The following is a 72,089-nucleotide window of genomic DNA, read 5'->3' on the forward strand; positions in this document are numbered from 1 at the left end:
GACTATTCTAGTTTCGCTATTGACTACTTTTGTTTCAAAAATTCAAATAATGCATTAAGTGTTGTTGGAGATCTAATGACTATTTTTTGTTTAGTTATTTACTACTCTTGCGTAGTCAATAGCCATATAAAAGTAGTCACCGTTAAAAACAAAAGTAGTAAATAACTATATGAAAGTAGTCAATGGGAGTAAGGATAGTGTTGCTGCTTTACAAGAATTGAAAATTTCAAAATAATACCAGGGGTTTGATTTAGAATTTTGAAATTCACCTATCCCATTTATCTTTTAGTATTTTTAAGGGTATTTTAATGTTTTTTTTTTTTTCAAAATGAAACTTATCCCTATTTTAACTATTGATGTAGATTTCTAACAAGAATGATGAATTGGCGGCTTGGGGAATCTTCTTAATTGTGTTTAGTTCCGTTCGAATCCTTTGTTGACCAAAGGGATGCCCCCTGGTCCCAAAAAGGGTATCGTATTATATTTAAGCGCTATGAAATTACTACAATAAAAAATAAAAAAATCCTCTATTTTTATTATTTATTTTACATATTTATTAATTTTTAAAATTAATTCTATTGATATTCTCCTAAGGGAAAATGACAGATAAAGAAGGTGTAATTCATGAAATTTTAATTTGAGAAGCTAAGGAAATGTAATGACAGAGAGGGAAGTCCTTCCCAAATTGAAATTTTAAAATTCAGTGAAATAATTAAAATGTCCTTTGTCTTTATTACCAAAAAAAATGTCCTTTGTCTTTTTTTTAAAAAAAAAAACTCAGCCCCTCATCGGCGGCCGGCAGCCACCGCCGATGACTGGCCGCCGGCAGCTAGCAACCATCGCCGGGCGCTGGCGCCGGCCACCAGTGTGGTGGCTGCCGATGGAGTTTTTTTGTAACAGTATTTTTTTTTTGTATGGGAGAATATTGCAAGAAATGGTGGGGGTGAGATTTGATCCCACTACCCCTCGGCTATTTAGGCCAACAAAAGGATAGATAACTATTGGGCCATCAAAAACTTATTAACTTTATAATGCAAACAAAAATATAAGTTGACTCTTTTACTGTGACTCTAGCCCGTGACAACAATTTACCTGAGGATGACAAGTCTTAACTGAGAAATAACAAGTCTAAATTTGATATTAACAAAGCAACTTTTCCTGATACATAACAAGAAGTAGCATGTACATTAATTAAAAATGGCAATAATTTATTTGAAAATGACACGTCTTTACTGGAAAATGATACGTCTAAACGTGAGATTAACAATATACATTTTCCTGATACATAACAAGAAGCAGCATGTACATTAATTAAAAATAACCATAATTTATTTGAAAATGACACGTCTTTACTGGAAAATGACAAATCTAAACTTGAGATTAACAATGTGTCTTCTCTTGATACATAATCTAAACGTGAGATTATGTAATCTAAACTTAAGATTAACAATGAGTCTTCGCTAGAAAATGACACGTCTTTTTGTTGGAACCCCCTCTTTTTTTTTAATTAAAAAAAATGGGTTAGTTGTCCGATAAAAAGTAATAATAATAGCAGTACTAGATAGTATTTAATGACAGAAAAATACCAAATAATTCTATTTTTTTTAAGAAGATCAATATTCGCGGCACGCGCATTGTTGTTTTTGTATTACACTCAAAAGGCTCCTTCTTGCCTTAATTAATTAATTATAATTACAAGGATAGAGCTTTATTTTATATTAAAATAGGGCTCTAGTTTATATTTTATATACAATTAACAAGTCTAATCTCACGTTTAGACGTGTCATTTTCCAGTAAAGACACATTGTTAATCTCAAGTTTAGATTACATAATCTCACGTTTAGATTATGTATCAGGAGAAGACACATTGTTAATCTCAAGTTTAGACTTGTCATTTTCCAGTAAAGAAGTGTCATTTTCAAATAAATTATGGTCATTTTTAATTAATGTACATGCTGCTTCTTGTTATGTATCAGGAAAAGGCACATTGTTAATCTCTCGTTTAGACGTGTCATTTTCCAGTAAAGACGTGTCATTTTCAAATAAATTATTGCCATTTTTAATTAATGTACATGCTACTTCTTGTTATGTATCAGGAAAAGTTGCTTTGTTAATATCAAATTTAGACTTGTTATTTCTCAGTTAAGACTTGTCATCCTCAGCTAAATTGTTGTCACGGGCTGGAGTCACAGTAAAAGAGTCAACTTATATTTTTGTTTGCATTATAAAGTTAACAAGTCTTTGAATGGTTATCTATCCTTTTGTTGGCCCAAATGACCAAGGGGTTATGGGATCAAATCCTACCCCCACCATTTCTTGCAATATTCTCCCATACAAAAAAAAAACACTGTTATAAAAAAGCTCCACTGGCAGCTACCACACTGGTGGCCGGCGACGGCACCCGACCGCCGATGAGGGGCTGAGTTTTTATTAAAAAAAAAAAGACAACGGGTATTTTTGTCATTTCACTGAATTTCAAAATTCCAACTTGGGAAGGATTTCCCTATCTGTCATTACATTTCCTTAGCTTCCCAAATTAGAATTTTATGAATTCCACTTTCTTTATCTTTCATTTTCCCTTCTCCTAACAATAATTGAGTAGGAAAAAGAAAATTAAGAAATATGTTTATAATGTTTTGGAAAAAACATACTTCTCTGGTTCTATTTATATATTATTTTCAACATGTTCCATATAAATTAAAAAAAACCTTAAATTTCATTAGCTTTGATTTAAAATTCAACAACTTTCTAATCTTATTCCTATTTAATATATATTATACCTTATATAAACAAAACTAACACAATAATAAATGAAGAGTAAAATTATGTATCTATATACAAAATTTCTCTTAGTACCCTATAAATAGGACAAAATTTTTTTTCTTTCTACTCTATAAATAGAACTAAAAGAGTATTAACTAATTTAATTAATATTTTTAATCTATTTAAATTAGTTAATTAAATTTTATATTAAATTAAAAACCTGAAGACTAAATAAAGTAAATAAGATCTTTCCCATCAGATATTTTCCCCCTTTTTTCCCGTCCATTTTGAAACTCAAGAAAAAAGGGGAGAACCATCGAGTCTGTGCTCAATGAGCACTGCTCATCGGACATACGAGCATCTAATGCTCATCAATGATACGATGTCGTACTTTCCTTGCTCTGTCTGTCCCACAAATTCAATTCCAAGTTCTCTCTCCGCGTCACTTGAGCACTAGCACTGTGATCCCATCTCTCCTCTTCTGTTTTAAAACCTATGGGTCTCTTAATTTTCCAGTCTTATAAACTAATTTTATCGTCAAAGTATTTTCTCAAAGCCCTCCGTCTTCGTATCATCGTTCTCTCCACTCCGTTTCCCTCGTCGCTGGTGTGTGTATGTGTGTAGAGTCTTGATTTTTACTCTTCCTCATCATCTACCTTCGTCCATCGCTGATCCTTCTTCATCATCATCGCTGTGTCGGGCTCGGCCTCCGCAGATGCGTTCTTCATCTTCTTCCTCCTTTCAGATTGTCGTTTGTTGTAAGCACCCCTTCTCTTCTTCTTTTAACTTCTCCTTTCCTTTATTGGGTTATATGAGGTTGTTGAGGGATGGAATTTCGTTTTTGTTTTCTTCTACATTTTTTCTGCTGTAGAATCCTTGAATCATGGAAATAAATTTGTGTGGAACATTGCTAAAAGGTTGGGAAAAAAATGAAGCTTATTTTGGAGATGCTTTTATCATTAACTGTGGGCTTATGTTTCCACCGTTAGTCAAAGTTTTGATTTTGGTCTGTCTCTTTTTCAAACTGTACTACTTGGATTTTTTTTTTTGTTTGGGGGGGGGGTGGTTGGTTTAGTTTGGTTAAGAGAATTGGTGTTTGGAAGGAAATATAAGGTTTTTTGTTGCCGCTTGAACTTTTCCCATAGATTAAACTTGTTTTATTAATTTCAATTTCTATGCATGATAGGTGTTTAGTAGGGGAAATTGGATGCAAGTTGTTGTGCAAGAGATTTGAGGATTTATTTTTTATTTTTTTAAAAAATCTCCTATCAAATGATTTATATCTACTTTTTAAATAAATCATATGTACTAATGTATACTTTTGATTTCTGACATATATGTTTTTATATATGTATATATCATTTTGTTTCTCAAAATACTTTAATTATGACGAGTACTCAATGCTTATTGAAAGAGTTCAAAGTTTCGTATTTCCGTGGAAGGGGTGTTTTCATTGTCACTTACTATTAGACTGGGGGGATATTTTGTTGATTTTATTAAACCTTTTTACTATTTAGAAGCTAGATTTATACTAGGGATTTGAAGGAAGCTTTTCAAATATTATTCATAAATCTTCATGTATGCTTGAAAAATGTTTTTGAGAGGCAGCAGTACAGTTAGCCCTTGGCGTGCCATGGTTAATACCGAGCTCACTTGTTATTCATGGCTTCGCCCTGGTTGTTATTCATGGCTCATTCATGTCTTTGGCTGGGCCTGTTACCTGTGGCATGTGCCTCGCATGTATTGATGCACCATAGTTAATATGGAGCTTGCTTGATATTCGCGGACATCGTTTCTGCACTTGTATTCGTGCCCCGGCCACCTTTGACTGGTTACTTACCCTCATGGACTATGTGTCCATGCTTGTTTTTGTGGCTTCAAGCCATGCTTGTTATCTGTTCTGATTAAGTCCTCTGAAAGTTTGAGATTTGAAATTTACTGTTTTTCTTACTTACATGTTTAACAAATTATTTTACGCTTTATTCATTTGATGATCCTTATAACTTTGAACTGCTTGGCAATATGGAGGTTTCGAAGATAAACTTAATTATCTCAAAAATTATTGAACTTATGATTTAGGTGTTCTCATGGAATTCTTTGAGTCATGAAGCATATATTCTTGTCATTGGATTTTAGATAATTTTAGTAACTACAATCCTGTTATTCATTTGTTTTCTTTCTCTTGTTAAATTTGAATGAATTGGGACGTCATTTGCTAGTAAATATTTTTGGTTTCGCATTGTATGGCAGACCCTGTATTTCTAGCCTTTCAGTGAAGAGCCAATGAAGCCTGAACATTTATTTTGTACCACTTGGTGGAATGTAAAACTTTAGACTCTTATGTGTATAAATATATTTGTAAACCTTGTTTTAGTTGCTCCATGTAGACTAGAAGTAGCATCCGTGTTGTTGTATATATGTATATTGGTCACTTGTTATTATGGAGTAGAGCTCTTTAGAATAGATTATGTTGACTTTACTATTGTAGATTTTCTAGAGGGTCTTATTTATAAAGGAGACTTTGTTAAAATTCCCTACAGGAAACTTGTAACTTTGTTATATGAATTATATTCATAGACCTTATATAATGTATTGCAACTATGTCTAAATTTAAGTATGAGAAATTTTACGTATTCTGGGCTTAAGGGGCATGAGTTTTTCTCATATTCCTGGTCGGTCACCCTTAATTTTCAGGGCGTGACAAGTCAAGCGTGTTATAGTTTGCACAGATAAAGAAAGAATAGCAAGATCGAGAAAGAAGCACAAAAGTTCATCAATTAAACTATTTCTTTGGGAAGGAAAAAGGTTGGCTTAAATTAAGGCACATGGCAGACATTATAGTTGAATAATTTATGGTTTTCTTTATCTGATAGTGGAAATCATCATTATATTTGATTGATTTGATCCGAGGCTTAATATTGAAACTGCTTTAAGAATTTTTTTTTTAAAAAAAAGGGAACGTGTTAGGGCGGACAACCTTGAAGACATATATATATGTGTGTGTGTGTGTGTGATGGGCAATAGTGCTGCTGGTGGAGCTATTACTGGACTAATGTCTACAGTCTTTGGGAGGACACTTGGTTATTGCCGGAAGAGGACAACACAAGATTATTTCTTTGATGTTCCTGGTAAGTTGAAGAATAATGGAAAAGATGGTATACATATTAATGACACTGATGAATTATACATGACGTCCATAATTGATTTATCAACAATTTTGCCCTCTTACTAATTGCAGCCGAGGAGCATCCTAAAATTCACCATAGTCAGCTTAGAAAGTTTTCCCTGCGTGAGCTGCAAGATGCAACGGACAATTTTAGTGACAAAAACATTGTGGGTAAAGGTGGATCTGGCAAGGTTTACGCAGGACGATTGGCTGATGGGTCTCTAGTTGCAGTTAAAAGACTTAAAGTGGAAGGCGCTCAGTTTGGAGATCTGCAATTTCAAACAGAGGTACAAATTATGAGCTTGGCAGTCCACCGTAATTTGCTGCGGCTGCTTAGTTATTGCATGACCCCAACTGAACGGTTGCTCGTACATCCTTGCATGGCTAACAGCAGTCTGGCATCTTGGTTAGGGGGTATCCTTCAATTTCAAACTCATTTGTTGTTGATCAAATATGAATACGAATTATGAAATTATTAGAAGTTATTTGGGACTTGGATGCAAACACAATATATAAAGATATAAATATCTCCAAAAGAAACAAGAACATCGTACTGTTAAATATATAAGTTGTAGTTTCATATATATTGAGACGCGTTTATGCATATTGGGTTTGGCCTCAATTGTCTTCAAATGTCTTAGCCCGCCATCGCCAAGTGTTGCTTGGATGGGCTCTACGGAAGCGAATCGTACGGGAAGTTGCAAGGGGGCTTACTTATTTGCATAATCAATGTGATCCAAAGATCATTCACCGTGATGTCAAACCTGCCAGTATATTATTGCATGAGGATTTTGAAGCAGTTATTGGGGACTTTGGCGTTGCAAAACCCATGGACTACGAAGATATAGCTGTGCTTGGTTCGATTTGGCGCATTGCACCAGAATATCTCTCCGCCGGATTGTCTTAGGAGAAGTCTGATGTTTCAGTTACGGTGTGATGCTTCTTGAACTAATAACCAGACAGAAGGCTTTCGATCCGGCCCGACTAGTGAATGGTGGTCACGTCATGTTAATTGATTGGGTATGTTTTCTCTTTTCTCGTAACATTTATATGAGGTAATTTTATATAATCAAACATCTTTTCCTAAATGTAGTGCCGGGTAGCCCCTTAAATGGTTTCTTATGATCCCAAAAAGTCATTCAGCAATGAGTATAACAGTGCGCTGTTCAATATTTGGATCCAGGTGATAGGGCTTTTGAAAGACAAGAAATGGGAAACACTAATGGATGCTGATTTGGGCGATGAATATAATAAAGATGAGGCAGAGCATTTCATCAAAGTGGCCTTGCTATGCACACAAAACTCGTTTATGGGAAGACCAAAGATGTCCGAGGTGCTAAGGATGCTTGAAGATGATGGGCCTGATGAAAAATGGGATGAATGGCAGAAAGACGAGACGTGTCCATTAGGTAATGGAACCCTGCTTTGGCCTCCAGGAGGACCGTCAGGTCCCAGATGATCTTCTCAACCTTAATATACGTTAATTGATTTTCTTACTGCTGGCCAGATAAAATCCCCCACTGATCATGTTGTGATCGTTGCTATAAATGTGTAATTGGAAGTCTAGTCCACAGGTGACCATCACTTGTGTCTAGGTTGTACCTGTATCCTATGGATGAATAATTAATGTGTAAAAAATAAAAGAAAGAACAATTAATGTCTAGAAAATAGTACGTAAATGAAAGTGTGTTTTCCCTTTCAAATTCAGGTATTCAGACGAGGACGTAGATTTTAATAATAATTTATTATTTATTTATTTTTATAATTTAATATTTTAATAATAATTTTAAAAAGATTTAAATTTGAACTGTTAAAATATTAATTCAATGGTTAAAAAAAGGAAGAGAAAGAAAGAGGATGGGAAGGGAAGATAAGAGGCTCCAAATTGTTTGTTTTAATGGCTAATTTGCTTTGTCCTTCGTGTGTGCTTTTTTTTTTTTCCCTAATTACTACTCCGTCTTCATTAATATAAGTTATTTATAGTACATTTTTGCATATTAAAAATTATATTAAATTGACAGAATTTTTAAATTTTACTCTTATCAACTTTTCTCTCTCTCTATATTTACAAATTATTTTAACATCTCTTCATTTTCTCTCTCTTTCAATAAAAATTAAATAAAATTAAATATTAAATATACTATAAATAACTTTCATTTAGGATTAAAATTTCCTCCTAAATCCTTCTATAAGTGATTTACGTTTAGGAAGGGAGTGGTAGTTAGTGGAATCTATTTTTTCCCGTAATTGTCCACTGGAATTGCCAAAGTGCCCACACATTGATAAACCCATTTCAGGGTCACCCTGACAAAAGCAGATTTCAATAAAATTCGAGAGCACTAACTTTTGAAATCCCCAAAAATATAATCAACATCTATGTCTGTATACCTGAATTTTGAAAGTGAAAACAGACTTCCATTTACTTTCTAGACATTAATTTTTCATACATATAATACAACACAAGCGCTGGTCAGATGTGGACTAGACTCCCAATTATACATTTCTTGCAACAATCACAACATGATAAGTGGGGCATTCTATCTAGACAGCATATATAATCCAAAAGGAAGAAAGTCGTTGTTCTAGAGTTATGAAAGGACCCTGTAGATGCTGAGTAGGGTTAAGGTTGAGAAGATCATCTGAGACTTGACCCCTGCTTGGATTGAGAAAAAATTAGAGAGAAGAAAAAACTAAAAAGGAAAACATGAGGAGAAATGAGTTTTCTCTTGCTTAGATAGGAGAGAAAATAAGAAAGAAAGAAAAAATGGGGGAGAAAATAAGTTGGGCTACATACCTCATATAATCCTTCGTAGCCACATAGAGACACATATTTAATACTTTTCATTCTCGCTAATGAGGAGGGAACTTGCGTAATAGAAGTTCGATTTGCCACCAAAGTCGTGAAGGATTCCATTTGCCCAATGTTTTCTGTCAGCTTTTCAATCTTTTAACAACCAAAAAGATTTAGAGTTTCCAAAGATTTCAACTTGTATAGACCTTTTGGGAGATGATTGAGGCCTTTGCAGTCCTTCAAATTTAACAAAACAATATATTTAAGATCTCCAATGGAGGGATGAATCGAAGATAAAAGGGGACAATCTTTGAGTACCAATTTTTCAAGGTATGGTAACTTCGAAAAGTTAGGTGTTTTTGTCAAATAATGACAATGACTCAAATTGAGAATTTTCAACCACTCCAACATCTGCACCAAGAGAACATTTTAAAATTAATCATACAATAAATGAAAAGAATAAAATATAGGAGAACAAATTAATGCAGCTATTGTTACTAGTATTTGATTTGAAAATTCCATTGTGAATACCTGGCTTTCCTCCTGTACTGTTGTGAGATAACTCCACTTTAAGTCTATGGCAACTATCTTTTCTAGGCGTAAATTTGTTGGCAAATTTTCTAAAGGAAATTCACGCCAACAAAGCCATCTTAATTCCTTTGATAGATAATCAAAGTCTCCACCAAGTTGTACATGATCAAGTTGGAGCAAATGAAGATTCTTTATGTTCTCAAATGCTTTGGCACTCAACGGTTTTGAGTTGTTCGTTGACATGTTTAAAGCCAATCCCGTTATCACGTCTGTTCCCTATTAAAGTACAAAATAGATAACGGGAAATAAAAATTAATGATATATTCCAGTCATTGAAACATAACATAATACAAACACGCAACATATGATAGAGATGTTTGAACACAGAATAGTCAACTTAAAAATTGGGACTGCAAAATGAGTAATGAAAAAACAACATAAACAATGTAATTGTAAGTCATTGAGAGACATTTTACCGAGCAATTTATTAATACATTTAGCACATCATCACAAAACCGTAATTTGCTCCACTTCTCAGGATTCTTTGGTGATTTCTCGTGAATGATGTGTCTTCCCTTGTCACGTAGCAAGTCATGCATATCAAGCTTATTTCTGTTGCCAACTTTTACAAGGCTCCTCTCTACCAGATGAATAATTCCAATATCAACATGAAATCCACAACCATTTAATATTTGTGTAGCATGGCTTTTGTCCTTCCCAATAAGAAAACAACATACATCAAGGAATATATCTCTCTCTGTTTGGTCACTCAAACCCTCATAACTTATTTTTATCTTTTCATGTATTTTATTGTTTGGAATTTGTTGTAGTTTCTCTAAAACACTTTTCCATATTGACACTTCCCTATTAAACAAATAAGATCCGAGCACTTCAAGAGCTTGCGGCAGACCTCCTGAGTAAGAAACAATCCTTCTTGAAAATTCAACAAAATCTTCTTCAGGGAATGTTTGCTTAAACGCGTGCCAACTAAAAAGCTCAAGAGATTCACTGTCATTCATTTCTTTCATGTTGTATATTTTATGTTCCTCCACTCCAAGGATTTTGAGTAGCCGTTCATCTCTAGCAGTGATGATTACTCTACTACCTTGACCAAACCATTCACAACTTTCACATAAAGCTTTCAACTAATCTTCATCATTTACATCATCAAGAACAACAAGTGCCTTTTCTTACAAAGCATTTTCTTGATTAGAGTTGTCCCCATTTCTGTACTTGTAAGCTGCACTCTTCTCGCATTAAAGATGCTTGAAAGAATTTGATTTTGCAGATAAATTTGACCATTATCTTGCTTCCACACTTCCCTCACATTTGACAGGAAACTCTTTCCTTCAAAAGTTTGACTGATTTCATTGAAGATGGCTTTAGCAATAGTAGTCTTACCTATCCCCCCCATCCCCTATATCCCTACTATAATAACCTTATTTGATTCATTAATCAGCAACTTGATGATATCTTGCACACGAGGCTATACTCCCACTGGGTGGTGAGCAGCAAACAAATCGTCTTTGTTGTCTAGCTTCATTGTAATAGTGTCAACAACATTGTCAATCAACTCCGTTTCAGTTCTAGCAAAAACAAGTTACATTTATATCAGCATCAATTTTGGCATTTAGTTATTAATCTTGGATACTAACAACTCTTTTCTAAATGGTTGGATCAATGTCCTCTTAACATCCATGTTAGCTAAAATTCGTTTAAATGTCTTTGTTATGTATGAAACCAAATTCAAACCCTCACCTGTTGCATCTTCTCTAAGGAAATTACAAAAACCTTTTGCAGCTGTGCTATTCATTATTCAGTGCTCATTGTGTGATTTGTAAGAGTAATTAAGCAGCTTAATAATTTATAATATCCCAGCTACAGCCAAGAATTTTCTTTTCCTAATAACAGTATTTTCATCATATGTTGAAGAGCATATCACCAATAGGAACTTAAGGAATTTAACGATTTCACATAGTGATAATCAAGCTTAATTACTAAAAAAGAATTATATCAGACTTACCTCAATTCATGCAAGTCTCACCCAGATATATTCGCAGCTTCAATGAGTGCTTTCTTCCAACTGATCATCGATTTCTTTACTTTGCTAGTTGAGTTTCCTAGCGAGTCTTTTTCATGCTTCTCCAAAAGTATTTTGTTGTTGACGAACATTAGACGGCTGCACATAGTAAAATATTGGTAAGACCTCCTGATGAGTTGTCTAGTGACACTCCATGATTTTCTCTAACTCTTGCAAGCACCAACTAGAGCCAGCATAGTTTTTCGAGAATATAATTATCGACATTCTAGAACTTTCAATTGCTTGCAATAAAGAGCAAGAAATGGCTTCACCCCTTGCAATCCCCTCTTCATCCATGAAGACCTCAATACCTGCTTTCTTTAGAGCAGTGCAAAGATGAGTAGCAAAAGATTTACATGTATCTTCACCTCTAAAACTCAAGAATACTTCATAGGTATATTCATGCTTTATCTTTTTAGGACTTACTTCTCTTCCTATCTCTCGCAACAAATGATGAACATCAAGCCTGTCGCTCATATCAACCTTTACAAGTCCCCGCTGTATAATCTCATGCATTGCCTTTTCTACAGGAAAACTTGAGCCCTTTAACAAGTATGTGACATCGTGTTTATTTAGACCCACATAAAAGGAAGCTATATTAAAGAATAAATCTTTCTCTGAATCGGTTAAAAAATTCAAGCTTATCTTGAGCTTCTCTTGTATTTGACCACACGGGGAATCCCTCTCAATTTCTTCAACACATTATTCCACTCTTTTTTTGTCCTATTAAGCAAAAGAGAGCCAATAATTTCAAGAGCTAATGGTAGTCCTTCACAAAAATTTATTGCTTTCCCTGATAGAGACATGAAATCATCTGTTGGACTAGATTTCTTAAATGCATGCCGGCTGAAAAGCTCAAGAGAGTCACTCTCATCTAGCGTCTTCATTTCGTAAAGGTACAGTCTGAGACCAAGAAGAAGATCCTTATTCATTAATGTAACGAGTACCAAACTCCGTTCGCCAAAGCACGGATCACTACTTCCACATAGTGCTATGAGTTGGTCTATATGATTCACATCATCAAATACTACCACTGCACTCCTGTAGTAGAGTGCCTTCTTCATCTGACGTCCATGAACCATATCAAGTTCTGTTTCGAAAACATCTGAAATAAGTTGATGTCGTAGATGAACTAGACTATTATCTTTCTTCCATTCATCATTGATATTTGCAAGGAAACTTTTTCTCTCAAACCTGCCATCCATTGTCATAAATAGCTCTAGCGAAAGTAGATTTACCAATACCTGCAGCCCCCCATATTCCGATCATGGAATTAGTCCCATCAACAGACGAAGTGCATCTTTCACACGACGAAGTAACCCCACTGAATGGGACGGAAGATTGCAAAACAAGTATTTATCTAATTCCCCCTTAAGTTTACTCATTTCTTGCCTGGACAAAAATGATTTTAGAATCAGTAAAAAGTTACGTATAATGTATGCGCGTATTTAAGTGTCAAATTTTATATAATAGAATTTGATTAACAAAACCTTCTCTTCCACTCAACATGTATTAAGTTCGATGATATAGGTGACACAATCATACTCATTCGGAGACACAATAAGAAACAAATATCAGACTTCAGTTCTATTTAATTAGTTTCTAAAGGACCAGCTACCACCAATGCTTTATGATGAACTTTCAATCCCACAAAAGCGGAAATTTCTTCCCATTAGTAACTAGTAACATTAGGGATTTTGAATGCTGTTGCTTTTATCAACTTCTCACATGATCCAAACGTGCATCTAGCAAAGACTTTTATTGAAGAAAAATTGATTATTTGATGGAATCAGATTTTTCATGTGGTATTTGATATATGATACTACTTGATTAAATTTAAGCGTTGTTGAGCCTAAATGGAGTACTGCTTTCAAAGGAATCTTTTGCATTCAGATGAACTCGAACTTTATGATATGGTTAGGACTGACACCTATTGCTATGGAATCAAATTTTGAGAAATCAAGTTTTGTGTAAATTGCAGAATTTTTTGGTTTCTAAATTTATTTATCTAATGAATATTTTAATTGCACGCAAATAATTTTAATATTACTTGCTTTAGAATAAGTTCAATTGGATCCATTAGGGACCTTGTGATCGAATCAAAGAGTTGTAATTTGATGCTTTCGCCAATATAAAAACCTGTTCAATTTCTTTAAATGTTGTTAGGCTCCATTAGAATCTGTCGAAGATCGGTTAAACCCATTAAAACCTGCACTAACAGTTAAAACCAAAACCCATCCCAGTTTAAAATTAGACCAATGTGAAAAAGGGTAGTATTTAACACTTGGGGGCCATGAGCTGAAATTTTTACCTTGTCACTATGAAGTTTATACGGCAAGGAAGTCTTTTTACCAGGACTGTTTTGCAGTTGAAATATAAGTAAGAAACCTAATTTAAGATTTTTAGTACCCATTGCCCCAGTTGTTTGAAAGTTCAGTAATCTAGGGTGTTATTTGGCTCTAGAAATTTCTTATGGTGTCGGTTTGCTACAGGCCGCCATTCCATTTTGGTTATGTGATCTCAATGCTTGCTAACAGATGTGTCTTAAATTTCTGTGTTTTCACTCTTGGTTTGAGAGCTCAAAATTCATATTTATATATTAATCATAATGCTTTTGGCCAAAAAAAAAAATCATAATGCTTGCTTGTATTTGATCCTTCTCCATCACGCACTTACTCTCGAGTTTCTGGCTCAAGCGACATCCTACCACCCACACTCATCTCACGAAGAAGGTAGTGAATAATTTTATACTCTAAAGTGGTAAAAATGCGATTGGTGCGTGTGTGCAGCTCGTTCCCCTAAAAGGTCATATTGTTTTAAATAAAAAACAAATTGCAAACAAAGCTCTTTTTTTTTTTTGGTCAAAAGATACTATGGGTACAAGTACTAATAAAACCATGTCGAAAATCAGGAAAACAAGAACCATCTAAAAGTTAACCACGATCAACCCAAAATTCATCCTTAATGTTCTGTTTGAGATATAGAATGAGGTTATTTGACCTGCTGACCCTCTTCAAACCAGATTGATCGAGCGACGTCAGGATTTTTTGAATTTATCTCTTTCCTATCAAAATTCCCCCGTCTTACCAGATGATAAACCACTAACTTGTTCCACCTAGATGAAAACCCTACGTCTTATGTGGGAAGAAAAGTTTGAAGAAAGAAAAATAAGAAGGAAAAAAATGAGATGAGAGACCTGAAGAAAAGTGTTACTCCTCCGGTCCTTAATATAAGATCTATTTAACTAATTTGATTAGATTAATGAAGTTAGGTAAGTTAGTTAATTATAAGAAATATGACATGTTTTTTCCTAAAACATCATAATTATCTTTCTTAATATCATCTTTCCCTCTTCTACTTGATTATTGTTGAGGGAGTATTCGTAGGAGTAATTTAGAAAAAAAAACTGATAAATATAAGAAATGGGTTTTATATTTAGGATCAAAATCAATTTAATAATTAGATCCTATATTAAGGACTGGAGGAGTATTAGTTATCTTATTTGGATGAACGAAGGAAAATAAGAAAAAATAAACAAATAAATGAATGACAATGAGATAATTATATTGATATTAATGTCATGAAATAATTTAAATATTTGTAATACATAGATGAAATTAAATTTATATATTCTACTATTTCTAGTAAATAATACAGGAAAAATGATAAAATAAAAGACCATGAGAATTGTGAAATTACAAATCAAGTATTTTCTAAGAAATGTGTTATCATTTGCAACTCTATTGTTGCCAAAACTTCTGAAAGAAATGTAACGGGTGCCAATTTGTAATTTTACACTTTTCATTGTCTTTTTTAATATTTTCTAAAAAATATATGTTAAAAATATTTAAATATTAAATAATAGCAAACATTTAATATTTCATCTGCATTTGAGGTATTATCTTTCCCCGATGACACCCAAAAAAATGCTGCCTTCTGCAAGCTTGCAGTTACGATAATATTGCTAGATCTTGAATGACTGACAAATATGAAGAGGGGCGGACGCGACTCGCGAGCATAGAAGAGGAAGAAGTACGTCTCCTTCCCATTTTCTCTCTTACTTGGGAGAACTTACCTTCTTCCTAACTTTTCCTTCCCCATATTCTCTCCATCCAGACACATGGTAAATCAAAACCAATACAAGCAGAACCAGATTGATATAGGAAAAGTAGTAGTAGTTATTACCTGAGATCAATGGACAGCTTGACGCCGGATTGCGAAGCAGCTTCGACGGCGATTCCAATCCAGTCCAAATCCTTATATCGCGTCGCCAAATGCTCAACCACTTGCTTTTGTTTCGCTCCCCCGAATACAGGAACCACCGGTCTGTTCATAGATTTGTGATACTCCATTACTTTCTGGAGCCTCTCAATAAGTAGCTTGTCGGAGGCACTGAGGAATTCCGGCGTGAAGATAACCATAAGAATTCTCGACCTTTCCATGGCCTCCAGCGCGGAAGACAGTGACGTGGCCATCGTTGAAGGATATATACAGTCTGCGAAAAGTTTGATGGCATCATCTCTCAGAGATCCTACCAGAAACCGAAAGTCTGGGAAGCGATGTGCGCTCACTTGGGAAATTGCGAAGACGTCAAAATGGGAAGTCAATTTGGGTTTGGAGGACGAAAAAGTCAAGGAAGACATAATTGTTGTGGACTAAAGGAATGAACTCGGATTTGCCTCTACTGGTAGACAAATAACGGATCCCTCGCTGAAAGTAGAACAACACGAGGCAAAGTTTTCAACTTCCTTTTTTATCAGAAAAAAATGTTGGGAGAATGAAATAGAAGGAACATGGAAGTAAGCTAATTATCATAACCATAATCAAGTAGGAATGGGAGGGAGAATATTAAGAAAAATAATTATGGTATTTTAGAAAAAACATTTCATATTTCTTATAATTAACTAACTTACATAACTTCCTTAATTTAATCAAATTAGTTAAATGTATAGGTTATATATTAAGGACTGAAGGAGTATTTTGTATGGATTCAATAATTGATGGATGTGTTCTCTAATAATTGACGGATTCAATTCATCAGTATTGCTCATCGCGGACATTATGAAAGAAGGCTACAAGCATCTTTTTTCCGTGGAATTAAGACATGAAACTGTAACCATGTATTCCTTAACCAAAATGTGTACACAAGAGCTAAACAAAAGAATTATCACCCCTCATCATCCACTTCCTCAAGTGCGAAAAGCCTCATTATTGGAATGTTCTAATTAATCTAACTAAATCTGAAACATAAACATTATTGGACCTCATATTAAGAAGATTTTAGAGTTTTAACCCATGATGATTCAGTACATGGAGAGACGAGTTTTGGTTTCATTCTATCTTCACTTTACTCAATAATTTGAATTGAAGCAAGCTAATAATGTCGAAAAATATCCTCGCACGCAAAATGACAAATCTGAGAAGGAGATTGAATGAAAGTGATTAAAATTAAAATAACAAACAGGCTTGCTTTTAATTAAATAACTGAGCTCCACTTTCTCGTGTGGAACTTTAAGACTTTAAGAAACAAAATGCTTCAGCACTTCGAAAATTCGTTAGAGTGATAGTGACACTCGCGCCATCTAAAGCAAAAGTCATAAAGCCTCAACTTCTCAGTCATTTCCTTACCCACTAAGAAGGCAAAAGTTATTGTGTTCTAATAACTACTTTTATTCAATTTATAAGGTAGGGATAGAAGATTTTATTTGGTACTATTTATAAGTTATATTAGTAAATTTTAATCTTAGTCTATTATTTTGACATTCATTTATTACTTTATATATTGTTATTTTCTTAAAAAGTATCCATATTAAATAAAGATAAAGTTAAAAAGTTATTAAATAAGATACAGTTAATAAGATTTAAGATTTTTCTTAATTTCGACAAAACATGTATATGATAAATTATTTATAAATAAGATTAGTGAGTTAGTGAAAAGTTTATTCCTTTTTTCTGCTTTTAGCCCCTTGCGATGTTCAGGAGGTACATTAAATTTGGTAAGGGTTCAATTATAAATCATAAAATGTACTTTCTTTTTCTTTCTTGAACACAGATTATGCGCGTTTTTAAATCTTATTTATAAGAGCCAAAAATCCCTTGCTTTATGCATTTATCAAAAAAAAATTTCTATACCGTCATTAATAAATGAATTACCTTTCAATTAATAAACCACTAGTCGGTTTCTTTAACATCATTATTAGATGGATGATGGTATTTTTGAAAATAAAATTACAACTCTAACTTTTTTTTAAAATGTCAATGTTCTAATTACAATGTTACTCCATCCGTTCCTTTTTTTCAAATGGACATGTTTCTTTTACAAGTCACACTTTGAAGATGTTTAAATATATAATACAATTTTTTTATTTACACTCTTAATTAATTATACGTCTTTTTTACCTCTTATTTTTAATGTTGTTGAAAATGGGATTTAACTCTTAGAGTTATATTTTTTTGCGTTCTTAGTTTGCTGGAGTTCTTTTGTTTTGTTTTGTTTTTTTTAAATTCTATTGTCAATGACAAATGTGGGAATGAAAATAAATGGAGCAGCTCCCAAGAAGACTATTTTCGATCACATGAATAGTTTTATCATTTTAGGGGAGAATGATTGTTGGATTTTGGGCTTGGATCCGCCCTTGATGGGCCGGATTATTTGACCAGGTATAAAGAAAATATACCAGTCAAATATCCAGGCAATATTATGATATGTTTGACTTGGTCAAACACCCTGAATCATATCCAATCGGTTACGATATAAATCTAATTAATTTATATTAAATTAATTAATTTATATTGTGTAGATTAAATATATATATTAAGTATATATATTTAGAATTAATTGTGATTGATTCTGGATTTGAATTCAAATATCATGATATTATAAGATAAGGATATATTTATATATTCTATCTCAGATTTTATCTGATGGGCTCAGTGGATATTTTTGGCTACCCAAAATACCCCTGACAAAAGCTATAAATAGAGGCTTTCCCCATAAGTTCAAATGACTCCAGTAGTAGAGCTTTCCTACTATATATATGTAACATCCCGAATTTTCTGACTCAGGATGAGCAAAAAAGAGAAAGTTCATTAAAATTATTTAATAGCTCAATCACAATTGGGGAAAATTATGAAATATTGATTTTTTTAAGGTTTAGAAATATTTTGGAAAAGTTTATTCCCCAAAAAGTGGCTTAAATGATTTTAAAGCTATTTTCATAGCAAAATGGGTTATTGTCTTAGAAAATACTTAGAGGTTTCCAATTAACTAGAAAATTTTAGGAAAATTATCTTATGAGGTAAAGAAGTTATTTGAGGCATAAAATCCTTAAAATGGATTAAGGATTAATTTCTGAAATTAAGAGCTATTTTCTTGGAAAATTTCAGAAAAATAGTCAGGAATGGACTTTTGACCTGAACTTCTTAGGAAAATTATTTTATGGGTCAAAGAAGCTAATGGATAAGAAAAATCCATTTATGATATTTTGGTTTAATTTCTGGATATATCTTATATTTCAGAAAAATAGGAGAAGGAATAGGATTGGAGGAATAATTATTTAGGAGGGCAAAATGACTCAGCAACCATGTAGTACGCGTGCTGCCTTCTTTGTTTGCCACCTGATTCACTCCCTCAATTATCAGCTGGTCATCCACGTGTTCTGCCTCTTTAACCTCCAGACCGATCCTACCCTCCTTTTTCACTTCATTCTGCAACGCTGAAAGAGAGAGAGAGAGCGCGAGGGACAGACCGTGAGAGGAAGAGGTTGGCGACGGAGTAATTGATCGGAGGTAGTTTTTCTTGCATGCGAACTTGGATTCTGAATCAGGTGAGCTTCACATGTCTATCACTGTTTTCATTTTCTGGTTTCGGTCATGTTTATGGCGTGTTTGAGGAGAGAGAGACAGAAGGGTAGTGAGAGAAAGTGATGGAAAGGATAAGAGGACCGATGGATTCGGATTCTATGGGTAGATTGAAGTGTTTGATGTTGGTTTTCAAGCTTGCATGTAGGTTCCTTGCTCTGTTTATGTCAACCGAAAACAGGGGTTAAGTTTTGAAGTGTTGGGTGTCGGGTTCTGACAGTAAAGTAGTAAACACAACTGTATAAATTTTCTAGCTTGCATGTGCTGTTGCTCTGGTTTGTAGGTACCGAGACAGGGGCTGTTATCTTCTTGAAGCCGCTGGTTTAGTTTTGGGATAATGGAGAGATATGAAACTCTTAAATACCAGAGTAACCGAGCCGTACATATAGATATAAATATATATATAAACACACACACATACGGATGCCACGCTGCTTGGAATGGGGTTTTAGAAGAGGGGTGTGGGTGTGCAAATAAATATATATGAATTCAATTGTTGTGAATGTTGACCGTGGGCATTGAGAGTAGGTGCGTGTTGTCATTGCCATGAAGAGAGATAGGAAAATGAGTAGCAAGCTATACTTACACACACACACACACACACACATATATATATATGTTTGTTAGTGACTTCCGGTGCGGGGGTTTATTACTTCTGGATGTATGATTTTGGGTTCCTTAAATATTCAGATTAATGAGGATCATAGAGGTTAATGGTGTGAACCGTGAGAATTATGGAAATTGTGAACGGTTGAAGTCTATTTCCAAATCTGAAAATTCCTTTTGAGATTTAAGGTACAAGGCTAGCTATCCGAGACATTCATGGGTAATTAAAGATGTATTGGAAATAGAATATTTGTGTGCTAGGACTTAGAAGATTATGGAGATCATGGCTGGAAATAATTCCCATTGATATTTTCTGGGCAAAATATTGTCTTAATTATTCTATCACGCTTGGGGGTTAAGGAATAATTAGTGAATCAATTTTATTAAAGTCTGGAAATTTACTGGAGAAGGAGTAAAGCCATGCAGTTTAATGGAAAGAACGATTAAGAACATAAAGAATAGTTATACATGTGTGTGGCTGTTCGATTGTGATATGAAGAATGACTTTGGAAGCTTAGTGTTGATGTGGAAATGTCATTTAAATAATTAAATTAGAGTGTAGCTTTAGAATTTTGAAGGAGAAAATTGATTAGAACTCTAAAATGTGAAGCTTTGAACTAAGGGATACTTTGTTATGAGGAAGTATTAAATCATTGGAGTTTATTGATAAAAGAACCTATAAAAGGTTGAATCGAGTGATTTAGCTATTGCCCTTCAATCTGAAATTTTCTTTTAGATTTAAACTAAAGGATTGTATGGTTTTGGAAAGTACAACGATGGCAGTAACTTGATCATGAAAAATATTGGTACAACTTGTAAACTAAAATGAATATAGTTGAGTAATTGTAAATGTTTGGGTGTGTCTCTCGACCAATCATAGGGTTATGGTTAGAAGTAATGTGATTGTATTAATATCTTCAAAAGTCTATGAAAGAAATGTGAGGATTAATAAGGGGAGGACTTAAGGAATGTCCTTAAAATATAATAAATAGAAATAGTATTTTTGACCAAGATGACCAAATATTAAGTAAGGGTAGAGATTGAGAAAGATTGGGATTTAAAGAGAGATTTTTAATTTATGAATTATAGTTGGACCAAGTATTAATATACCCTTACTAAAATGATAGGTTTTTTTTTATATCTGCTCAAGCCCACCAAGAAATAGAAAGAAAGGAGAATGGTAAGGTTTGATTTGGAGGGATGCGGACCAGGTAGTAGTTCTTTCCTACCTTACACTTGTGTATGATTGCTGCATGTCTGTTTATGCCATATTGCTTTTCTAAAGCATGAGAACATGTAATCCTTAATTCCTTGCATGGATTATTTAGCCGTGATCACGTGTAGCTGATAGACATGGGCAGTGATTGCCAATTATTTGCGCATTATTTATTCAGCTTGTCTAATAGACATGGGGCAGTGATTGCCAAGTATTTGCGCATTATTTAATCAGCTTGTCTATCTGTCATTGCGCATAAATGCTTAATTGCATTAGCTTGCAAGGTTATGTTTCACTTTGGCTTGTTTTGCATGCTTTATGTAATCAGCACATTTGTTTGATGGAAATTACTACTACGGGGATTCTTCGGAATCTCACCCTCCAATTTATGATGAACAGTGAAAGCTAGTAGCCCGAAGGACAAGGAGGTTGTTTAAGAAGAAGGTGGGCTGATTGAAGAGCAGAGATACCTGTTATAATTCTGTAAATTGTATAGTAAAATATTTGGGCAAGTAACTTTACTTGCTTTATGGAAATATTATTTTGTATCCTCTAGAAGAAGGAGGTGAGCATTGCCAGGTGCACGTATATGCTGTCAACCAAGAGCGTTGCTTTATTTTTAATATAATATTATAAGATTGTATAGTATGAAATTATTTTAGGTGATAATAGATTGAGTTGAAAGCAGGGTTGATATTGGATCACTAATCAGTTATCTGAAGGTTTGAAATATTTGATCAACGGATTCCAATGTTAAAGAAAAAAAAACATTCCCTATCTTTTCCCAGGACGGAAACCTGGCGTTAGTGATTCACAGACGTTAAAATGATCCTATTAGTATATAAAAGTGAGGTGTTGCAATATATATATATATATATCTCTCTCTTATTTTCTTTCTTGCAAAGAAGTGTTCTGCTGTGCACTTAAAAGCTTAGACTTTTATAATCTAACTTAAGGGTGAGCTAAAAAGATCCGACCGACCCAACCCGAGATCCGACCCGGTACTTTTTCGATCCATTGTCTTATTATTCTAACATAATGATCTTAATCAAAGCATAGGTAGTGTATGCTACGTGCGTGTAGTTTTTAGTTATGTGACGCTTCATTTCTCTTACTCAGAAGAACAAGCTAGACGATTTTTAAACCACGTTAATTCATTTTAATTCATTTCATGTTCTAGAATTAGAAAAGAACTTAAAACTTTAATTCCAATGTTCCTATTCATTTGTAACTTTGTTAATTTCTAGGCAAATTTTAAAAAGTCATACTAATTATGGAAAAATTAAAATAAAGTGGTTCAAATTTTATTTGAAGCCCTTAGGGTCTTGTGCGGAGAAAAAAAATACAAGGTGATCCAGTTCCACGTCCAATCATTCCAGAAAAACCACACCACCTGCACTGTTCATTTATCCATTCTACACTTCCATATTATTTTGTGCTAACATTTGTAAATTCATATATTTCAATGCACACATCTAATTTTAGCAAATTAGAGCTTTTATTAAATCTCTAGATGTGTAATATTATATTAGAAATTTTTGTGGTCCTCTAATGTCATTTGCCCCGTTTCTACTTTATCCAAAAAATAGTCCTCATTAGGAGTATTTGTTACCCTTATGTCATGCAACTTACATATTTCACATTTGATCACATGCATTCTTGTTATTGAACATGTTATAACATGTTTAGCATACTTGGATGTTTTTGTTCACACTAACATACGAAGTGCCATGTATAGGTTACATAGGTACTCACAGAAACTTAATTTTTTTTACATCAAGCATACTAGATTCCTTCAAATAAGTAACAAAAGCATAGCCTTTCTTCCAATCATTATTCACCTTGCTTGTTCTTGCCCTTGGAGGTACTTGGTCCTATGTCAAATAAATAAATCTCAATAGCAATAGTCACTAACAACAACATCAACATGCATGCCATATTAAAAATGTTTAACTAGTCATGCACAAAGCCAACGAATCCACAACATTTTGCAAGGATTTACATGTTTAACTATACACATAATATAACCTCAAAATATCATGGCCAACAGTCACAAATGACAGTCAACACAAAATTAGTGTTAGAGTTATTAGTAACTTTGCTACCTTTGCTTTCCTTCAACTTGTCTTCACTAAAGCTTGAATTCTAGCAGGTCTTTGGAAGATATCAAAACCTACATATAGCATGGCACATTTCACACTACAAATCAACTTCATTACATGAATTGAGATATTAGGAAATTAATTCTTCCCTACTAATAAATTTGTCCCTAATTTTTTATCTTAACAAAACATTACTGGACGTCATATTCATTAAAATTATTGGAGGGAGAATATATTATTATATACTTTCTATGTGGTTTAGTAAAATAAAGAAGATTTTAGAGTTTCAATCCTTGATAATTCAGTGGAGAGACAAATTTTGGTTTCATTCTATTTTCATTTTAAATAGAATCAAGTCAATAATGTCGAACAATATCCTCCCACACAAAAACGGCAAAACCGGGAAGGAGGTTGGATGAAATTGATTAAAATTAAAATAACAAAAATAACCATACTGTTAATTAAATAACTTATCTCTAGTTTCTCGTGTTTCAAAACCTTACTTCTAGAAACAAAAACAAAATGCCTCAGCACTTCGAAAATTTTGTAAAGTGATAAAGCAAAAGCAACAGAGCCTTACCTTCTGAGTCATCTTCCACATCCGCTAAAAGGCAGAACGTATTGAGCTCTAATAAATGACCAGGGAATTAGTGGCTGGCTAAAAAGAACAAGGTTAATGAGCAGTTTACTCCTTTCTATCCTGCTTATAGGCCCCTGCAACGCGCGGGACATTTGTTAAATCTTTTAAGGGTTGGGGTCCAATTAAATGATAAAAATGTATTTTTCTTGAGTTTTTCAAAAACAAATTAGTTAGATTTTTTTTCATCTTATTTATAAGAAAAAAATTCCTTTGTTTTATGCATTTATTACAAATTTCTTTTCATACTCTTATTAATTAATGAACCATCATTCAATTAACAAACCATAATCGATTTCTTTAATATCACTATTAAATAGATGATGGCATTTCTGAAATTAAAATTACATCTGTAACTTTTATAAATGCTAATGTTCTCATTACAACTTGTTAATTTTTACAATTCAACAATTTGTTATTACCCCATAGATATTTTATTTCACAATTGATTATTCTGTGTGCCCGTGTATTTGTAAGTTAATTTAATAACAACTTGCTATTTTCTTACAATTTAAAATTTGTTATTAGTTTATTACCCTCCTATATATTTTATTCAAAAAGTTATTCACTGATGCGATGATTTTTATAGTTTCCTTCGTTAAAGTGTTACACAGATAAAGAATGAATAGCAAGACCGCGGAAGAAGCACAGAAAGTTCATCAATTAAAATATTTCTTTGGGAAAGGAAAGAAGTTGGCTGGCAGGCAATATGTAGTTGAATATTTTATGGTTTTCTTTATCTGATACTGGAAACCATCTTTGTATTTGATTGATATGATTTGAGGATTAACCTTGAAACTGTTTTAAGAAATAAAAATTAAGGAAACGTAGGTGCTAGCAACCTTGAAGACATTTATATTATACGGAATAGTGCTACTGGAGCTATTGCTGGACTAATGTTTAGAGTCCTTGCGAGTGCACTTGCGTATTGCCGGAAGAGGATAACGCAATATTTTTCCTTTGATGTTCCTGGTAGGTTTAAGAATAATGGAAAATATGGTATTCATATCAATGACACTGATGAATTATACATGACGTCCATAATTGATTTATTAACAATTTTGCCCTCTTACTAATTGCAGCCGAGGAGCATCCTAAAATTCACCTTAGTCAGCTTAGGAAGTTTTCCCTGCGTGGGCTGCAAGATGCAACGGACAACTTTGGTAACAAAACCATTGTGGGTAAAGGTGGATCTGGTAAGGTTTACAAAGGACGATTGGCTGATAGGTCTCTGGTTGCAGTGAAAAGACTTAAAGTGGAAGGCGCTCATCAGGTTGGCGAGCTGCAATTTCAAACAGAAGTGCAAATTATGAGCTTGGCAGTCCACCGTAATCTGCTGCCGCTACTTGGTTTTTGCGTGACGCCAACTTCACGGTTGCTTGTGGATCCTTTCATGGCTAACGGCAGTCTGGCATCATGGTTACGAGGTATCCTTTAACTTCAATTTCAAATTCATTTGTTGTTTGTCTTGATTTATTGTTATGAATATAATTATGTAATTATTAGAAGTTATTTTGGGACTTGGATGCAAACACAATATATAAAGATATAAATATCTCCTAAAGAAACAAAAACATCTTACTGTTAAATATCTAAATATTGTAGTTTCATATATATATATACATATATATATATATATATATATATATATTGAGACGCGTTTGTGTATTGGGTTTGCCTTCCATTGTCTTCGAATGTTTTAGGCCGCCCGGAATCATTGCCCCCGCTTGAATGGCCTGAACGGAAGCGAATCGTACTGGGAGTTGCAAGGGGGCTTGCTTATTTGCAGAATCATTGTGATCCAAAGATCGTCCACCGTGATGTCAAAGCTGCCAATACATTATTGGACGAGGAATTTGAAGCAGTTCTTGGGGACTTTGGCTTTGTAAAACCCATGGACTACGAAGACACAGCCGTGCTTGGTTCAGTTGGGCACATTGCACCAGAATACCTCTCCACCGGAATGTCATCGGAGAAGTCTGATGTTTTTGGTTACGGTGTGATGCTTCTTGAACTAATGACTGGACAGAGGGCTTTAGTTCGCGCACGACTTGGCAATGATGAAGATGTCATGTTAATTGATTGGGTATGAATGTTTTCTATTTCCTCGTAACATTTATACGAGGTAATTTTATATAATAATCGAACATCTTTTGCCAAAATGTTGTGTCAGTTACTTTCCTTATGATCCCAAAAAGTTACTCAGCAATGAGTATAACACTGCCCTATTCAATATTTGGATCCAGGTGATAGGGCTTTTCAAAGACAAGAAATGGGAAATACTAATGGCTGCTTATTTGGGCGATGAATACAATAAAGAGGAGGCAGAGGGTTTAATCAAACTGGCCTTGCTTTTCACACAAAACTCGGTTATGGGAAGACCAAAGATGTCTGAGGTGCTAAGGATGCTTGAAGATGATGGGCCTGATGAAAAATGGGATGAATGGCAGAAAGAAGAGACGTGTCCCTTCTCTGCTATTCCCCGTGACCTCTTCTAGTTGGCTGATTCTAGACCCAGATTCAGATATCCTCCCAGAAGAACTGTCAGGTCCCAGATGATATTCTTAACCTGAATACTACATGCTAATTGGTTTTCTTCCTGCTGACCGGATAAAATCCCCCACTGATCATGTTGTGATTGTTGCCATAATTCAGTACTGTTCCAAAAATAACAAGGAATTCAACAAGTTCCATTGTCAGCGTCCAAGATGTCCAAAAGCAATGAACTTAAACGTAACGTGGGATTTCGGCACAATTGGATCAATATTTAAAATTATGGAAGGCTTTTGAGTCGGTCAAGCTTACTTTCTACTTTCTTTTTTATAAGAAACATATGACCAAATCACATACTCCTCTGATCCAATTTATGAGTTATTTTCAACATGTTTCATACAAATCAAGAAAAACCTTATTTATAAGTTATTTTCAACATATTTCACACAGATCAAGAAAAACCTTAAATTTCATTAACTCATTTAAAATTAAACAACTTTTCAACTTTATCCCTATTTAATATATATTATACCTCATGTAAACAAAGTTAACCCAATAATAAATGATGGGTAAAACTACACATCTATATAAAAAATTTCTCTCACTGCCATATAAACATGACCAAAGAATTAGATTAAAAAGTTAGTTAAAATTTATTGAAAATAATAAATATATAAATATTGTAACTTTTTATACCTGAAAAATACCTTTATTTATGAGAGAGAGTATAAGAGAAAAAAATAAGAAAACTATTAAAATAAAGAGAATTAGGGGAAAGAGAAAATATGTGATGAAGTGAGATGAATGAATGGTGTTTTGAAAAATAAAATAATAAATATGATAAATATTAAAATAAATAATTAATAAAAATAAAATAGGAAATTAATTAAAAAAATTTGTCATCACAAGTATTTCTTATAAATAAATGAAGGCAAAGAGGGAGTATTAAAGTTTAGACAGATAAAGAATGAACCGCAAGATCGAGGAAGAAGCACAAAAGCTCATCAATAATTAAACTATTTCTCTGGGAATGGAAAGAAGGTGACCGAAATTAAGGCTCCAGTTGGCAGGCGATATAGTTGAATATTTTATGGTTTTCTTTATCTGATGGTGGAAATCACCTTTATATTTGATTGATTTGATTTGAGGATTAATCTTCAAACTGTAGAAATATTAGTAAGACGCGATTTATAAATTACTATTAAAATGTTTGATACAGATCAGATTAAAAATGTTTTAAATTTTATTAACTCTCATTTAAAATTTAATAATTTTTTAACTATATTCTTATTTAATATACGTTATACCTCATGAGAACAAAGCCAACACAATAATAAATAAAAGGTAAATTATACATTTCTATACAAAATTTTTCTTTATGCCTTATAAATAGAACAAAAACTTTATTTTGGAAAAATGACAATAAAATACCTTCTGAATTTCAAAATGACAAATAAGGCATCAGGTACCAATTTTGAATTTTGATTTTTGGTCTCAAAACATGTTGCAAAACCCATTGACAAAGTAGTAACTCTCACTATGAAAGTTGTAAATCCTATTATGTGGTTTGTAAAATTCAACGTGGAATTGTATTATTTTTCACGGAAAAGTTGCCTAACCCCTCAAAACAGGTTGCAAAAGTCATTGATCAAGTAGTAAATCTCACTATGAAAGTTGTAAATCCCATTATGTGTTTGTAAAATTCGGTAAAACTTGCCCAGCCCTTCAAAACAGATTGCAAAACCTATTGACAAAGTAGTAGCTCTCACTATGAAAGTTGTAAATCTCACTATGTATTTTGTAAAATTTAAAATCAAAATCCCAGATTGGTACCTGATGCCTTTTTTGTCATTTTGTTTATTCGGATGTCTTATTTGTCATTTTGAAATTCAGAAAGTATTTTATTATCATTTTTCCAAAAATTTATTCTCTCTGCCTTCTATAAATAGGACCAGAGGAGTGTAAGACAAGGAAATGTATTAATGCGGAGAACCTCGAAGACAAACAGGCAATAGTGCTACCGGAGCTATTGCTGGACTGATGTCTACAGTGTTTGCGAGGACACTTGGTTATTGCCGGAAGAGGACAACACAAGATTATTTCTTTGATGCTCCTGGTAAGTTGAAGAATAACGGAAAAGATGGTATACATATTAATGACACTGATGAATTATACATGACGTCCATAATTGATTTATCAACAATTTTGCCCTCTTACTAATTGCAGCCGAGGAGCATCCTAAAATTCAACTTAGTCAGCTTAGAAAGTTTTCCCTGCGTGAGCTACAAGATGCAACGGACAACTTTAGTAACGAAAACATTGTGGGTAAAGGTAGATCTGGTAAGGTCTACAAAGGACGATTGGCTGATGGGTCTCTAGTTGCAGTGAAAAGACTTAAAGTGGAAGGCGCTCAGTTGGGAGAGCTGCAATTTCAAACAGAAGTACAAATTATGAGCTTGGCAGTCCACCGTAATTTGCTGCGGCTGCTTGGTTATTGCAAGACCCCAACTGAACGGTTGCTTGTATATCCGTTCATGGCTAAAGGCAGTGTGGCATCACGGTTACGAGGTATCCTTCAATTTCAAACTCATTTGTTGTTTATCTTGATTTTTTGTTGATCAAATATGAATACGAATTATGAAATTATTAGAAGTTATTTGGGATTTGGATGCAAACACAATATATAAAGATATAAATATCTCCTAAAGAAACAAAAACACCGTACTGTTAAATATCTAAATTGTAGTTTCATATATATTGAGGCGCGTTTATGCATATTGGGTTTGGCCTCAATTGTCTTCGAACGTCTTAGGCCCCCCGGAATCATGGCCTGTACGGAAGCGAATCATACTGGGAGTTGCAAGGGGGCTTGCTTATTTGCATAATCATTGTGATCCAAACATCATCCACCGTGATGTGAAAGCTGTCAATATATTACGGGATGAGGATTTTGAAGCAGTTATTGGGGACTTTGGCTTTGCAAAACCCATGGACTACGAAGATACAGCTGTGCTTGGTTCGATTGGGCACATTGCACCAGGATACCTCTCCACCGGAATGTCTTCGGAGAAGTCTGATGTTTTTGGTTACTGTTTGATGCTTCTTGAACTAATGACTGGACAGAGGGCTTTAGTTCGCGCACGACTTGGCAATGATGATGATGTCATGTTAATTGATTGGGTATGTATGTTTTCATTTTCTGGTAATATTTATGAGGTAATTTTATGTCGTCAAACATCTTTTGCTGAATGTAGTGCCAAAAAGTTATTCAGCAATGAGTATTTGGATCCAGATGATAGGGCTTTGGAAAGACAAGAAATGGGAAACACTAATGGATGCCGATTTGATCGGTGACTATAATAAAGAGGAGGAGGAGCATTTAATCAAGGTGGCCTTGCTATGCACACAAAGCTCGGTCATGGGAAGACCAAAGATGTCTGAGGTGCCAAGGATGCTTGAAGGTGATGGGCTTGATGAAAAATGGGATGAATGGCAGAAAGACGAGACGTGTCCATTAGGTAATGGAACCCTTCTCTCCTGTTCCCCCGTGACCTCTTCTAGTTGGCAGATTCTAGACCCAGATTCAGATATCCTCCCAGAAGAACTGTCAGGTCCCAGATGATATTCTTAACCTGAATACTACATGTTAATTGGTTTTCTTCCTGCTGACCGGATAAAATCCCCCACTGATCATGTTGTGATTGTTGCCATGAATGTGTAATTGGGACTCTAGTCCACAGATGACCATCACTTGTGTTTGCGTTGTACCAGTATTGTATGTATGAACAATTAATGGGTAAAAAAAAAAAATGAAAGAACAATTAATGTCTAGAAAAAAGTAGTAATAAAAGTATGTTTTCCCTTTCAAATTCAGGAATTCAGACGAAGACGTAGATTTTTGGGGTGTTCTTGAGTTTCATTGAAATATGCTTTTGTCATACAATAAGGGGTGATGACAATTGGCATTTTGGCACTGCCCCGCTCATGCTTTGTCTTGATTTACTCCTTCTTTCCTAAATATAAAATCTATCTTATAGTGTAATTTACATTATAAAATGTGTCTTATATTTATATTTACAACGGAAGGGAGTATTTTCATAATAATTACCTTAAAGCTTTTTGTTCTTTCGAGGAAGACTTGGCGAAGACTGGATAATCAAAGAATCCCCGTGTTTGATTGATTGATTGCTTTTGAGAGAGGGGGGGGAGAGGTGGGGGCCTAGGGGTGGAAGTAGGCTAGGCCCCTATCGGGAGCCTACGGTCTAACCTATTTTAAGCCTAGCCTAGCCTATTTAGTAAATAGGTCAGGCTCAGGCTTAGGCTTATTGCAATGCCTATTTAGATAAACAGGCCAGACCTATTTTTATAAGGCCTAGCCTACAAGCCTACAGGAAGTAAGCTTTTTTTTTTTCCTTCTTAATTTACACTATTATATAATATAATCTAGATTAATTTTATAAATTATTTATAAAATTACTGACTTAGCCATAATCCTAAGCTTCACATCCCATCATTCACACACAAACGCAACCCTTTCATCAATCAATCTTTCACCTCTACATTTCTTTTCTTTGATCACTCAAAATGACTACGTTAGCTCACTCCATTTTCCCTGACTTACGTTGTTCACTAAAGTATAATAATTGTAGTAAGTTTGTTTTAGTGATGCCCAAATGAAATATTATAATACTGCTAGAAAAGCAAGAGGTAAAATCTATTTTTAATCACATGCCACTTGTTGGGTTTGGTTGATTTTAGAAAATATATCTCCTTTGTCAACATATAATTGGTTTTTCTTATTCATATTTGCCGGAACAATTGTTGTCACTAAGCATTCTTTTTTCTTACTAGGCTCTTATTATCTTATATTGTATGTGAGAATAGATCTTAAGCTTTTAAGACATAACGTAGGCTTTAAAATAGGTTTGAAGAGTTATGCATGAATTTGGAGGCATGTGCTTTTAAGCCTATTTAAATACTTAAAATTTAAGTAGGCTTTTAAAAAAGCTTTCAGGCCTTATTAGGCCTTTTGAAGGCTTAGGCTCGAGTTTAAAAAAAAGCCTACATGCAGACTCAGGCTCAGACCCAGGCTTTAGATATCTGATGCAGCCCCAGGCCTATTTAGCTAAAACCTAGCCTAGCCTAGCCTATTTCCACCCTTAGCCCTTAGGTGGGGCAGAAGAGATGGCTTCAGCGTCCAGCTTGCACATAGTTGTTGCTCTCGCTCTGGCTGTTATAAGCCTCATAATAGTAACCTGAATCTTAATGCTTCAATTTCAATTTGATGGATAGTCCATCCAGATCAAAATACATGCATTAAAACTTTCAATGAGCTTGACTTTTTTCTTTAAAAAAAAACTACTATTTAAATTTGTCTGATTATTTAATGTTTTTTTATCACTAATTAATATGTATCTCTCGCTCATCTATTTTTTTTTTATTTTCTCTCCCACTTACCCCTTCTACAAATAAAAATGTCTTAAGGAAATAAAATTTTTTCACATATTTTCATCTTTAGTTAATTTTAATTAATTTTTAAGTTACGTAAGTTAGCTATTTGATATTTATATTTTAAATTGATGGGCTATATCCATTAATGTTTCTTTCTTCAATCCACAAAGATTGATTGCTTTTATTCAAGTGATTTTCCTTTTCTGGGGCTCACCTTTTTCTTCCCGCAGACAATCTTTCAACATTTCAATTTCTTTAAAATCGCATCCTGTGATCCCATTTGTTTTAGTGGCTAATTCGCTTTGTCTGTCGTGTGTGCTTTTTTTTTTTTTTAATTACTACTCCGTCTTCATTAATACAAGTTATTTATAGTACATTTTTGCATATTAAAAAAATGTATTAAATTGACAGAATTTTTAAATTTTATTTTTATTAAGTTTTTTCTCTCTCTACATTTACAAATCATTTTAACATCTCTTCATTTTCTCTCACTTTCCAATAAAAATTAAATAAAATTAAAATTAAAAATAAATATTAAATATATTATAAATAACTTACATTTAGGATTAAAATTTCCTTCTAAATCCTTCTATAAGTGACTTACGTTTCGGAAGGGAGTGGTAGTTAGCGGAATCTGTTTTTTCCTGTAATTGTCCACTGGAATTGCCAAAGTGCCCACAATGATAAAGCCATTTCAGGGTCATCCTGACAAAAGCAGATTTCAATAAAATTCGAGAACACTAACTTTTGAAATCCCCATAAATATAATCAACATCTATGTCTGTACACCTGAATTTTGAAAGTGAAAACAGACTTTCGTTTACTTTCTAGACATTAATTTTTCATACATATAATACAACACAAGCGATGGTCACATGTGGACTAGGCTCCCAATTATACATTTCTTGCAACAATCGCAACATGATAAGTGGGGCATTCTATCTAGACAGCATATATAATCCAAAAGGAAGAAAGTCGTTGTTCTACAGTTATGAAAGGACTCTGTAGATGCTGAGTAGTGTTAAGGTTGAGGAGATCATCTGGGACTTGACCCCCTGCTTGGATTGAGGAAAAAAAATTAGAGAGAAGAAAAAACTAAAAAGGAAAACATGAGAAGAAATGAGTTTTCCTTTGCTTAGATAGGAGAGAAAATATGGGAGGAAGAAAAAATGGGAGAGAAATTAAGTTGGGCCACATACCTCATTTTCTCTCCAAATTTTCTCTCCATATATGAAGAGATTTGTGAAGGGAAACAAGATTTTCATAACTACAGCTGCCCCTCATCTCTTTTCCTCTCCATATTTGTTTTCTTTGATCATATTTAAAAAGTTATTACTTTTCATTTTGATCTTAAAACAATATTTTTATTAAATAATTTGGTTTTAAAATATAATGATCTGAAAATATATATAAAACAAATAAGTTCATTTTAAGTTATCTAATGACACTAATGTTAGTACAATTTTCCCATTGTAATATTTAATTTGATTTAATTTTAAATATAATATATTTTGATAAGGATATTTTGGTCATTTAGACATTTGCTCATTTTCTTTCCTTTCTATTTTTTCTCCTGTATCCAAGAGGGATGATAACATCTTCTCTTCAATTTTTTCTTCTCTCTATTTTTTTTCCTCTCATTTTTTTTCCTCCCAACTTTTCTTCTCATCCAAACAGAGTAGACAGTTCTTCTGGGAGGACATATGAATTAGAGTCCACAATCCAACTAGCATAAGAGAGAAGTGTTTCATTATCGAACGGATACATCTCTTCTTTCTGCCATTGACCCCATTTTTCAGCCAAACCATCACCTTCGAGCATCCTTACCACCTCAGACACGTTTGCTCTTCTCATAGCCGAGTGTTGTGTGCATAGCAAGGCCACTTGAATAGTTGCTCTGCCTCCTCTTCATTATACTCATCGCCCAAATCAGCGTCCAATAGTGTTTCCCATTTCTGGCCTTTGATCCAAATATTGAACATCACATTGCTGTGCTGATTACTGAATGACTTTTTGGGTTCATAAAAAACCATTTAAGGAGGCCAATAACTGACACGACATTTAGCAAAGGATGTTTGGTTACATAAAATCACCTCATATAAGTGTTACCAGAAAATAGAAAACGTGCCCAATCAGTTATCATGACATCATAAGGATTGACAAGTCGGGCACGATTGAAAGCCATCTGTCCGGTTAACAGTTCAAGAAGCATCACGCCATAACCAAAAACATCAGTCTTCTCCGAAGACTTTCCGGTGGCTCTGGAGATCCCAGTGCCATTGGCTTCCACGCAGGCCATTGAAGGTGGGGTTTTGATTCCGGGCGGCCTAGGACATATAATCCATCAATCATTATGTATACCATCATTATGTGTACCACTCTTATCCTTAATATGAGTCACTTATAACATATTCTCACATATTAAGAAATGTATTAAATTAACAAAATTTTTCAATTTTATCATTATTAAAAAGTTTTCTCTCTCTACGTTTACAAATCATTTCTCTTCCTTCTTTTTTTCCCTCTCCAATGAGAATTAAATAAGGGTAAAATTGAAAAATAAGTATCAAGTATACAAAGTGACTTACATTTAATAAGCTTGATTGTTTTAAAACCGTTCAGTAATTTTAAATTATGCCGAAATCACACGTTATGTTTTTGTTAGTTAATTGCATTTGAATATTTGACACTGATGACAAATGGAAAAGTACAAAACGAAAAATTATGTATGACGAATATGCTCAATAACATGAATTTCCAAGTGTACTGTCAACAAGTGCTCCCAGAAGAATTGAATTTTTTCAGTTAAATAACTGTACGTGGTATGTTTTATTTATCTATTGGGCTATAAAAATGATCTATACAAAAAAGAGAACCATTATTAATATCTCCTGTTAACCTGGTCCTAGATATTTGAGTTAATTTGACATTTTTTCCCAACAATTCTCTGATCTTTAACTCAACATGCTTATTTCGATGATAGGTTTCAAACCATAAACCCTATAAATATAATAAATATATTAATAATTTGAACTCGTTATGTTGATAACCTAAGCTTTCAACTTCAACAATTTATTTCATTTCCTTTTCCCCTTGTAAATATTTTAATTCTTGGAGCATTTGTTTGCATGTTATTCTATTCAGCTCCAATTCAGACCAAATTGAGCATAGCACCTATTGGATTAATTTAAAAAAATAGTCTCGCGTGTACGTCAGGGTGTTTGGGATAGCTTATAAAAATTATTCTTCTAATCCTATTTATAAGTAACTTCTAACATATTTAACACAGATAAATGAAAACCTTAAACTTTATTAACTCTCATTCAAAATTCAATAACTTTCTAACTTTATCCCTATTTAATATATATTATAACTTATATAAATAAAATCAATACAATAATAAATGAAATGTAAAATTGTATATTTATATAAAAATTTTTTCTAAATACCCTATAAATAAGACAAAAAAATGTCTTCTTCCTTTATCTTATAAATAGGATTAGAAAAGTATCTCGTAAACATAAAAATGATTATTTTAAGAGTTTTCAATTATCTTAATTCATCGATTTCAACAACGTATTTTCTTTTGTTTATGATAAATATAACAGGTGTTGACAACTCACTTATCCTTTATCTTAATTTATTTCTGTAATAATTACCTTACGGCATTTTCCTTTTTGTTTCTTTTTTTTTCCCCCTTGAAGGAAGACTTCCGAAGTCCGGATAATCACGGAATCCAATGCCCTCGTTTGCACTGTCAAGACCATGGAAAAAAAAACCGGACCAGACTGGCCGGTTCAACCAGTGAACTGGTGAATCGGCCTGATGTCCAGTCTGGGTTAAGGAAAAAAACGGCCAGGGTTTGAACCGGTGGTAAATCGGTTGAGCCGGTAAGAACCGGTGTTAAACCGGGTAAACCGCCGGTTTAGGTGGTTTATCCGGTTCACCTTTTTGCCCCCTCCAGAGCCCGAAAATGACACCGTTTCATTAAAAAAAAAATTGCAAACATGTTCGACGATTCCAAAACCAGCTCGAACCCCCGCAGTCCCGCACCGCAACCTCGCCCGAGTCTCGACCCAGCGCCCATCTCCTTCAGTCCTTCTTCCTCATTCGGTCTCTGGCAATCAGCAATCTCGATCTCGTCCTCCGTCGCCCTCGCAGCCGTCGTGTGCTCAGCTTACTTCCCCATCCTCAGTCCCAGCTCACTGAATCTCGCCACCATGTGCTCGCTGAATCTCCCAGCTTGCTGAAGCTCGCACACGGTTCTGTGCCCTCACTCTCAGTGTGTCGTCGACCGTCGTCCCCTACCTCGCCTGAAGCTGCTCGGTGCCCTGCCGTCGTCGTGCCTGAAGCTCCTCGCCTTGCCCACGCCTGAAGCTCCTCGCCTTGCCCGCGCCGTCGGTGCCCTGTCGTCGCCGATCCAAATTGTTAGTGAGCAGCTGAGTGCTTGCCGATCTCAGTTCTCCCAAGTCCAGCCTCCCAATTTTCGTTTGAAGTTTTGAACTCATTCTCTGCTCTCGGCCACTCAGCAAAGTTGAAGGAAGTGACGGTGATAATCTATTAATCTCTGCCATTTTAATTATTTTTATGGTTTGAATGTTTGATTTTGTCATTCTGGAATTTGAATTCTGCTTCTGCGTGAGGAATGGATATTCTGTGAAAATTAACTGTATTCTGAAATCTGAACTCATCAATGGATTCCAAAATTGATGCGTGAGGAATGGATATTCTAAAAATTAATGGTACTCTAAAATAATTTGATGCTCTAGTTTAGAATTACTTGTTTGGTTTCAAAATTGTGAACGTGTTTGGTTTAAAATTGTGGTCATTTCATTGTATATAGTGAAGTAGTGAAATCTGAAACTATGGACGGTTGTAAAATTATGGACGGTTCCCCACTTTGTTCAATATGAAATCTGAAACTAAATAACTTGATTGTTTAATGATTAATGTTGTGTTAAGCTTTTGATTTGTTTTTTGAGTAGCAGTGATGGATATTTCAAATAACCAAAGTTCTGGAAATGACAACATGACTCCTAATACTGGATCTTCAAATCCTCCTACTGAAACATCCACACCCACATCCTCATTACGTGCCAAAACTGATCCAGCATGGGCACATATTGCATACAAAAAAGAAGGAACACAAAATATATATACGTGTCTTTTTTGTACTAATAGTTATAGAGGAGGTGGGATAAATAGGATGAAGCAACATCTTGCTGGCACTGTTGGTCAAATAGCTACTTGTAAAAAAGTTCCACATGATGTATGTTATAGAATGGCAGAGTCTTTAAAAGAAGGGTCAAAGAAGAAAACTATTGAAAACATAGAAGAGGAAGTCGAAGAAACTCATGTTGAATCACCAAATGTCACAAGTAGTGTGAGGAAGAGGAAAGCTTCTGGGAGCATAGACAATTTTTTTGCTCCTAGGACAACTCCTGATTCCAAACCTGGCATTAAGAGTGCATTAGCAACTAAAGAAGCAAAGCATAATGTGAAAATGTTGATTGCTGAATGGGCTATTGTAAACTGCATTCCGTTTAAGGCGTTTGATTGTCCTTTATTTCAAAAAGCTGTGGATGGCATTGCTTCAATAGGGCCTAGGTTTAAAGCTCCTAGTGCTTATGATTTTAAAACTAACTTGTTGAGTGACTGGAGAAAAGAATGTCAGTTACTCATTGATAGCCATCGTGCTAAATGGAAAAACAATGGTTGCACACTCATGGCTGATGGATGGACTGATGTTAGACAGCGTACTTTGATAAACTTTTTAGTGTATTCTACACATGGTATGGTATTTGTGAAGTCTGTTGATGCATCAGATCTAGTTAAAGATGCCAAAACTCTATTCACACTATTTTGTGAAGTCATTGAGTGGATTGGTCCTAAAAATATTGTTCATGTGGTGACTGACAATGCAGCTAACTATGTAGCATGTGGTAGATTGATTAAAGAGAAGTATAAAAGTATTTATTGGTCACCTTGTGCTGCACATTGTTTGAATCTTGTGTTGAAGGACTTTTCAAGCATGCCTCATGTGTCAGACCTCGCATCAAAGGCATCAAAGATAACTGTGTTTGCATATAATCATATGGTTTTCTTATCGTGGTTGAGGAGAAGACCAACTTGGAAAGAAATTGTGCGTCCTGGTGCCACGAGGTTTGCTACCACATTTATTACATTGCACAGCATATATATGCACAAGAATGACTTGCAAGCTTTAGTTGTTGATAAACACTTTGTGGACCACAAATTATCAAGGACTGAAGCAGGAAAAATTTTTAGTGCAATCATATTGGACAATCGGTTTTGGAATGATTGTTATCAAGTTGTGAAAATTGTATCTCCTCTCATAAAATTGTTGAGAATTGTTGATTCAGGTGAGAAGCCTTCATTGCCTTATGTTTATGAAGGCATCCGAAGGGCGAAAATGGCAATTAAGGAGATGTTTAAGAAGAACAAGGAGCTGTATAAGCCCTACACAACAATCATTCAAACTCGATGGGACAAGCATTTAAAGACCAATCTTCATACAGCATCATATTTGCTGAATCCTGCAATCACATATGCTCCAGACTGCTCTATCAAGTCAAAGTTAATGATGGCTTTAATTGATGTGGTGGAGTCTTACTCAAACGAAGAGGTTGATGGCTTCTTGGTAATGAAACAAGCAACTACTTATCGTGAAGCCAAAGAATCTTTCAGTAGACCATCATGTCAAAAAGCAGCACAGAAATTTGACCCTTGTAAGTGTTTTATTTAATAGTTAATAGTATATTTATGGTCATTCACTAATTTTATATTTCATATTTTCATGATTTAGATGAATGGTGGACATATTATGGATGTTCAGTGCCAGAATTGCAACGTGTTGCGATGCGCATTCTTAGTCAAACTTCTTCTTCTTCTGGCTGTGAAAGGAATTGGAATTTATTTGAACGCATTCATACAAAAAGAAGAAATAGACTGGAGCACAAAAGGCTAAATGATTTAGTTTTCACAAACTATAACTTGCGATTAAAGTATAGGTAATTTTATAAGTTATGAACATTTTTATTTTGATATGGATTTACATCTAATTAAAATTTTATTTGTCAGGAGTACATTGAAGAAGCAGAAGGCAAGCTATGATCCTATTGACTTTGAAAACATTGATTTGGTGGACTTTTGGGTGACTGAAGAAGATCCTGTTCCAGAGTTTGATGATGGAGATGTGGCAACATTTGAAAGTGTTGTCAACAATGAAGACATTTCAAATTTGACAACTCCTGGGAGGGATAATGAAGGTATTATTGTCTTAGTCTCTTAGAAGTTATAAATATTTTTATTTTAATATTGATTTACATACATTTAATTGACACTTTATTATTGTCTTATTTAGGTGGTGATGATGATATGAATATTGTTGAACCTCCACCTCTGCAAGATGATGTTGCTACTCCTTCTAATTTTCCTCTTCCAACTATTGATGTCTCAATTCCTGACCCTGCCAATGAATTTAATGATGATTTTGATTTTCTGTAATGATGAAGATATATAGTTGTTAATGTTAGTTTGGTACAATTAAATGTTTAAATCACTTTGGTTGTTTTTTGTATTTTGTTGAATGGTTATTACTGATGAATGTTATTTTTATTTTGTCATTGCCAATTAAATTATATTATTTTAATATGACTGGTTTGACCCCGATCTGACCCATTGACCCTTAACCCACTAGCTAGACCGGTTTAGTATCCGGTCCGGTTTTTTGTTCATTGGTCAAGACTCGTAGTTTAGTAACGGGAGTGATTTTTTTAAGGGAAAATTACAAACAGGTCCTAAAAATATATATACTCCTCCGGTCCTTATTATAAGACCCCATTTGACTTTTTATTTGGTCCTAATTATAAGACCCAAATCCATTTTGTCTCTTATATTTATACATTTTTTTCCAAGATAATCCTTCTAATAATGATAGTTTTAGCCAATATACTTAATTAGCAAGGATATTTTAGGAATGACAACACTTATTTATTATAAATAACCAACTTAACTTACTTCCTTAATCTCCTCAAATAAGTCAATTGGGTCTTATAATTAAGACCGGAGGAGTATATAATTATTAAAAAATCTCAATAAAAATTTAAGCAACAAGTTTTAGAATAAAAAATAAAAAGTCTGGGACCTGTTTGGTAATTATTTTTCTTCTTTAAAACCTCATTATAATTTTCTCTGTTTTTTTTTTCTAATGCTGTTATTATTTTCGAATTGGTTATTTAACTTTAATTTGAATCTAATTGAGATTTTAATGCTTGTTAATAATTCTTTTATCATTTCTTTTAACTGAGTCAAGTCAACGGGTGACATAACAACGGAAGGCTCCGCGTTTCTTCTTCCCATAACTAGCTTTGTCGATTCCTTCGGCATAACAATTAACCCAAGTGATTGTTTTTTCTTTAAATGTTGTTATTATTTTCGAACCGGTCATTTAACTTTAATTATGTTTAAAAGTGAATCTTATAAATATATATTTACTAGTCAGATTTAACAATTTATGTTTATAAGTCAAATTTTTATATTTACAAGCTGAGTTGTATTTTTCATAAATCAACTTTTAAAATAAAAAAATTAAATTTGCTTCGCTAGAAACATTTATGAATATACAAGCAGCGAAAGCCTCATAAATGTTTGAAAATGTTAGTCCTATATTTTAGAAAATAAAATTATAAAATTTAAAATTATTTTTTAAATGTTATTAATTAGAGACTAATCTTTAAACATAACGAATAATTTGAATTGAGTTAAACGTGAGAGATATCAATCGTGAAATTTTGACTCGATAATCATGATGCCGAACATGACCCAAGTTGAGTTTTAATCAAGTCAAAATTGGATTAAAGCTGGGAAGTTGGTCTGGCATAATGGCTCGAGGCAAGTTAGTCTTGTCCATACATATAATCCAACGTAACACAAGTGATGGTCACTTTGTGGAAAGGACTCCCAATTAAACATTTCTTGCAACAATCAGAAAAAGATCAGTGGGGGATTTTATCTGGACAGCATGTATAATCCAAAAGGAAGAAAATCATTATAGCACTAACGTTCTTGAGCATGATCACGTTCAAATGCTGGGTAGTATTAAGGATGAGAAGATCATCTGGGACCTGACAGTTCATCTGGGAGCAGATGTGAATCAGAGTCTAGAATTAATCGACCATCCAGGGAAGGCCACTCGCCAATAGCAAGGAAGGGTTCTATTATCTAACGGATACGTCTCGTCTTACTGCCGTTCGTCCCATTTTTCCGCCAAACCATCGCCAGTTTCTTCAAGCATCCTTACCACCTCAGACATCTTTGGTCTTCTCATAGCCGAGTTTTGTGTGCCTAGCAAGGCCACTCGAATTAGTTGCTCTCCCTCATCTTCACCATATCCACATTCCAAATCAGAATTCAATGGTGTGCTCCACCTCATCATTATTGGTTCCCCTGTCTCTTCTTTTAAAACCCCTATCACCTAAATCTAAGGCATTGTCAATTGTCAAATCATGGAAAGAGGAAGAGGATATGTGTCCATATATTTTCTGTCTACTTAAGGTGTACCCCGTTTGTTCTTCAGCTCCTTAACCCCATTAACATTTAAACTAGCAATCTCTCTACAAGATAACTATCGGTAAAGAACAGTGCTTTCTTCAATTATTACAAAAACTTTTGGTTGTGGAGAATGGACTTTAGGCAATGCAGTAAAACGAAAAGTTCAAATATTGAGCATGGCGTTCTTATGCTGATTGCTGAATAGCTTTTTGGACTTAAGAAACCAGCCAGTTAAGGATAGACTAACTGACACAACATTTAGCAAAAGATGTTTGATTACATAAAGTTACATCATATAAATGTTGTGAGAAAATAGAAAACATGCCCAATCAATTAACATGACATCACCATCATTGACTAACCGGGCAGGATCAAAAGCCGTCTGTCCAGTTATTAGTTCAAGAAGCATCACACCGTAACTGAAACCATCAGACTTCTCCGAAGACATTCCGGTGGAGAGGTATTCTTCTGGCGCAATGTGCCCAATTGAACCAACCACATCTGTATCTTCGTAGTCCATGGGTTTTGCAAAGCCAAGGGCCCCAACAACTGCTTGAAATTCCTCATCCAATAATATATTGGCAACTTTCACATCACGGTGGATGATCTTCGGATCACAATGATCATGCAAATAAGCAAGCCCCCTTGCAGCTCCCCCTGCAATTCGCTTCCGTACAGGCCCCGTAGGGGGGGTGTTGATGATGCCACACTACCGTTAGCCATGAAAGGATGCACAAGCAACCGTCCAGTTGTCGTCTTGCAAAAACCAAGCAGCCGCAACAAATTAGGGTGGACTGCCAAGCTCATAATTTGTACTTCTGTTTGAAATTGCAGCTCTCCCACCTGAGTTCCTTCCTCTTTAAGTCTTTTCACTGCACCTAGAGACCCATCAGCTAATAGTCCTTTGTAAACCTTACCAGATCCACCTTTACCCACAATGTTTTTGTTACTAAAGTTGTCTGTTGCATCTTGCAGCTCCCGCAAGGAAAACCTTCTACGCTGACTAAGGAGAACTTCAGGGTCCTCCTCGTCTGCCAGTAAAAGGGCAAAATATATGTTGATATATATGATTCATAAATCATTATTATGTATACCATCTTTTCCATTATTATTCTTAAACTTACCTGGAACATCAAAGAAATAATCTTGTGTTTTCTTCTTCCGGTAATAAACAAGTGCACTCGCAAAGACCGTAAGCATTAGAGCAGCAGCAAGTATAGCAAGTCCTCCGCCAATAGCTGCAGGCCAATTAAATACAAATATGATTTCCACTACCAGATGAAGAAAAACCATAAAATATTCGACTTTATTGCCTGCCACCTGCCAAGTGGAGCCTTTCAGCTTTAACTGAGGAACTTTTGAGCTTCTTCCCCGAACTAGCTATTCATTCTTTATCTGTGTAACTTTTAATAGACTTGACTGTTTTAAAAGCCTTCCATAATTTTAAATATTGATTCAATTGTGCCGAAATAACGCGTTATGTTTTTGTTAATTGCGTTTGGAAACCTTTGACGCTGACAATGGAACTTTTTGAACTCCTAATTTTTTTTTTTTTTTGTGTGGTTCAAAGTGGGGCATGAACTCCTTCTAATTTTTTGGATATAAAGAACCGTATATATATTTTGTCCCAACAAAATTACAAGCATTCACGAATCCTATGCAATACGACCTAAAGATTCATACATATAACAAACAATTAGAAAAGGAAAAACTATTAATCTTCTACCTTTGGTCAAAAGCTTTCAGCACAAGTCCGTTCATAATCTCGAGAAGCAGCTCCACATTCTTTAGTTTTATTTAGTGCCTAACAGTGCTCTGGACGGGATTGCGTCGGTTAAGAACATGCTTGTGCACAGCCAAAAAAAAAAGGAAAAAAAAAAAAAACAGGTATCTTGTCAAGCGTGTATGTGCAATATATTAACCAAGCAAATCATATTTTGCTAAGTTTTAGCACAAATAAATTTTGTGCAAAAATAACATGACGAAACGAAAAGTTAGCTATGACGAATATGCTCAATAACATGAAGTTCCTATTTTTAGATCAAATCAATAACATGTATTTTCAGTTGTCAACAGGTGCTCCCAGGAGAATTGAATTTCTTTAGCTAAATTATTGTCTATGGGTATGTTTTATTTATTTAGGCTATAACAATGATCTAGCTGCACACACCAAAGAACCAATACTAATATCTCTTGTTCAATCGTCCTTGATATTTCAGGTTAATTTAACCTCTTTCCCAATCATTCTCTTATTGATTATTTGAAATCATTAATTATGTTGATAAACCTAAGCTTTCAACTTCAACAATTTCTTTTAATTTCCTCTTTTCGCTTGTAAATATTTGAATTAAGACCGAATTGGGTTTAAGTACCCGTTTGGATAAGCTTTTAAAACAATACTTTTGTCTTGGGGCAGCTTATAAAAATTATCTCTTGAATCATAATTCAGTAACCCATGTGGTTTTTTTCCCCCAATGTTGTTATTATTTTCGAATTGGTTATTTCACTTTAATATAAATTTGGTTGAGATCTTAATGATGTTTGTTAATAATTGTTCTATCGTTTATTTTAAGAAAGTCAAGTCACTTGATCCAAGTTATGAAAAAGAAAACTCTAATGATATGAGCTTTGCCAATCCAGTCACGAACGCCTCACTGGTTCTTTTATTTTCTGATTAATTACTGTCCTTCTGTTTGCCTCTTAGGCGTACATTTATACCCGAAAAGAGCAGCCTTATCCATTAAATAAACAAATAAAAATAATGTTCAGGTGAGAGACTTGCGCCTGTGACTTCGAGAGATATACGTTGATATCCCGTATGACTCGTTCATCATCAACGTTCGGCAACCTCCTCCAAACATGATACACACGTTGCGCAACTAAGTCCTCACGTGCATGCATCTCCACGTGGCAAGCTATTTTACGTGGCTTGGTGGCGTAAAGATCCTCCTGGATTATCAATGGCTGACATCGACATAACAAGTGAAGGCTCCGCGTTTCTTCTTCACATAAGTCGCTTTGTCGATCCCTCTGATTCATACATAGGAAACTTAATCATAAATTGAAAACCCTCTATTTTTTTTTAAAAGTGAAACTTCATACATTTATAATTAGTTTAGCCTTAATGTTTTTGAGTCAAATCTAATAATTTATTTTGAGTCAAATTTAAAAAATTTATGTTTATTAATCAAATTTTATATTTACAAGTTGTGAGTTGTATCATTTACAAATCATTTTTTTAAAAAAAATAAATAATTTAATTTAGAATACACAAGTAGCAAAAGCCATATAAATCTAAGGTCTTCTCAGATTTTTATTATGATCAATATTCTCGTCTCTCCCTGTCACCGATCACTATTTTTTTTTTTTTTTGCTTTGATTTACTGATGAAATTGTTTTTGGTCATATTTTATGCACTATTCACATATTTCAATAATATGTTTAAAGATCACAAGCATTTCTGTGCAGAACACATTTAGAATGCACGTAGCGTAAAATTATTAAACCATGACTATTCCTCATTCCTATATATGTATGAATTAAATAAATTTCTTGAGAACACAGGTATTGTCAAGAGTCCAATACACAAATGCTTGATAATTCTTCTTATGTTGACTCTCTTCTATTTCTTTCATTGTCACGCGAATATAATAATGTTTCTCACCAAATTTATCATCTGAGGTGGATATGATGAATATCTAGCTATTTGTTTGTTTTACTTGTAGATTTGTTCCGTTTTGCTAATAATTTGAAGATATCAGCCATAATAATGAATTTGTATGTCGCTTCTCCTCCATTTTTCTCACTTTACACATAATTAAAAAAAACGAAATTGTGTTTTGTAAATAACTGTCACACGTAAAAAGAGTCCAACAAGTTGGCAAAATGTAAGTGAATAGTATTACCTCCGACCCTAATTACAAAAATTAGATAAGGGATTTGTTTTGGTTCTAAATATAATATTTCAATCCACTTTGTCTCCCAATTTATAATTTTTTTCCAAAATATCCCTAGATTGTACATAATAAGGAAGTTTCTGTTAAATGATAGTTACAATACATATAATTAGATATAATTAGAAAAAGTATATTATAGGAAAAACAACATACATTTATGAGAAACAATTAAGTTAAGTAATTTTTGTAATATTCACAAGCTCTTAGTAATATATAAAACAGTAGAACGTAACATTAGCTGTCATTATTGCAAAGGAGATCCAAATTGTCACTTCCCCCCTAAGTGGAGAGATTGGCTTATAGCTTAGAGGCCCAGAGCATGACATTGAAGTGGAATTTAAAGAGGGAGTTGGGTTCAACACCACTTATTATGGGGACAAGAAAACATGTTACAAGTAATGGGCCCAATGTAACTCGGCCCAATATAGTGTCACTTCCAATGCTTTCAATGACCATTCTCCAGTTACCAAAAAAAAAAAAAGACCATTCTCCCTTTTTTCTTCCCACAAGATAACTTTTTGGCTTTTAGTTTTTCTGTAAATTTAAATTTTCTAATAAGTTTATGTCAATCTGACTTATTTAATAAAATAATATCCAAGTATAAGTTATATTATACTAATTAAATTTTATTCTAGATTTAATTTGCAAAAGTCAGTTAAAATAAAAGTCACTTTTGTTACCATTAATCTAGACAAACCGATGATTTGAACAATTTAAACTTAAATTTTTCAATTTATAATTTTTAAATTATAAATTTTCGTTTTTCGCATGCCAATACTTAAAAGGTTATATTTATTTATATTTTATATTTTTTTAAATAATAGAAATAAATTAATATTAAATCTAAACCATCATGTTTTAATTTTTTTTTTTTTTTTGGTCAAACATCATGTTTTAATTTGAACGGTGGAGTTTTGGGTGGTAGGCACCCAAGTGCAGTACATGGGGCAACAATTCTTTTCATATAAAAAGTTTTCACATTCTCTCTATTAAATCCCCAAAGTTTGAGTTGTTTATAAACTTTTTTCTTTTTCATTTTCTTTGTCCCAATAATTTAACCCTCCTTATAAGGAAGGAACCCAAACACACGGACCCCAATTTTTGCATTTTTGAAATATAGAACCTCCATCCTCCTGCATGAGAGAAGTTGTGGAGAACCATTGAATTAAGAGATTATTGGCAATCAATTTCTTTCTTATTTCCTATTTTCATTCAATTTAAATATAATCTTGTATTTTGCTAGAAACTTTAATTGTAAGTTTGATTTCGCATTTTCTTTATTGATTTATCACTTTTATATTAATAGAATAACCACTTAAAAAAGACAATGTTTTGACGTTTTTCATTAAATATCTTATTCTGTGACCCTATATGTTTTTGCTTTAATCGATCACCAACTTACACACACACATACACACAAATATACCAGATGACCTTTGACGAGTATATATTTTGTTCAAAACTGGTTATTGAAAAAAATTAAAGGAAGTGTATACCTACCAATTTGAAGTTAGCTTTGAGAAGAAGAAAAATTTCAAATTGGCCCCTCAAGCCATATTTTTAATTCTTGAAATGTAATCGACAACAACAATCAAGATAATAGATATCTTTCGACCAAAAATGACAAAATTGGAATGGAAAATTTTAGCTGTCCACTTTCTTGTGTTTCATCTTTTTAATTAAAAATCCTTGACAAAAATACTTTCTAAGTCTGAAATAAAATAAAATATTCGAAAGTTATAATAAAAACTAATTTAATCACCTGCTATTTTGATCAGCCTAAATACGTGTCAAGAAATAATAATATAGCCATAAATTAATGACAAACTTTGACGAATATTTTTCTTCCTATGTTCATGTTGTGGTAAATGATGACTCATGCATGAGAAGCTTTGTTTTCATTGTTGAGTATTGCCTCCAGTGCTTAATATAAAAACAAATTGACTAATTTGAATAACTTAAAAAAATTAGTTAAATTAGTGATTTATAATAAATAGGTGTTATCTTTCCTAAAATATTCTTACTAATCATGTATATTAGTTAGAATTGTCATTTGATAAAATTTTTAACATGTACAATTACTACAAAAACTGTATTGAATAAAATAGATAAATATAATAGACAACTTTTTAGACCGGAGGTAGTAGGTTAATAAACCCATATGATCAGACTAAATAGCTATATTCTTACAATCTTTTTAGAAAAATGGAGGCTATTGATGGTCCCATCAATTCTGCAATAGCTAGACAAATATTAATGAAAATTATGAAGGTCAGTTAATATTTGGCACACTTGTTTGATACTTCCTGATTACCCTTTGTATAACTTATTAGCTCAGATATTTCTAATAAGAAAATAATTGAAAACTATTGGTTTTCTATTTAACTTATACATTTAATATAAAAGTCAGTACTATCTTTGAGTCTATAAAATTTAACTTTATTTTGGTTTTGGTCCCTAAACTTTGAAACGAATAGTTTTAATTCTTAAAATTTGACCTCATTTTAATTTTGGTCTCTAAAATTGAAAACTGGTAGTTTTAATCCTTGAAATTTGATTTTAATCTTTGTCTCAAGGACTAAAACACTATTTCAAAGACTAAAATTCTTTAGGCAGACAAATATGAAGCCAAATCTTAGAAACCAAAATCACTGGTTTAAAATTTTAAGAACCAAAACTAAAATAATATCAAATTTCAAGGAGTTTTCAATTTCTTTTCTCCCCAATCATCCTAAAACTTTTGTAACCACCATGCATCGTCAGCAAAAGCCATAAGGTGCATTATTACACTTCCTGTCTTTTTTCTTTCTTTTTAACAAACTTTATTACGCATTGTCCCCCACACACTAATTGTGAAAGGTAATTGAGTGTGATTACTCTCGAATTTCCAATGCAATGATTTGTTTTCTTTTTGACTAAGCAAAAGAAATCTAATGAGCAGATTCCAAATGGAAAGAGATATGTAATAATGCGATGGCTTTGTCTTTTTATTCTTGGAAGCTACCGAGAAAATTTGGTAGTTTTCGTATAATTGAGATGGACGGTGCCTGATAATAGCGTTTAATATAGCTCATCAGAATAATATTAAAAAATATTTTAATTTTATGATAATTTAATACTGAAACTAGGATTTGGCTCTTTTTTCCTGATAAGTATAAATTAATTGAAGGCAGCTTATATTTACCATATGGCAGATAATAATAATTTTTTTTATCAAATATCTTTGATATATATTCATTATCAAATTAAAGTTTTTATATTTTAATTTACAATAAAAGTGTATGTATTTTTTTTTTTTGGACAACACAATTAAAACAAATGTATGAATGGAGCTAGCTAGTTGCTGACGCAAGTGAAGGCAACACGTACGTTTCTTCCTAAAACAAATTAGTCACTTTTTGTATGGACCCTTTCTTTCACCTACTTAAAATAAGAAAATCCATTGAATATCAGAAAATATATAGTAAATACTTATTTAGTCCTAAAATTATTTTTAACATATTTCATCAAAATTAAGAAATATATCACTGGAATTAAGAAAATTTTTAATTATGAGTATGGTGATTTTTAAATCTTATAGGGTTATCTCTAATAAGTAGCTAATTATATTAAGTATCTAATAAACTAACTTTACTATTCTTATCAGAGTAATCGCTAATAAGCAGTTTCTCAAATGGAAGTTTCTATATTTAATTTAAATGTACAATAAAAATGTATGTCGTTTTCTATTTTGGCCGACATAATTAAAACAGATGGATGAATGGGTCTTTTCTGTAATGAAGTCATCAATCCCACGTAATGTAAGTAGCGAGTTGCTGACGCAAGTGAAGGCACCACGTTTTTCTTCCTACAATAATATTGTCGCTTTCTGACGAAACCCTTCTTTCACCTACTCAAACATTTTTTTTAAAAAAAAAAAACATTCCATATGAGAAAAATCTTATACATATAACTCATATGCTATATATCTTATAAAAAGGAAAAAAAGATTCCTTCATCAACTGTGTTATAAAAAAGATATTGAAGGGAGTATAAGCAAAAAGTATCCTATATTACATTTTATGTAAGAGAACTCTTCTCTTTATGCCCTAATATAATATTCGTTTATATTTTTCAAACTCCTCTTTGACTTCCACGAGGATGGATTTAATATATAAGAGTAAAATTGAAAATGTTGCTAATTTGCATATGTCATATAGTTATAGTAAGTTCTAAACTACTCATTAGTTGCAATAAAATTACTGAGCGAATAACTTATGAAAAGAACGAAGAGTATATGAAACCGAAAAATTTACTTCTTGATATATATTTTTAAAAAAAATTAAGATCATCTTTGATTTTTAAAATTTTATTTCATTTTGACTTTGGTCCTTAAAAAATGTATAAACAATTTTAAACTGATCAAAATGAAGTCAAATTCTATTCTATTAGCCAAAACTATTAGTCTTAAATTTCAAAGACCAAAACTAAAATCAGGTCAAATTTTAGAGAATAAAGATAACATCAAACCTAAAAAAATCTTACAAATTTTTTTTTAAAAAAATTTCCCGTAATTTACACACCTTTCATTGAGATCCAAAAAAATACAAGAGGACTTTGAAGCTCAGTGGAGGTACACAGAACTTGGATACGCACATCTATAAATGGACAAAGTGGAAGTGACAAAGTGCAGAGAGTCCACAGATTAGTAGCAAGAAGCAAATAAGAAGATAGAAAGCTAGTGAGAGAGAATATAATGGCTGGAGGTGGGGAAGCTACTGCCGACGGATTCACTCCTACATGGGTTGTAGCCGTCGTTTACACTGTCATCGTGGGCGTTTCATATGGTGTAGAACGTCTTCTTCATCGTGCCGGAGAGCGCCTGAAGGAGAAGCAAAAGACGGCCCTCTACGAAGCTCTTCAGAAAATCAAAGAAGGTTCTGTAGCTGTAACTACTAATAATAAGCTCTCAACCTTTTCTTCTTCTTGAGTTCATCTAAATTAATTTTGAAAATGTTTTTTAAACTTTTCAGAGTTGATGCTGCTGGGTTTCATATCGCTGCTTCTGACGGTTTCGGAAAAAAGGATCGTAAAAATCTGCGTGTCGCCGGGGGTGACCGATGATATGACACCTTGCTGGGCGAAACCTAATAATCATTCTGCAACTGTCCGTCATCTTCTTGCTGCGGCGGCGCCTCCATCATCTGATGCCAAAACCGGATATTGCACTGATCCGGTAACATAACATTTCCACATTAATTCCTCACTCCAACCAAGTCGCTGGCTATGACACTCACTATACTGAGTATTATGAATAGTATTTTTCATGATTAGATTTAAAGTTTTATTTTTTAAATATGAAAATTGTTTTAAAGTACTGATAGTGAAGAAATTATATGTTTGTTTTAAATTCTACAAAAATTAAAATATTTTTTTAAAAAGTAAAAGTAAAATTATATCTGAGCTGTCCATTTTGATTAAGACAGTCCAAATTTTAGTACTCATCACCTTGAAATTGGTTCCCCTTTAAACTTTTTGCTCATTTAAATATTTTCAAAAAATAAAAGTAAAAAAAATTTTAAATCTAGATTGGCCAAATTTTGGTACCTGATGAGGATCAAAATGGCAAACTGTTTTCTTCATCACTTGACATTGGTGAGTTTCAAGGGGCAAAAGTGCCCTTTTGGTCCTCTTTCTTTATAAATTAAATTTTTAGTTCTTAGACCTTAATACTGTTAATTGTAAATGATAATTTTTTTAACAATTATTATCATTTAAAAGTCTAAACATAATATGTTAGCATTTAAGAATATTTTTTCAACATTTAAAATTTTAATATCAACATTTTTGGTTAATGCATCAAGGTTAAAGGATTAAAACGATATTTTACAAAAATTAGGAACTTAAAATGAAATTTAAATAACTAAATATGCATTTTTTCTTCTAAAAGAATAAAAGGACAAACATTCAGATATCATAATAATCACAATAGTTATGGAGGCTCTCAGAGTCAGGACATAATAACCCTTTCAGTTATTCACGCCATGAATTTTCCTTTTAAGTTTCTTGAACTATATAAGATCATTTAACCGTTTTGTACATTATCCCTTCATTTTCTTTCAGAAAAAGGTTCCATTGATATCCCTTAAGGCCATCCACGACCTGCATATCTTCATATTCACTCTTGCTATAGTCCATGTGATCTATTGTGTTCTCACAGTTTTCATTGGAAAACTCAAAGTAAGTATCTGAGACACTTTCTATTATAAACTATTAATTCATGCTCCCAATTTTCTTTCTTTGTTAAATATCCATCCGTTTGTTATATAGATACGACACTGGAGGTACTGGAGGGATTCAACTGCTGAAGCGGATCAGATAGGTACGTAAGTGATTCAATCATTTAGTCAAATTGTAGTCTCTTTGGTGTAGATGTTTTTCAAGTCCTCCTTTGTCAATTTTATCTTTTTAATTTGTTTTCATGGACCAAGCAACCACTAACAAGAATTAATTAATCTAACAAACAGTATCTGTTTAACTCCTGTAAAAGCTATATATCTTTCTGGGTATTTTTCTTCTTCATGGCTCCTTATAATTATATGCTAATTGGATTACTGCAGATCCGCAAGGAAGGGGCACTTATAATCTGATGACTTGGTTGGTAAGTTGTTCATATATCTTAATCCAAAACTGAGAATTGATTATTATATACTCTTACGTTCCTAAATGTAAGACTTATTTTGTAGTGTAAATAATACTGCAAAATGGATATTACATTTAGAATCCGTGGAGTGTATATATATATTCATATCACTGATGAAAAACAACTTAAATTCCCTTATTGGAGATTTTGTTTGAGTTTTAGTTGTTCATCCTAATCTTGCAAGTTTCTTGCAGCATTGTTTTTGGAAGCAATTTTGTGGGTCCGTAAATGAATCGGATTATGTGACATTAAGAAGGGAGTTTATGAAAGTAAGTTTAAGAGGGCGTGCAATGTGAAGTTCGGTGCCTATTAATCCTTGATCTGAAGCTCTTTTCAAGTAGCCTCTCAAGTGGATGTCAAGATCATTCTTGTATATTTTTGTGTTGTAGATTCGCGAGGCAAATCCGATGTTTAATTTTCACAAATATATGATAGAAGCCCTTGAAGTTGATTTTATATATGTTTTTGGCATAAGGTAAGTGCTTCTGGGTATTCAATTTGATTTTAAATATCTTTGGGAACTGATTCTGTAATTTTGGTTGCAGTTGGTACCTGTGGATCTTTGTGGTTATCTTCTTCTTAATTAATGTTAATGGTATGGTTATCTAATTATTTCTCTTGATTTTCCAGTTGTCTCCAAATTCAGATATTTGATTTTCTCTTTGTTCTTACAGGCTGGTACACATATTTTTGGATAGCGTTTATTCCACTTATTGTAAGTATCGTTCTAAGATTTATTTCACTTTTAGTGGAAATTTATTAAGCTTCAGGATACATCATGTCTCACCATTTGTTTCAGCTCACCATGCAACTTCATATCCTCAACTGCTTATATTCTTGCTTATGATTTTTCTCTAAGATTCTTTCATCCATGCCCCTTCTTTTATCTCTCTCTCTCTCTCTCTAGATATATATATATTACTCTATTGTACTGATTTGCATTACTCCGTGTCAGCTTCTGCTAGCAGTTGGCACTAAGTTGGAGCATGTACTTATGCTATTAGTTCGTGGAGTAGATGCAAGCAATGCTGATGATCACTTTTGGTTCCGTCGGCCTTCCTTTGTTCTCTTATTGATTCACTTCATCCTTTTCCAGAACTCTTTTGAGATTGCATTCTTCTTCTGGACATGGGTGAGCAAATTCTATTATTTCTTCTCCTTAGCTTCCACTTTCATTTGCCCTTATGGGTTCACATAATTAATTGATATTTATGCATATAATCGTATATATGATTCAGCTTAAGACTGCTTATAGCCCTCACGCCTGCGTAATGGGACAATTCGCTTACGTCATCGTCAGGCTCGTTATTGGGTAACTATTAACACTTCCTTCCCTTTCACAATTGTGAATTATATGCTGTTAGCCGTTAGAGTTTCACTTAATTTGGGCAAACTACATGTCTAGATAATATTCCCTACGATGCTAAATATAGGATCGAGGAAGACCTTTTAAGGGAATTAAAGTAAAATGAGGACCTGTCTGCAACTGGAACTTCTAAATTTATAACTTGAAACTTTCATATATACAACTTGAAGGTTCCAATTGGACGCTAACATTTTTTACAAGGTTGATCTTCAATTTGCATTCTCCATTGATTGGGGGTAGTAGATTTTCTTAGGGACTCAAATTTTTAAACTATAGAGAGACTATATTATTTGAAACTAAATGAAACTTTGGGGTCCTATATATGCTAGTTCAACATTGTTCCTTTTTTAACCTATTTGATGAATCCTGAAGTTTAATCTTTTCTTTCTTCTTTGTGCTGGGGTTTCAGAGTATTCATTCAGGTCCTTTGCAGCTATAACACGCTACCTCTCTATTCACTCCTTACACAGGTGTGTTTCAACCGAATCGATCCTTCCATTTGAAAGATATATTACATAGCTCTTAATATTAAGGAATAAGTGAGAAATATTGTCCCTAATATTAAGGTCAATTTTTTGAATCTTCACCTAACCTCACGAAAATCTTTTCAACAAGTTTGAATTATTGTCATGAAGCCCACAATTTATGGAAATCATGAACCATATATCTCACCTTAGAATTCATCAATGAATGCAATCGAAATTTAGGCATTATTATTATTGCATCAACATGTGTTTCAATTATGAAACAATATGTGTAGATGGGAGAATATTACTGTAAGGAGGTATTTCTTAAGCATCAGAAAGAGGCCGAAGGTGGTAAAGGTGCCGAAACAACGGCTTCTAAAGCATGAGAGCTCAACGTACTTGAGCGTGCCTATAATGTCCAAAGTGAACTGTCATTTAGATCCTGAATCGTTAAATGCTTTCGTCCTCAAAGATGGTTGAGCTTGAAGGAGTTAGTTCGCGAATGTAATATATCGCTGCATATTAGTACTTTTTTTGTTACTGTTATCTTAGCGATGACAGGTCATAAGTATCTTTAGTAATAAGGTGCATGAAACTTTGAAACCATGGAATATTGACCTAAGAGTTTAGGGTCAAAGTGCTATTTTACTTTGTAAATGATGTAATTTAGATTCTGCTTTACTACGTAGAGCCTTATGGTGTGTGTTGTATATACATTGGCCAATATATACTAGATTACTAGTTTGCCCCTTTGTGGATGAATTGATACATTGGGTTTATGCTTAGTTTTTATTCTATAATTTTAGAGTACGTGTTATATACGAATGTTGTGGATGTCCATAATCTCTAGCGACCATGGTTTTTGAATACATCCCATGTTTAATTATATAACTTTAACCCCATGTTTAATGGCATTAAATTTATACCTCATAGGTTCCAAAAAGGTTGATTTTCTAATATCTAAATCCTAATATGATTACCTTTCAAATGCTGCAATATGTACAATTATGAATATTAATTCTTTTCTTTATGTGATAGTCACTACTGAGGGCCTTTAAATGTAATACATGTATCAAGTACTTGAACTGAACGAGAGTTACTTTCTATTTTTTATTAATTCCCTCTTATACTTGCTAGCGGTAGTACATGCAGAAAATAGTTAGTTTGAGTTACATCCTACGAACAATGTCTCTAAAAGTTATTCCGCGACCACCGGCAGACGAGACAGCGGCACTCTCCAAGATTAAATGGACTCGTCCTGTAAGAACAGGGTGAACAAAACAGCAGAAGGTAAAAGATAAGACTCAAGAGACGTTGGGCCCCGAGTTAATCATGTTAATTGTGTTTAAAGTCTCGGTTACGAATATTACAGTAATAAATCTGAGTAACATATGTTTTGAATGTTAATTGTAATTAACCTGTACGTTTTGCAATTAAAAATCCATTATGACATATTAATGGAGTGTAAAAAACCAAACGGTAGGCTTTCAAAATTCAAATGTAATAAAATCATGGTTCTCAAATAAGTTTAAATTATTTTTGGATTTTGCAAAAAGCGTCTAATTAAAAGGTGCTCAATTTGCCTTTAACTCACACGCAGGGGGGAAATCGTTGGATTTCCACTGTGTTTGCCTCCGATAGCCCATAGTTGTGCGCGTAAGATCGTCCTCCTTCTCCTCTAGGCCCATTCAATAGCCCAAAAGTACAAGCTAGTATTTATAGACTTGTGCTTTCACTCTCTTAAGCAATGTAGAATTTGTTCTTTTGACACACCCACACAATTTCCAACAACACTTTTCCCAATTTTATAGTAGAAGGAAAATTTCATGCCCGAATTTTCTTATAAATTTTTATCATATGGTTTTGAGGAGAATAGGTAATCAGAATGTAAGGAATCAAGTTTTTTTTTTTTTGGTAAGTTTGAGACTGAATATCCAATTTTGCACAATTCGAACAAGTCAAGATCTTTTTCATAAGAATTAGAAAAATACTTTTTTTTCTAAAAAGTTTCTTCACGATTTAGTGTGTGCGTGTGTTGAAAAATACGCTTCAAAAAATAAGTTTGTCAAAGCGCTTTTGGTTCAAAAATTTAAGAACATGGGGTATATCCGCGGACGTACATTATTAAAAACCGAAATACTGAATGAACAATAAATCATAAAGATGCAGAAAAAGAAATGTGAAATGGGCTAGTTTAACGGGGTGGGTAAGCATTTGCAATGATGGGTCAAGGTTTTGGGTCATTTGAAAACAAAGTCCAATTAACATTAAAGAAAGAACTATTTCCCAGACAAGTGGTACTGTGTCACAGGTTGCAGGTAAAGGTAATAACAATTTTAGGATTCCCCCCCCCCCCCCGGTTGCTCTCCTCAACAAATAAAAAAGTGGGGTAATAAAAGTAAAGGAGTGGCATCGCCTAAAGCCTTCTAGCTGTCATTCTTCACGTTCTGATTTCCTTTCAATGAAACCCTGCAACATTATATAAATAGAAAGAAATATTAAGACATTTTTCGGAATAAACACATGCAAGTCTTATACGACAATCCCAATTGAGGGGGAAAAAATTACAAACCTGCCTTCTTACCAATGCTTTAACATTATCAAGTGATACTGAGTGTAGTATACATGGAACTGGCCAACAAAAGGAAATGTACCTGCCAATTTTATGTTGAAAACTTGAGCTATATTTTTAATTCATGAAAATATAATCAAGAACAATTTTGGTCAGAAAAAAAATGTAATTTTGGCAAAATAAAGAAGAGAAAAATGTAGCTATCAATCAAGATAATAGAAATAATATCTTTGGACACGAAATGCAAAAATTGGAATGGAAAAGTTTGGCTATCCACTTTCTCGTGGATCATCTTTTAATTTCAATGAAAAAATCCTTGATAAAGATACTTTCTAAGTCTGAAATAAAATAAAATATTTAAAAGTTATAATAAAATTTTATTCAATCTCCTGCTATTTTGATCGGTCTAAATGCGTGTACCCGTAAATTAATGACACAACCCTGACGAATATTTATCTTCCTATATTCATGCAGAAGCAAGTCATGACTCTTGCATGCCAAGCTTTGTTTTTATTGTCAAGTATTTAATTAAAAAGAAACTCAGATCAAGCTTCTTATATTTATTATATCAAGTTCTCCAATTATTTATTGCCATGTGTCTTTTTTTTTATTTCTTGTAAATTTATAATTAAATGCTAATATTTTAAAAATATGATATATGGTTATATATGATTGGAAAACTTGGCATAATAGATATAAGAAACTTGATGAAAGTATTGTCTTTTAATTAATTGATTAACGTTGAAACATGATAGTATAAATATTAACGAAATTATAAAGGTTATTTAATATTTGGCACGCTTGTTTGATACTTTATGATTACTCTTTGCAGAATACAATAACAAGATTTTTTTTAAAAAAAATAAAAACTCACATATTCATTATATTCTTTGTAGAGAATTCAAATGCATCACTACCACCCCACACTTGGAAAAAAAAATTATGGGAAGTATTTAGTTTCATATTACCTCTAGTCCCAGAAATGATATCTAGTATAGAAAACCAATCTGTGAGGAGGAGATTCCAAATGGAAAGAGATGAGTAATAATGCGATAGTTTTGTCTCTTTTTCTTTGGAAACTACCAAGAAAATTTGATAGTTTTCGCTTATAATTGAGATGGATTGAGCATGAGAGAGATATTTAGTGTAATTAATTAGAATAATCTTAAAAATTATTTTACTTTCATAATAGTTTAATACTTAAAGTAAGATTGAACTATTTTTCTTGATTAAGTGTAAATTACTTGAAAGTAGCTTATATTTACTATAGGAGAGAGTAATAATTTTTTATTCATCAAAAAAAGGAGAGTAATAATTTTTTATAAACTGTCTTTGATATTCTTATCGGAGCAATAAGCAGTTTTTCAAATGGAAGTTTTTGTATTTAATTTAAACGCACAATACAAATGTATGTGGTTTTCTTTTTTGCGGAACAGAATTAAAACAAATGTACGAACGGATCATTTCGTTCTCATTTAACTTTGATTTATTCTTTAATGGAGTCATCAATCCGACAATCCCACGTAATGAAATTAGCCACTTGCTGACGCAAGTGAAGCCACCGCACTTTCTGAAGCCCTTTTTCACGTGCTTAAAAATTAAAAAAAAAAAAGCTGCATTCCATATGAGTAAAATGTTACGAGTGTGTGTATATATAACTCATGTTACTCTTTCCATTCCTAAATATAAAACTTATTTTATAGTGTAATTTATACTACCAAATGAGTCTTACAGTATTATGTTATAAAATGAATTTATATTTAAAATTGGAGGAGTATATATCTTATAAAAAGGGAAAAAGAAAACGATTTTTTCACCAAGTTTGTTATAAAAAGGATGGAAGGGAGTATAAGCAGTAAGTGTCATATATTCCATTTTATGTAAGACAACCCTTCTCATTATGTCCTAATTTAATATTGGTTTATATTTTTAAAACTCAGCTCTTTGACTTCTAAGATGATGGATTTAACATATAACATTAAAATTGATAACTTTGTTAATTTTCATGTCATATACTCCTCTGGTCCTATTTATAAAGCAGACAAAGAATATTTTTTTGTTCTATTTATAAGTCACTTTATTAAATTTTTAGTGTGAATATACTATTTAATCCTTTATTTATTATAGTGTAGGTAGTTATCTCTTTTGAAATGTGTATATATTAAATATGGGTAAAGTTGAAAATTTGTTATATTTTAATAGAAAGTTAATACATTTTAAGGTTTTTCTTAATCTGTGTTATATTGGAAGTGTCTTATAAATAAGACCAGAGAAGTAATTAATAAGTTTTAAACCATAAAAAAAAAAGCATTATTAGCTGCAATAAGACTACAGAGAGTCACTTCCGAAAAGAACAGTAGTGTGTGTGTGTGTGTAGGGGAGACCAACAAACCACACACAAAATTTGCTTCTTAAGACATAATCCCTCGCACACACCAAAGCAATCATTAGAAGTTTGGTATATTAAAAAAAAAAAAAAAGACAATTTTTTCATTTTTTTTTAAATCATCATTTAGTCGCCTATCACTGATCCAAAACAATATAAGCAGACTTTGAAGTTCAGCGGAGATACACAGGAGTTGGACACACACATATATAAATGGACAAAGTGGAAGTGACAAAGTGCAGAGAGTATCAAGAAGCTAATAATAAGAAGATAGAGAGCTAGATAGAGAGAGAGAGAGAGAGAGAGAATGGCTGGAGGTGGAGAAGAACCAACGAACGTATACACTGATTATAGATTGAGTATTATGAGTAGTATTTTTAATGATTGAGATTTAAGGTTTTATTTTTTAAATATGAAAAATAGTTTTAAAGTACTGATAGTGATGAAATTATATGTTTATTTTAAATTCTACAAATTCAAATATTTTTTAGAAAAATAAAAGTAAAATTATATATGAGCTGTCTATTTAGATTAACTAGGACAGTCCAAATTTCAGTGCTCCGCACCTTAAAATTGGTTTCCCTCCTCAGCGTGGCATTTATTGTTGTAGTGAGATCTGCAACGTAACAATACAATTTCAACAAATTAAATTTAAAAATTTAAATTTATGATTTTTAAATAAAAATCATTCTATTTGAAAAAAAAAACACAGTTAAGTGATTTTCTTTAAACTCTATACCCGTTTAAATATTTTTCAAGGAATAAAAGTAAGAAATATTAAATCTAGAGTGTCCAAATTTTGGTACTTATTATTCATCATGAGCATCAAAATGGCAAACTATTTTTTCTGTCACATGAGATTGGTGAGTTTTCAACGGGCAAAAGTGCCCTTTTAGTCCTCTTTCTTTATAAATTATTTTTTCAGTCCTTAGACCTTAATACCGTTAGTTTGAAATATAATGATTTTTTTCTAACAATTATTATCATTTTAAAAGTTTACACTTATTATGTTAGCATTCAAAAATATTTTGTCAACATTTAAAATTTTAATATCAACATTTTGTCAACGCATTAAGGTTAAAGGATTAAAATGATACTTTATAAAATTAAGAAATCAAAATGAAACTTAAATAACTAAATATGCATTTTTTTCCTTTTGAAAAATAAAAGGACAAAGATTGAGATATTATATAATCATAATAGTTATGGAGGTTCTCAAAGTCAGGACATAACCCTTTCAGTTATTTATGCCACGAATTTTCCTTTTTAAGTTTCTTGAACTACATGTGATCATTTAATCATTTTGTTATTCCTTCATTTTCTTTCAGAACAAGGTTCCATTGAGATCCGTTAAGGCCATCCATGACCTGCATATCTTCATATTCACTCTAGCTGTAGTCCATGTGATCTGTTGAGTTCTCACAGTTTTCATTGGACTACGCAAAGTGACTGTGTGAGACACTTTCTGTTATAAGCTATTCCTACTCGCAATTTTCTTTCTTTTTTGAAGATCCATCCGTTTGTTGTGTAGATACGACAGTGGAGGCACTGGGACCGGTCAATTGGTGAAGATCAGAAAGTTACGTAAGTGATTCAATTATTTAATCAAACTATAGTCTCTTTAGTAGATGTTTTTCAAGTTCTACTTTGTAATTGTTATCTTTAGTTTTGTTTTCATGAACCATGAAACAACTGAAAATAATTAATTAATCTAACAAACAGTATCTGTTTAACTCCCATAAAAGCTATCTTTCTGAGTGTTTTTCTTCTTCATTACTCCTAACATGCTAATTGGGTTACTGCAGTTCTGCAACCAAGGAGCAGTACTAACGATCTGATGGCTTGGTTGGTAAGTTATTCGAATATGTTAATCCAAAACTGAGAATTGATTATATGAAGATTTTGTCTGAATTTTAGTTTTTCATCGTCCTAATCTTGCAAGTTTCTTGTAGCATTCTTTATGGGAGCAATTTTATGACTCTGTAAATAAAGCGGATTATGTGAACTTAAAGAATGGTTTTAATAACATGGTAAGTTTAAAAGGCTATGCAATGTGAAGTTTGGTGCCTATTATTCCTTGATCTGGCTCTTTTCAAGTAGCCTCAAGTAGGGTGTGTGTGTGTGTGTGTGTGTGTGTGAAGATTATTGTTTTATATTTCTTTGTTTTAGACGGGCAAGAAAAATAATCCGCAGCCTACATTTCAGGAACACACGATGAAGGTCCTTGTGTTGGTGTAAGGTTAAGTGCTTCTGGGGATTCATTTTGATTTTAAATGTCTTTGGGAACTGATTCTGTACTCATGATCATACTTTTGTTTCGTTGCAGTTGGTACCTTCTGATCTTTGTGTTTATCTTCTTCTTAATTAGTGTTAATGGTATGGTTATCTAATTATTTCTCTCGGTTTTTTCTAGTTGTCAAAAAAGCATTACCTTTTGTCTCCAAATTCAGATATATTTAATTTAATTTCTTTGGTCTTACAGGGTGGCTACATATTTTTGGATAGCGTTTATTCCATTTCTCGTAAGTATCTTCTTAAGATTTGTTTCCCTTTTAGTGGAATTCAGCTTTAGTTAGTTTCTTGTCGACACATAATCTTACCGTGCAATTTCATAACATCAAAGACTAAATATTCTTGCTTCTGATCTTTAAGGTCCCGTTTGGTACGAAGCATTGAAAATGAGGGATTGGGATTGGGATTGGGATTGCAATTGAAAAAATCATTAAAATAGTACTTAGTATGAATAATTGTTTGTTATATGGGATTAGGTATGCCCATAAAGGTGGGATTGGGGAATACCACTTCCCCCCATGGTATTCTCTAATCCCACATACATGGCTTTGACTAATCCCATATATCAAACAATCTCTTATACTAAATACTCTCTTAATAGATTTTTTCAATTGTAATCCCAATCCCAATCCCTCATTTTCAATGCTTTCTACCAAACGTAACCTAAGATTCTTTGATCGATACCGACTTTATCTCTCTCTCTCTCTATAGACACACACACGCACACACGCACGCCCACACCACTGTACTGATTTGCATCATTCTGTCAGCTTCTGCTAGCTGTGGGCACTAAGTTGGAGAATGTACTTATGCAATTAGTTCATGAACTAGCTGCAACGGATGATGCCATTGAAGGCCAATTGCATGTTGTTCGACAATCACGTTATCACTTTTGGTTTCATCGGCCTTCCTTTGTTCTCTTGTTGATTCACTTCATCCTTTTCCAGAACTCTTTTGAGATTGCATTCTTCTTCTGGATATGGGTGAGCAAATTCTATTATTTCTTTTCCTCAATCAACTTTCATTTGCGCTTCTGGATTTGACGTGATTATAATTAATATTTATATGTGTATAATTTTATTGTTCATTAGCTTAAGGCTGCTTATAGCTTTGACGCCTGCGTAATGGGACAATTTGGTTAGATTGTCTTCAGGCTTGTCATCGGGTAATTGCAACACTTCCTTCCCTTTTGCAATTGTGAAGTATTTTCAGGCCTGAATTATATGCTGTTAGTTGTCATTAGGGTTTCACTTTAATTTGGTTGCTATCATGTAACTACTTTCAATTTGCCATTTTATGACTTTAGCCAAATTAAATGTTTAAATATACCCTACCCCGTTCGATACTAAATATAGGAACAAATTGAGATGTTTGTTATAGTCTTTAATACAATATTTCAATCCATTTTATCTCTTAAAATTATATGATTTTGCCCCTGGCCACCCCTATTGATTCTATGTATTAAAAGAGATTCCCATGAAAACTAACTATTTTTGTAATATCTATAAGCTAGTTATCTAATTCTTATAAAACAATCGTGAGACTCAAATTTTAAACTATTATTTAAAATTAAATGAAACTTTGTGGACCCATATATATATATATATATATATATATATATAGTTCAAAACTTCGACACTGCCTCTTTTGTTACCTATTTTATGCATCCTGAATTTTAATCTTTTCTTTCTCCTTTGTTTTCAGGGTTTTCATTCAGGTCCTTTGCAGCTACAATACGCTACCTCTCTATGCACTCCTTTCACAGGTGTGTTTGAGTTGCTGTTCAAACTGATTTGAATCCATCCTCTCACTGAAAGATATAACATTACTCTATCATTTTAGAAGCATCTTTTTTCAGTTCATTGCCACAATTAAGGAATTAAAAAACACTGTCTCTAATATTTTTTGCCATTTTGCTTGGTCAATTTTTTTAGTCTTCACCTCACCCACCTCACGGTAGTATTTTCAACAAGTTTAAATTATAGGCATGAAGCCCATAAGTTACGCAAATCATGACCCATGCATATATCTCACCTTAGACTTCATCATCAGTAATGCATATAATCCAAATTTAGGCATTATTATTGAATTAACATGCGTTTTAATTATCAAACAATGTGTAGATGCGAAAACTCGACTGTGAGGAAACGTCTCATAAGCCTCAGAAAGAGGGCCACGGTGATGACCGTCCTTCCCGATAAGGTTCTTCATCTGTAGGACTTTGATAAATGGCTTGAGAGCTCAGCGTACCTGAGTTGTTAAGTGCTTTCGTCTTCAAAGATTGTTGAGCGCAAAATGAGTTAGTTCACGAATGTAATATATCGTTGCATATGTCAGTTTTTTCTTTTTTCTCTTTTTATTATCTTAGTGATGAGCTGCGCTTGTGAGTATTTTTAGTCACAATGTGCGTGAAACTTTGAAAACTATAGATTGGCCTAAGAATTTAGGGATCAGAGTGCTCGTTTACTTTGTAAATATGTAATTTAGCTTCTCCTCTGTACCATAGAGCCTTATAGTGTGTGTTTGTGATTTAGTTTCACATCTGTCTCCACCCAAAGACGTACTTTTAGTTGCTTCTCACCATTGAAAGTTTCTTCCGAGAAAAATAATGTTTACCTCGGGCTGACCAACTCATCGCTGGCTGCCTGCCACGTTACCCACTCACGCCACGTCATCGCCACGTCTTGACCTTTGCGCCCTATCATCCCTAAGTATTATTGAGTGAAATGTGCTTTTTCCAATATTCGAACTTGTGATAACCTTATTTTGTATATAATATTAGTACAATTGAGTTAAAATGAATCCACTTATTATTATTGTGAAACTAAATATATATTATTAAATTATATTTTCAGCTGCGATGACTTGAAAATCTGCTGGTTAAAGATTTTCTGTTAATTTTTATCAACGACTTTTTAGAGTTTTCATTGAAATATTGATTTTCAACAACAATTTTTTAGAATCCTTGAAGGGTAGACTTTCGGCGACAACTAAATATTGTTCTTGAATTTTTTTTTTTGTAGTGGCGAAAATTTTAAGGATGAATTGTTTTTTATAAATATATATTGTAGACAAGTTTTGGTTTCATTTTATTATTCATTTTTCGTAATAATTCAAATAGAATCAAATCAACATTTTGTGGCGTTAGAAAAAGCCAAAAGAAAGTGATTAAAATTAAAATAACAAAAAATTGCTTTTTAAGGAAAAATAACATTAAAATATTCTTAAAATGCTAAAAGACAAATTAGGGTGAGTAAATTTCAAAATTTTAATTAAATCTTTTATACTATTTTGGAATTTTTAAATGTGAAATGATGCAACTTCCCTTCAGTTTTCTTTTTTTTTTTTTTTTAAAAAAGAATGCCACATCAACGGCCAAAGAATTTTAAAATTTCATTTTTGAAAAAAAAATTAGGTTGAGTAAATTTCAAAATTTAAAAAAGAAATTGCTTCTTGATATATATTTTAAAAAAAATACTAAGATCATCTTTGATTTTTAAAATTTCATTTCATTTTGATTTTGGTCCTTAAACTTAAAATATGTATAAACAATTTTAAACCAATCAAAATGAAGTCAAATCCTATTAAACAAAATTCCTGATTTTAAATTTCAAAAATCAAAACTAAAATCAGGTCAAAGTTTAGAAAATAAAGATAACTTCAACCCTGAAAAAAATCTTACAAAATTTTTTCAAAATTTTTCCCCTAATTTACATACCTTTCAGTGAGATCCAAAACAATACAAGAAGACTTTGAAGCTCAGTGGAGGTACACATTTATTAATGGACAAAGTGGAAATGAAAAAGTGCAGAGAGTCCACAGATCAGTGGCAAGAAGCTAATAAGAAGATAGAAAGCTAGAGAGAGAGAATATAATGGCTGGAGGTGGGGAAGCAACTACCGACGTATACACTCCTACATGGGTTGTAGCTGTCGTTTACACTGTCATTGTCGGCGTTTCATATGGTGTAGAACGTCTTCTTCATCGTGCCGGAGAGAGCCGGAAGGAGAAGCAAAAGACGGCCCTCTGCGAAGCTCTTCAGAAAATCAAAGAAGGTTCTGTAGCTGTAACTAATAATAATAAGCTCTCAACCTTTTCTTCTTCATGAGTTCATCTAAATTAATTTTGAAAATGTTTCAAAATCTTTTCAGAGTTGATGCTGCTGGGTTTCATATCACTGCTTCTGACGGTTTCAGAGAAAAGGATCGTAAAAATCTGCGTGTCGCCGGGTGTGACCCATGGTATGATTCCTTGCTGGACGAAATCTAATAATCATTCTGCAACTGTCCGTCATCTTCTTGCTGCGGCAGCGCCACCATCATCTGGTGCCAAAATCGAATATTGTGCTGCTCATGTAACATAACATTTCCACATTAATTCCTCACTCCAACAAGAAGTCGCTGGTTATGACACTGATTATATTTAGTATTGTGAATAGTATTTTTAATGGTTTAAATTTTTATTTTTTAAATATGAAAATAGTCTTAAAGTACTGATAGTGAAGAAATTATATGTTTGTTTTAAATTGGGATAATATAATTATTGGTCTTTAGAGTTTGCAGTTTGCGTTCATTTTAGTTTCAGTCCTTGAGGTTTAAAACCATCACTTTTGGCTCCTTTGTTAAAAACTGTTAGTCCCTTGACAAACTCAATTATTTTTATATATTTTGGTATCTTTTATATGAGTTTTGTCAGCTTAATTGGTCCCTTTTTTGCCTTAATTGATTTATTTTGTTTTATTTTGAATTATTATTTTATAGGGGCAAAATTGTCATATTTTGATTTAATTGTGACTAATTGATTTTTGAGGACAATTAATGCTACCTTATCCTTGAATTTTGCTTGCAGGTTCTAGGAAGATTTAAAAATAAAAAAAAAGGAAAAGAAAAGAAAAATAAAATTAAAAATAATAATAATAATAATAGGTGGGGCAAAACGTTGCGTTTTGCCCCACCCTAATAATCCAATATTCATCATCACCAGCGCGCTGAGGGAGAAGACGTGGGCGGCGTGAATAATACCCCACTACACCTATTATTCAAAAACCGACGAGCGATACGAAACGGAGCGGACTGGCGGCAGGAAAAAAAAAGGAGACCAGCGGCGAGGAAGAGAGAACGAAGGACCATAGCTTCACGGCAAAATCACTCCTCCAGATTCCATCTTCATTGTTCTTCATGGCTGAACCGAATTGGAATTTTGGTGGAGCTGTGGTGATGGTTAGGAGTAGCTAAATCCTTCCAATTCTCTAGAGCAATGGTTATGGCTTGAACTTAGAGCTTCAAAGGGAGTTTCAACTCTTCTAATCTTTACTTCTTTCATTATAATTGTGATTTCTAGGTCTTAGAATGAATTTTATAATGTTTGAATGGGCTGTGATGATTTATATTTGTATTGAGATTGGCTGTAGTTGTTGGAATCTTTGATTAGCATTTAACATTATGCTGTGATTAGCTTTAATTTCTTTACATTGTACTGGGTCAGACTATGTTTTGAAATTATTGTGAACATTTAGTGGTAATTCAAGGTGGCTTGGTTATTGGACTAAAAATGTTAATTGCTTTTCTTTGATTTTCTTTTTGGCTAATTGTGCTGAAACAGTTTAATTGTGAATAATTAATATGCAAGGTGGCTTGATGTTGATTATTCTAATTAAGCCGAGTCTAGGGGGTGGCCCTTAGAGTCTTTTGAATTTAGCTAACTCCCAAATTAATTGAAGTAATGATAGCCTTAATCATTGTGCTAGAGGATTGCTTTTCCATTTGCTGTCACTTGTTTACTCACTTTGCTTATTTTATTCATATCCATTTTATAAACTAAAAATCCAAAAATTATTTACTCATTTTGCATCTTTTTAAATTTTGCCAATTAGTCAGTTAAAAAGAAAATCAATTCCTTTTCAAGTCAATTCTTTATTTTTGATACTTAGTTTGCTTAGGATTTCAAATAAAGGCTCCTCAAAATGAAACGACTCGAATTTTGCACTATATTGCATTGATTGGATTTATTTTTGATTGGGAACCCCAAGGCGAACGACAAAGGCTCTCATCAAGTGTTTCGTGTGTGTTCGTTCTCTGGCTCCTCAAAGTGAAACGACTCGAGTTTTGCACTATATTGCATTAATTCGGTTAATTTTTGGAGTAACCCAAAAGCGACAATTAAGGGAAGTTCAACTTCATCCCTGTAGATTGAAAGTTTCTTGCAGCATTGTTTTTGGAAGCAATTTTGCGGGTCCGTAAATGAATCGGATTATGTGACATTAAGAAGTGAGTTTATGGAGGTAAGTTTAAAAGGGAATGCAATGTGAAGTTCGGTGCCTATTAATCCTTGATCTGAAGCTCTTTTCAAGTAGCCTCTCAAGTAGGGATGTCAAGATCATGCTTTTATATTTCTGTGTTGTAGATTCGCGAGGCAAATCCGAAGTTTAATTTTCACAAACACATGATAGAAGCCCTTGAAGTTGATTTTAATATGTTTTTGGCATTAGGTAAGTGCTTCTGGGGATTCATTTTGATTTTAGATATCTTTGGGAACTGATTCTGTAATTTTGGTTGCAGTTGGTAACCTGTGGATCTTTGTGGTTATCTTCTTCTTAATTAATGTTAATGGTATGGTTATCTAATTATTTCTCTTGTTTTCCTAGTTGTCTCCAAATTCAAATTCAGATATTTGATTTTCTCTTTGTTCTTACAGGCTGGCACACATATTTTTGGATAGCGTTTATTCCACTTATTGTAAGTTGACAAACTCAATTATTTTTATATATTTTGATATCTTTTATATGGGTTTTTGTCAACTTAATTAGTCTTTTTGGCCTTAATTGATTGGTAATTGATTTTAATATATTTTATTTTGAATTATTATTTTATAGGGGCAAAATTGTCATATTTTGGTTTAATTGTGACTAATTGATTTTTGAGGACAATTAATGCTACCTTATCCTTGAATTTTGCTTGCAGGTTTTTGGAAGAAATAAAAATGAAAAAAAAAATAAATAAAAAGAAAAAAAAAAGAAAAAATAATAATAATTAAAAAGAAAGGGGCAAAACCACCACACTAATAACCTAAAATCGAATCTATTCTTCATCTTCTCGAGGGGCGGAAGACGCAAGCGGGGGCGAAGACGCCGAACGGGAGAGAAGAGGCCGAACACACACACGAAACAGGGGACGCTGGGCAGAACGAAACACACACACGCGGCTGGTGGCAGCAAACTTGATGGCAAACCGTGGCTAAGATCCTCTGATTCTCCAATTCAACAATAATGGCAGGAGCTTGGATCTTTAAGGGGGAGTTCTAGTTGCTTTAATTTCTTACTCAATAATTGTTTAACAATTCCTAGGTCTTAGGATAGTTTTTCTGATTGTTGGGATAATTGTATTGCTTAATCTGATTATATTTGGGGATTATTGTGACTGAATTATTGCTTAGTATTTGACATTGGACTGTTTATAGTTTTGATCTCAATTATAATGTTGTGGTTATGACATTTGTATTGATTTTGGAATTAATATATTGTGATTTTCTAAGGTGGCTTAGAATTTTGGATCATATAGTCTCTTGCTAGCTTTAATTCTGTTATTTTGGATTTAAGAGTTCTAATTAAGCATTGGTTTTTAGCATCCTTAATCCCACTTTACTATTCTGGTTGCAGTTAGTAAGTTGGGATTTTAGGAAAATATTTTGTGGCAACTCGAGGTGGCTCGGTTGTTGGATCAAAAGCTTAATTATAATTATTAATTCATTGTTTTTAACTCCCACATCTTTTAGAGTGATGATTGCCTGCGTTGTTGAATTGGAGGATTGATTTTTATCAGTGTTATTTGTGTGTCTCATTTTCATTTCTTTAATCTCCATTCATTTTAATCACTTTTATATAAAAACAAAAAAAAGGATTTTAATTTCAATTTGATTCGTAGTATTTAATTAACAGCTTTTCAAAATCAAAAATCTCTTTTTATAGTTTAGGTTACTTGCATTCATTTACTATGGTTTAATTTCGTTTTCGGCTCCTCAAAGTGAAACGACCCGAGTTTTGTACTATATTGCATTAATTCGGTTAATTTTTGGAGTAACCCCAAAGCGACAATTAAGGGAAGTTCAACTTCATAAGTATCGTTCTAAGATTTATTTTACTTTTAGTGGAAATTTATTAAGCTTAAGGATTCATCATGTCTCACCTTTTGTTTCAGCTCACCATGCAACTTCATATCCTCAACTACTTAATATTCTTGCTTGAGATTTTTCTCTAGATTCTTTCATCCATACCACTTTTTATCTCTCTCTCTCTCTCTCTCTCTCTCTGTTTATCTACACACGCGCGCGCGCGCACAATTCTATTGTACTGATTTGCATTGCTCTGTCTCAGCTTCTGCTAGCAGTTGGCACTAAGTTGGAGCATGTACTTATGCTCTTAGTTCGTGGCGTTGATGCAAGCAATGCTGATAATCACTTTTGGGTCCATCGGCCTTCTTTTGTTCTCTTATTGATTCACTTCATCCTTTTCCGGAACTCTTTTGAGATTGCATTCTTCTTCTGGATATGGGTGAGAAAATTCTATTATTTCTTCTCCTTAGCTTCCACTTTCATTTGCCCTTATGGGTTCACATAATTAATTGATATTTATGCATATAATCTTATATATTATTCAGCTTAAGGCTGCTTATAGCTTTGACGCCTGCGTAATGGGACAATTCGCTTACATCATCGTCAGGCTCGTTACTGGGTAACTATAACACTTCCTTCCCTTTCACAATTGTAAAGTATTTTCAGGTCTGAATTATATGCTGTTAGCCATTAGAGTTTCACTTAATTTAGGCAAACCACATGTCTAGATACTATTCCCTACAATGCTAAATATAGGAGTACCTTTTGAGGGAATTAAAGTAAAATGAGGACCTGTCTACAACTGGACTTTCTAAATTTATAACTTAAACTTTCATGTTTACAACTTGAAGGGATCCCATTGGACACTATTTTTTTGTTTTTAGAACGTCGATCCTCAATTCGCATTCTCCGTTAATTGGGAGTTGATTTTCTCAAGGCTGGTGGGGACTAAAATTTTTAAACCGTACAGAGACTGTATTATTTGAAATCAAATGGAACTTTGGGGACCTATATTAGTTCAACGTCACTCTTTTTTTGTTTTTAACCTATTTTATGCATGCTGAAGTCTAATCTTCTCTTTCCCTTTTGTGTTGGGGTTTCAGAGTATTCAGTCAGGTCCTTTGAAGCTACAATACGCTACCTCTGTATTCACTCCTTACACAGGTGTGTTTCAATTGAATCGATCCTCTCATTGGAAGATATATTACATAGCTCTTAATATTAAGGAATATTTGAGAAATATTGTCTCTAGTATTAAGGTCAATCTTTTGAATCTTCAACTAACCTCACGGAAATCTTTTCAACAAGTTTGAATTATTGTCATGAAGCCCACAATTTATGGAAATCATGAACCATATACCTCACCTTAGAATTCATCAATGCATGCGGTCGAAATTGAGGCAATATTATTATTGCATTGACATGTGCTTCAATTATCAAACAATATGTGTAGATGGGAGAACATTACTGCAAGGACATATTTCTTAAGCTTCAGAAAGAGGCCGAAGGTGTTGAAATAATGGCTTCTAAAGCATGAGAGCTCAACGTACTTGAGGGTGCCTATATGTCCAGAGTAAACTGTCCTTTAGATCCTGAATTCTTAAGTGCTTTCGTCCTCAAAGATTGTTGAGCGTAGAAGGAGTTTGTTCACGAATGTAATATACATATCTATATATATCGTTGAATATGTTGGTACCTTTTTTTTCATTGTTATCTTAGTGATGAGAGGTTATAAGCATTTTTAGTAATAAGGTGCATGAAACTTTGAAACTACAGACTGGCCTAAGAGTTTAGGGGTCAAAGTTCTAGTTTACTTTGTAAATGATGTAATTTAGTTTCTGCTTTACAACTTAGAGCCTTATAGTGTGTGTTTGTATATATTTTGGCCAATAAATGCTAGATTACTAGTTTGCTCCTTTATAGATAATTTGAGAAATTGGGTTTATGACATTGCTTAATTTTTATTTTATAATTTGTATTGAGTACGTGTTCTATATGAATATTGGGGTAATGGAAAGATAAGTTTGCTTACGATTTACTATATAATTATACATTCTTTTGAAAATACACTTTAAAAAAATAAGTTTGTCAAAGAGCTTTTGGTTTATACGTTGGTTTAGAACACGTGGTAATGGAATAGATTATTGAGGAACGGGAAGGTTGCAAAAAAGAAATGTCAATTTGCACCATGCTTAGAACAAATTTACTTAGCTTGTTAAATAAGAACTCTTGTAATTTTAAGAACTTTTGCATATTAATACTACTTCTAGTCCTTAATATAAAAACTAATTAACTAATTTGAATAGATTAAGAAAATTAGTTAAGTAAGTTATTTGTGACAAATGAGTTGATTTTTCTAAAGTATCATTTTTAATCACGACTACTTTTGGATGGAAATCCCCTGACATGTACAATTAATATGTATACTTTAGATAATGAATTACAAATTTAGAGAACAAAAAAGATTGAGATATTATATTTCAGATCAAATCTAATCTTCAATTAGCTTTTATATTAAGGACAAAGGGTAGTATAAGGTTGGATTAGTTGTAAAATGAGAAGTTTGAAAATGTACGAGAAAAAATTAAATGAACTTGTTAAAACTTTAATTGAACTTGTTATTTCTTTGGCAAAAAAAAAAAAACTTGTTATTTCTGTTGAGTATTTCAAACTGTTCATTTTGCAACTGATCACCTGACACGTTAACATTAGAAGTTACTAAAATGAGAAGTTTTAACAAGTTCATTTGATGTTATAAAATATTTCCTTCATACATATTTTCATAACTGAAAATTGTAATTTCAATTGAAACCTTAAGCCTAGAAGTAAAATTTCAAAATCTTTTAGCCCTTCCTTTCTAACAAATAAATTACCTCTTAATGCCTATATCTGTGTATGTGTGACATTAGTTTAAGGCAGTTACTAAAAACCACTATAGCTTCCATAATAAAAAGGCATTAGTTTTATTGATATGAAATAGTTTAGTGTGGTTG

The 72,089-nt window shown here is 33.2% G+C and overlaps 5 protein-coding genes and 2 pseudogenes across 5 annotated transcripts; 5 read left to right on the top strand and 2 right to left on the bottom strand.

The window, feature by feature from the left end:
• The first annotated feature begins 5,776 nt into the window (after nt 1-5,776).
• Nucleotides 5,777-7,388, top strand: LOC114721425 (BRASSINOSTEROID INSENSITIVE 1-associated receptor kinase 1-like). The gene is given in 5 exon segments (XM_028907247.1): nt 5,777-5,891; nt 6,002-6,343; nt 6,571-6,849; nt 6,852-6,949; nt 7,113-7,388. Coding segments are annotated over 5 exon segments (1,110 nt in total).
• A 4,584-nt stretch (nt 7,389-11,972) lies between these two features.
• On the bottom strand, nt 11,973-15,806 carry LOC114721426 (TMV resistance protein N-like). Its single transcript, XM_028907248.1, has 3 exons — nt 15,517-15,806; nt 12,526-12,655; nt 11,973-12,395 (listed from the first exon to the last, which is right to left on the bottom strand). Exons 1-3 carry the CDS (start codon nt 15,804-15,806, stop codon nt 11,973-11,975), a joined length of 843 nt encoding a protein of 280 aa, XP_028763081.1.
• Nucleotides 15,807-24,373: 8,567 nt separating this feature from the next.
• LOC114721427 (BRASSINOSTEROID INSENSITIVE 1-associated receptor kinase 1-like) lies at nt 24,374-26,311 on the top strand (annotated as a pseudogene).
• Nucleotides 26,312-28,285: 1,974 nt separating this feature from the next.
• LOC114721428 (BRASSINOSTEROID INSENSITIVE 1-associated receptor kinase 1-like) lies at nt 28,286-29,867 on the top strand. The gene is made up of 4 exons (XM_028907250.1): nt 28,286-28,361; nt 28,472-28,813; nt 29,058-29,425; nt 29,538-29,867. Exons 1-4 carry the CDS (start codon nt 28,286-28,288, stop codon nt 29,865-29,867), a joined length of 1,116 nt encoding a protein of 371 aa, XP_028763083.1.
• A 3,494-nt stretch (nt 29,868-33,361) lies between these two features.
• On the bottom strand, nt 33,362-42,562 carry LOC114721429 (BRASSINOSTEROID INSENSITIVE 1-associated receptor kinase 1-like; annotated as a pseudogene).
• Nucleotides 42,563-49,960: 7,398 nt separating this feature from the next.
• Nucleotides 49,961-54,458, top strand: LOC114721430 (MLO-like protein 15). The gene is made up of 13 exons (XM_028907251.1): nt 49,961-50,141; nt 50,238-50,317; nt 51,328-51,444; nt 51,535-51,586; nt 51,825-51,865; nt 52,102-52,176; nt 52,306-52,382; nt 52,453-52,502; nt 52,582-52,622; nt 52,863-53,039; nt 53,152-53,219; nt 53,683-53,743; nt 54,034-54,458. The coding sequence occupies exons 1-13, from the start codon at nt 49,961-49,963 to the stop codon at nt 54,124-54,126; spliced, it is 1,113 nt and encodes a 370-aa protein (XP_028763084.1). The 3' UTR covers nt 54,127-54,458.
• Nucleotides 54,459-64,864: 10,406 nt separating this feature from the next.
• LOC114721431 (MLO-like protein 1) lies at nt 64,865-70,221 on the top strand. Its single transcript, XM_028907252.1, has 9 exons — nt 64,865-65,045; nt 65,142-65,344; nt 67,196-67,270; nt 67,393-67,477; nt 67,548-67,598; nt 67,684-67,724; nt 69,359-69,535; nt 69,648-69,715; nt 70,200-70,221. Exons 1-9 carry the CDS (start codon nt 64,865-64,867, stop codon nt 70,219-70,221), a joined length of 903 nt encoding a protein of 300 aa, XP_028763085.1.
• Nucleotides 70,222-72,089: the final 1,868 nt, after the last annotated feature.

This window comes from Neltuma alba, unplaced genomic scaffold (genome assembly GCF_004799145.2).
Source record: "Neltuma alba isolate B1F8T4 unplaced genomic scaffold, ASM479914v2 tig00012036_pilon, whole genome shotgun sequence".
Classification (NCBI taxonomy): Eukaryota; Viridiplantae; Streptophyta; class Magnoliopsida; order Fabales; family Fabaceae; genus Neltuma; species Neltuma alba.

Bases quoted from the DNA above. Each gene is read 5' to 3' on its own strand.
- LOC114721426 (XM_028907248.1), bottom strand. From the start codon at position 15,806: ATGGCCACGTCACTGTCTTCCGCGCTGGAGGCCATGGAAAGGTCGAGA. The intron at 12,656-15,516 runs GTAATAACTACT...CGTCCCATTCAG, and splicing joins AAGCTGTCCATTGATCTCAG to TGGGGTTACTTCGTCGTGTG. The intron at 12,396-12,525 runs GTTTGAGAGAAA...CATGGACGTCAG, and splicing joins TTTATGACAATGGATGGCAG to ATGAAGAAGGCACTCTACTA.
- LOC114721428 (XM_028907250.1), top strand. From the start codon at position 28,286: ATGTCTACAGTGTTTGCGAGGACACTTGGTTATTGCCGGAAGAGGACA. The intron at 28,362-28,471 runs GTAAGTTGAAGA...TACTAATTGCAG, and splicing joins TTATTTCTTTGATGCTCCTG to CCGAGGAGCATCCTAAAATT. The intron at 29,426-29,537 runs GTATGTATGTTT...ATTTGGATCCAG, and splicing joins ATGTCATGTTAATTGATTGG to ATGATAGGGCTTTGGAAAGA.
- LOC114721430 (XM_028907251.1), top strand. From the start codon at position 49,961: ATGGCTGGAGGTGGGGAAGCTACTGCCGACGGATTCACTCCTACATGG. The intron at 50,142-50,237 runs GTTCTGTAGCTG...TAAACTTTTCAG, and splicing joins TCTTCAGAAAATCAAAGAAG to AGTTGATGCTGCTGGGTTTC. The intron at 51,587-51,824 runs GTACGTAAGTGA...GGATTACTGCAG, and splicing joins TGCTGAAGCGGATCAGATAG to ATCCGCAAGGAAGGGGCACT.
- LOC114721431 (XM_028907252.1), top strand. From the start codon at position 64,865: ATGGCTGGAGGTGGGGAAGCAACTACCGACGTATACACTCCTACATGG. The intron at 67,271-67,392 runs GTAAGTTTAAAA...TCTGTGTTGTAG, and splicing joins TAAGAAGTGAGTTTATGGAG to ATTCGCGAGGCAAATCCGAA. The intron at 67,725-69,358 runs GTAAGTTGACAA...GCTCTGTCTCAG, and splicing joins TAGCGTTTATTCCACTTATT to CTTCTGCTAGCAGTTGGCAC.